This window comes from Ranitomeya imitator, chromosome 5 (genome assembly GCF_032444005.1).
Source record: "Ranitomeya imitator isolate aRanImi1 chromosome 5, aRanImi1.pri, whole genome shotgun sequence".
Classification (NCBI taxonomy): Eukaryota; Metazoa; Chordata; class Amphibia; order Anura; family Dendrobatidae; genus Ranitomeya; species Ranitomeya imitator.
This window is the reverse complement of record NC_091286.1, coordinates 417,242,081-417,314,169: the sequence shown is the minus strand read 5'-3', so window position 1 is coordinate 417,314,169 and position 72,089 is coordinate 417,242,081. Positions and strand designations below refer to the sequence as shown.

The 72,089-nt window shown below is 43.8% G+C and overlaps 1 protein-coding gene across 1 annotated transcript; it reads left to right on the top strand.

Moving 5' to 3' along the window:
* Positions 1-20,500: 20,500 nt before the first annotated feature.
* LOC138637789 (platelet binding protein GspB-like) lies at positions 20,501-61,148 on the top strand. Its single transcript, XM_069726712.1, has 3 exons — positions 20,501-20,516; positions 53,636-58,984; positions 61,105-61,148. The coding sequence occupies exons 1-3, from the start codon at positions 20,501-20,503 to the stop codon at positions 61,146-61,148; spliced, it is 5,409 nt and encodes a 1,802-aa protein (XP_069582813.1).
* Positions 61,149-72,089: the final 10,941 nt, after the last annotated feature.

Sequence of the window (72,089 nt, the reverse complement as noted above, 5' to 3'; positions counted from 1 at the left end):
GCAGTTTCCCATGCATTTACAGTACCATGTGAAGCAATAGGAAATGAAATCCGCAGTGTACATGCTGCGGAAAAAAACGCGCGGAAACACAGCGGTTTATTTTCCGCAGCATGTCAACTCTTTCTGCAGGATTGCCCCTGCTCCAATAGAAATCTGCAGGTGAAAACCCGCAGAGGAAACCGCAAAAGAAACCGCGGTAAATCCGCAGTAAAAACCACAGCGGTTTTTCACTGCGGATTTTGCTAATCCACTGCGGAAAATTCCGCAATGGAATCCGCAGCATGGGCACTTAGCCTATGGCCACCAGCGCACCTTGCAAATGAGCATCTGCCATACTACGGAGTGGCACATGTGCCTAGTAGATAGAAATCTGTCCAGCAATGAAATTCTTCTGTGAAGAAAGTTGGCGAAATGAATGAAGGAGAACGGTGTCATAATCATTGTCATTTGAAATTTTAACAATGTGCCTACAGAGGATATAACTAAATTGTTTGTTTTAATACAAAGCTGACAAATCTCAAGATACGTTTTGTCAGCAAGAGTCTATAGCAAAATATCATTATATCTTTGAAGAACACATTTTTTTTTATATCAGAAATTGCAGTTTCAGGTATGAATTTATCCAAATGCAGTAAATATTCTGTAAATGTTCTGACTGGTGTGAATAAGCCATTGAAGTTAACATTTACAAAATTGAGGGATAAAACAAATGCTGTTTTCTATATGTAAGTGAAATAGGAAAATTGGGTGAAAGAAAAGCTCCGTGGTAATAAATCTTCATATTTATTATAGGCAAATAATGCAATCAAAAGCACTACATCCAGTGTAGTCAGCTCACATGAAGGGAATAGTTGACCTACGAGTTTCTGGCTGTAGCCTTAATCATGGCATAATATATCGATGTGTTTTCAGCCCTGTTAATTATTAGGCATTCAAAACACCTAATTAGTACTAATCCGGGCATGATGGTCAGGAATAAAAGACATAAAAATAACAGTCAAACAGAGATAAACTCTAACCAGGGTATAAAAAAAGTGACTGTATCATGTATGGAAGTAATATATAAATATCAAACATCAATAATTTAGTGCAACATTTCTTATATGTAACCCTTAGCAGCACTCAACTCTCCTAAGTAAATATCCACTTAGATTCCTTGATTAAAGAGAACCTGTCACCAGAATTTGGCTGGACTGGTTTTCGGTCATATGGGCGGGGTTTTCGGGTGTTTGATTCACCCTTTCCTTACCCGCTGGCTGCATGCTGGCCGCAATATTGGATTGAAGTTCATTCTCTGTCCTCCGTAGTAAGGAAAGGGTGAATCAAACACCCGAAAACTCCACCCATATGACCCAAAACCGATCCCGCCAAATTCAGGTGACAGGTTCCCTTTAAAAATGTTCTTTTACAATCACCTCCATGTAAGAGTTCACAAACATTTTTTCTTCTTGAGAATCTCAATGATATAACATTCCTTTTATTTGGCCGGGCGAAGCATTTCTCTTCTGTTAATGCACCTGTCACCAAAGCATTAAGTGTAACTGAAAGATGTGTCATAATGCACCCCTTTACTGGACCAGGGGCGCAATCAACATATTGATCTTACCAGTGGTGCTTTCTATCTAATATATTACAGTTAATGATATAATGAATTGCAAAAGTCTGAGCCTTTTGTATTGAATGGAAATTCTGACATTTGTACTAACTTACAAAATTTGCATCGATCATGTCGACATTTGTAAAAGCCTGACAATGAAAGCCAAGTTTTTCTCGCGCATTTTTTTATCCTCACTATTAAATAAACATGGAAATAAATGTGAGCCCAAAATAGCGTTTTTCCTGGCCACGTATCTGATCTCAGAATCTCAAATACTTTGTATCATGAAAAAAATAAGTAACTTGGGATCTTGATTCGACAGAGGCAGATAGTTTTCATTATTTTGGTAATGTCATTATATTACGGAATACATTTTTTGAGAAAGTGGATGATTGTTATTGTTATTGATTTTTTTTTATTATAACCAAAACCTTACAAGCTATGATCTCCACAACATAGATGAAAAATTAAAAAAATAAAACTAAGTTTTACTCAACTCTGAAGACACCATGCCATTATGTAACCAGTTTACAATGCTGAAACTTGTGAAAGGTCCTAATAAAAAAACATTCACGTCCTAATGAATTTTGCACATCCTTCAATGGCATTGCACCACTGCCATACTGGTATACATTTTTGGGGTAATTTCCCCTACACAGGTGTCATAAATTATCATGAATTAGTTGGACTTCCTTGGTCAAACCTCATCCCACCACAGCTCTGTTCACTTTTCTAAGATTGGTCAAAGCCAGCCTAGAGGGGCATAAAAATCATATCAGCGCTGATAAGCTCCATTAAATGGGAATTCACCTGACCACTTCAGTCAAGTTACAATAAAACATAAAAACGATTTTCAATAGAGTGCCAAAGTAATCTCTGCTGTATACAGTTTTATTCTTCTGAACATCAATCTCTAATATTTTCTAGAGAGCAAGCATGTTAATTTTCTTGTACATTCCAATCTACCATTTGTATAGATAGTGAATTATTATTATTGTATTTAGATAACGGGCCAGGTTTTACTACTTTTGCGCCAGCTTTGCCCGGGGCAACTCACTGAAATAATCGAAAGTGCAGTGTTTGAAAAGAATATGAAAATTATGAGGAAAGTGCATGATATTGTGTGTGCAGACAGTATAGGCGGCGTATTAATATTATTCTTTACATCTCTTATTGGTTCTCTTTGACAATAAGCTAGTCTAATTGAACGAGTAGTAGCTATTTTCTATGTGACGCTTCAATCTGGTATATTGATATGTCTTCATAGCATTGTGACATTTTTAATTGTAGAATAGCAGATTGTAGCAGTTTACATTCATACACAGAAGCATTTTCAATTGCTTGGAATCCATTTGACATATGCCCATCACTCTTAGTGATTTATATTGATGGCATGCTTGTGTAACTTGAGTAGACGTGCCATTGATCATGAATTTTCTAAATAATAGCATTCTGGCAAAAATTGTATATTATACAATATAGAACAACAAAAGCCTCCACACATATGGTACATGCAGAAGAATAGGAAGAGATCCAAATCAGGTACAATTAAAATTACTTTTATTCAATATATAATATTAAAAAAAGGAAAATAAAAAAGAAAAATGCCATAAAGGGACACCAAGCAATAAGTGAGGTAAACCAAAATACAATAAATAACAAAAGGGGATAATACACATATGATGACTCCCCCTATAAGGTAACAAAGTAAATATGCTCTAAAAAGTGCTGCTTGATAGTGGTAGCACCTCACTTAGTGGCACTATCTGTGAACAGGAACGTAATGTAGCAATCAATAGGGTATAACTCCTTATGACGTAAAAATGGTAGCTAATATAGACTAATATAGTATTTGCTATAATAGCTGTAACAAAGCTGTCCAAAAGGTACAAAGGAAGGAGAAATAATAATAATGGTACATTACTGGTAAACAGGTGGCCAAAGGCATATGCTCGGCGTCCCCTCACCACGACACGCGTTTCACTGCCAGCTTCTTCCGGGGGCGTGAAATCCTACACAATAGAGAAAGCCAATCAGTGGCACCCATGTAGGTGCAAAGTGAACAATTTAATTCTTGTGCAAGAATTCACACCATAAAAATAATGCAAGATTGGTAAGTGAAAAATACGTTGAGAAGCGAGTTACGTGTCGACCTCATCCGGGTCGTTTTTAAGCATCGCTAAACTTAACTGTAGGTTGGGAGGTTGTACTGCTGCTCCCAAGATGGGGAAGGAAGGGGACTCAGTTTTCTTGTTGATTGGGGTATTGGTAAAATGCAATACCACCACCACAGCTCCACCACACTACTGGACAGTACCAATAGGCCACCAGGACCCACATCCCAGTCTCTCCCCCAGCCTTGGGAGCATTGTGGCAATACCCCAATCAACGAGAAAACTCAGCCTCCTTCCTCCTCCATTTTGGGAGCAGCAGTACAACCTCCCAACCTACAGTTAAGTTTAGCGATGTTTGAAAAAGACCCGGACGAGGTCAAAACATTACTCGCTACTTAATGTATGTTTCACTTACCAATCTTGCATTATTTTAGTGCTATGATTTCTTGCACAATAAGTAAATTGTTCACTTTGCATCTACCTGAGAGCACCTCCATTCCTTTACGAGCTGTGTGCACCTCCCTTTTTTTCTGAATCCTACACAATAGATAAAAACCAAAAAGCAGACTAATGGTTTGCCACTGTTTGCCGACAGAGTAACACACATTGCAATCTTCCATTTGGAAAATTTCAGGTTGAATATCATTGATGGAAGGCTTGAATGCTGCGAACACAGCATTTAGCATTTATCTAGCTTGGAATTTCTGAAGAATGTGAGGCCATGTTTGTAACGGGGTCTACTGTGCTGTAGTACCTCTTTCAGCACCCCCCATGTTTCAGGAGGTCCACTCTGCTTTTGCTGGATTCTGAATGAAGGACGCTGGCTGTAATTCCTTGATTATGTGAAAGCATATAAAAGCTGACTGCTACTCCACGTATTTTCAGTCTAAAAGAACACACTTTATTCACAGGACACATAATATATAACACAGATACACAGGGCAGGCCAATAGAAAAAGCAGGCCAAACATACATTACAATAGCCGCAGGGGGCCGAAGCCTGCTGATATTTACTGTGGGAATTACAAAGGTGGAGGAGGTCAGAAGGAGAATATCTTGTCCCCTCTGACCAGGGGCGCAGCCTGTGGACTGATGCATTTCACATGGAACCTAGTATACATAATATATACTGCATAACATATTCTTGGTGCTGGGGGTTCTGTAACACGGCTCCCCTTTTCAGCGACGCGATCGGCATACACAGTCTGATCCTTAACGGATCGGTTTGGGGATGACCGAAGTTTATGGGGTTGGTACAAGTTCCGTTTGTCGACTTAGTCCATCAGCATTACCATTTTGTTTGCCGGGTCTTTAGTGGATGGTGAAGTCCAGAGGTTGTAGGGCTAAACTCCACCGCAGTAATCTGGCGTTGTCTCCGGAGACCCGATTAAGCCAGACTAGGGGAATATGGTCCGGTAGGAGGGAAAACTGTCGTCCATACAAATATGATTGTAACTTTTTGAGTGCCCATACTATTGCCAGGCACTCCTTCTCGATGGCCGCATAGCTCACTTCACGGGGCAGTAGTTTCCGACTCAGGTAAGCTACCGGGTGTTCTTGGCCGTCCGGCCCGACTTGGTTTAGTACTGCCCCCAATCCAAACATAGAAGCGTCTGTGTGAACAAGGAAATGTTTAGTTGGATCGAGTGCGGCCAATACAGGGGTATTGGTGAGGACGTCCTTTAGCTGGCGGAAGGCTTTCTCACAATCTGGGGTCCAGGCTACCTGGCGGGGTTGGTTCTTATGGGTCAGATCAGTGAGGGGCTTGGCCACGCTGCTGTAATTGGGAACGAATTTCCTGTAATACCCCACTGTCCCTAGAAAAGCCATAACCTGGGTTTTAGTGCGTGGGGTGGGCCATTTGGCTATAGCCTCAATCTTGGCTGGTTCTGGTCTCTGTTTCCCACTTCCCACCCAATGCCCTAAATACTGAACCTCTGCTTTGCCCACGTGACACTTGTTTGGGTTCAGGGTGATTCCGGCCTTGTGGATCCTGTCTAATACTGTCTCTAGGTTATTTAGATGCTCTTCTCATGTCGCGCTGTAGATGGCGATGTCATCTAGGTAGGCACACGCATAGTCCTGGAGACCATCCAGAAGCCGGTCAGCCAGCCTCTGGAAGGTCGCCGGGGCAGTCTTCATCCCGAATGGCATAACTCGAAACTGGAATAAGCGAAACGGGGTGACAAATGCCGACTTGGGAATAGCATCAGGACTAAGGGGAATCTGCCAGTAGCCTTTGCATAGATCGATGGTGGTCAAATACTTTGCCCCTGCCAGCCAGTCTAACAAGTCATCCACACGCGGCATGGGATACACATTCGTCACTGTTTTCTCATTGAGCTTACGATAGTCTACACAAAACCGTAAAACCATGTAGTCCCATCTTTCTTGGGCACTAACACTACGGGGGATGCCCAGGGACTATCTGACTCTTCAATGACCCCTAAACGCAACATCTCTTGTATCTCTTGTCGCATCCCTTTTCGAACAGACTCAGGGACGCGGAAGGGGGTTGTCGCAGGGGGGTCTGATCCTGGGTCTCAACCTTGTGTTGTGCCAGATGAGTGTACCCGGGTTTCCCCGAAAACATCCTCTGTCGCTGCCTCAACAACTCCTCCGCCTGCTGTCTCTCCCGAGGACCTTAGTCTTCACCCCAGTGTACCTGGTCCCAGGTTTTAGACTGAGTCCTCTCCCCTAAGACATCAGGCAAGGGAAGTCCGGCTAAATCCTCTGCTTCAGGTGCACAGATGGCCACTACCTCTTCAGGGCGCTCCTGATAGGGCTTCAGCATATTCATGTGGAACATGCGGATAACCCTGGGGTCGTCACAATCAGCGACATTATAGGTGGTGTCGGCTATTTTCCCCACTACCTGGTAGGGCCCCTGCCATGCAGCTTGGAACTTGTTCTGCCTAGTGGGCTCTAACACCAGGACCTTCTGCCCTATTTCCAAGGTGAGCTCTCTGGCCCTCCGATCATACCATACGCGCTGGTGCCGCTGGGCCACCTGCATGTTCCCACGTACAGCCTGGGTCAGCTCCTGTAGGCGGTCCCGGAATTCCAGCACATAGGGTACAATAGGTACCCCTTCTATGATGCCCTCCCCTTCCCAGTGTTCTAGCACTAAGTCTAGGGTTCCCCTTACCCGTCTCCCGTATACCAGTTCGAATGGGGAGAACCCCATGGATTCTTGGGGCACCTCTCGATAGGCAAACAGGAGGTGAGGCAAGAATTTCTCCCAGTCCCTGTAGGTCCTGGTAAAAGTCCCAATGAGTTGTTTTAACGTCCCGTTAAAGCGTTCACACAACCCATTGGTTTGCGGGTGGTACGGGGCGTTTCTAATGGACTACACCGCACAGCTTCCACAGTTGGTTGGTCACCTCTGCTGTAAACTGGGTACCCTGGTCTGAGATAATCTCCCGGGGAAATCCAACCCGTGAGAAAACCTGGAGCAGGGCAGCCGCCACCGTCTCTGCGAGTATGTTAGGTAACGCAACCGCCTCTGGATACCGTGTGGCATAATCTACCATTGTCAATATATACCTTTTCCCTGACGGACTGGGTTTGGCTAACGGCCCTATCAGATCGACCGCTACTCGGCTAAATGGTTCCTCCACAATGGGGAGGGGGCGTAATTTGGCCTTGCATCGATCTCCCCTCTTGCCAATGCGCTGGCAACTGTCACAGGTCTGGCAGTATTGACGAACATCATAGGTTAATAGGTTACCCCCGGCCAAAAGAAGTTTTGTGTCAGACGATGCCTGGTGCGACTGACGCCGAAGTGCCAGGCCAAGGGTATGTCATGAGAGATTCGCAGTAACTCCTGCCTATACTTCTTGGGAACTACACGCTGTCGTTTTATAGTGAAGCTCGTCCCTGTGTGGTGCTGCTCTGTGATCCCGTAGAGGAGTCCCTGCTTCCATATAAACTGTTCCCCTTCCAGTACCCCTCTCCCCTCCTGTGCCTTCCCACGATATCCCTCCAATGAAGGCTCCTCAAGTAACTCCCTCTTAAATTCATCTGGGGTGGCCCAAGAAATGTGTCTGGCTATGGGAATACATGTAGGGCTGGGATGTCTTACCTGGGCCTCCTCTGAGTGTGATTCCGCCTCCGCAGCTCGAGCTGGTCTCCGGGTGGTCACAGGATATGTCTCAGCCAGAGGGGCAACCGAGAAGGCAGACAACATGGGCCCCAAGTCATTTCCCAGCAAAACACCTGCAGGCAAATCCTCCATCAAGCCAACCTTAACAAGGCCATCCCCAACTCCCCAGTTCAGGTGAATCCTGGCAGTGGGCAGTCGATGTATGGCTCCCCCTGCTACACGGACTGCCACTGTCCGGTCCGTCTTCTCTTAGTCCCAGACGAGATGAGGCTTCACAAGGGTCAAAGTTGCTCCGGAATCTCTTAGTCCCTGCATGCGTTTCCCATTAACCCACACGATCTATCGATGCTGTTGTTGATTATCTGCCCGGGCTGCCTGCACAAGGTCTACTTCATGCAGCACTTCCTCCATGTCTTCCACCCCTTGGTTAGTTGTAGCCCCCAATGCCGGGTCAGCTTCACCTTGGTAGCAGTGTACAGCGGCCAGGCGGAAGGTAGCTGTTCCTGCCTTTGGCCACTGGGTATGCTGAGTCCGGTTGGGACATTGTCTTTGCAGGTGGCCCAGCTGACGGCAGGTGTGGCATCGCGCCCCAGGGGAACTGTGGTAGGCCGGGTTTCTAGCTGGTCCCTCTACAATCTTCGGTGGTTTGGGGACCTCCAGGTCCATGGGTGGACCCCTGTTGACCATCTTTGATCCGGACAACTGAGGCCTCCTGGCGTCATGATGTTCATCGGCCAGACGAGCGGCTTCCTCAAGAGTCATTGGCCGCCTGTCCCGAAGCCATTCCTGTGTCTCGGGGTTTAGTCCATTAAAGAATCGTTCTAACAAGAAGAGCTGGAGGATGTCCTCCTTAGTGGTTCCTTGGCTCCCTTGTACCCACTGTAGCAGTGACCGCCGTAATTTACAGGCCCCTTCAGCGTGGTTATCGGTTACTCGTTTTATAAGTCCGCGGAACTTTTGGTGGTATGCCTCTGGTGTCAGCACATACCGGGCCAAGATCACTTCTTTGATCCGCTCATAGTCCATACAGTCCTCATCAGGTACCGTGCGATAGGCGTCCGCTGCCTGGCCTGTCAGCTTGATGGCCAGAATCTGAACCCGTTCCTCCGGCTTCACTTGATGAAGGGCACACTGCCGCTCAAAGTCCAGCAGAAAGCCATCAATGTCTTCCTCTGCCTCCCCCAACTGTCGGAAGGCATTATACTGGATCTTTTTGTGGCTTACTGTTGAAGGTACCTGGGCGGAGGCCAGAGCTCCCCTTGCTCGCTGACTCTCCTCTCTCCGCTCTGCCATCTCCATCTTGGCCAGCTCCACTTTGGTCCGCTCTGCCATCTCCATCTTGGTTAGCTCTATCCTGGTCCGCTCGGCCATCTCTTCCTTCAGATCAGTACACACATCAGCCATCACCTCTCGTATGATCTCTACTGCAGGGTTTGGGCCATAGAACGCCAGTCTGTTCTTTATCTCCCTCTGGAATTAAGTCTCCTCCACGTTCACATTGGGGGCGCTGCACTGTCATGTTCCATGATGGCTGCTATCAAATCTGCTTTTGTTTTGTTGCTGGCGATTAACCCTTGGGCTTCCACCAGATCTTTTAATGTAGTCCTCTTTAACTTCTGGTAGTTGTCTTCCATTCATTCCTTTCCTCCTGTAGAAGGGGTATCACATCCCGCTGTCTGCCACCAGTGTAACGGGGTCTACTGTGCTGTAGTACCTCTTTCAGCACCCCCCGTGTTTCAGGAGGTCCACTCTGCTTTTGCTGGATTCTGAATGAAGGACGCTGGCTGGAATTCCTTGATTACATGAGAGCATATAAAAGCTGACTGCTACTCCACATATTTCCAGTCTAAAAGAACACACTTTATTCACAGGACACAGAATATATAACACAGATACACAGGGCAGGCCAATAGAAAAAGCAGGCCAGACATACATTAAAATAGCCGCAGGGGGCTGGAGCCCGCTGATATTTATTGTGGGAATTACAAAGGTGGGGGAGGTCAGAAGGAGAATATCTTGTCCCCTCTGACCAGGGGCGCAGCCTGTGGACTGATGCATTTCACATGGAACCTAGTATACATAATATATACTGCATAACATATTCTTGGTGCTGGGGGTTCTGTAACAATGTTCTTATGTAGTAAAAATACTGCATTATTTTGTGAGTGAAAAATATTATTTTGCGAGTGGAAAATTTACTTCATTTAATAATACAAGCCAGGTAAAGCCATTTAACAGGAACGAAAACTACTATTTACTTACACAAGTGACCAAATAGCATTAGAAAACAAAAGTTTCAGCATGTTTATATTGCTGACATATTTTCTTAAATGAAAAAAAAGTTGAAAAGGTTTTATAGTCCACATTGTGTAGCTCAGTCTATATTCATTTACAAGGAATAGAAATGTAATTCCATTTACAGCTACCAGGTCATAATAATAAAATCATAAACACATGTGTTATCTAACAAAACCGCACCTTTTCATATAAATGGTAAAAAAAATGACACAAATAGAAACAATTTCTTAATTTCTTTTTAGTTTTAGAGTGCTTTTTATGTACATTTTAATTTCATATATTTATATGATGCAGTCACATGTGCCATAATGTTGTGTTATCATGTACCAAACATAGCTCTGCTTTTTTTAGCCAACGCAACTTCTTTTATTAAGAGACACTAAACCACCGAGTAATTTATTTTGATTCTTATGTTACTAATTTTTTGTTTCAATAGTACATGAGATTTAGCTTTGTAATGGGTTTTCATAAAGCTGTGATGTCACTTGTAGTTTCAATAGTGACATCTACTGGCTGAAAGAGATTTTTACATTAAAGAACTAAGGCATCGCAGCAGTCTGACACCAGATAATTGAGATTAATAGTATTAAAGATTAGGAATATTTAACATATTTTAAAATGAAATATCACCTTTTGTTGTCCAAAAGATTAGATCAAAATATGAAGCACGTGATCTGCATTAAACACTCTTTTACAGCTGTTATACAGGTCAAAAAATACATTGAAATGTTGAAGGATTTTTGAAAAATAACATTTATAAATATAAGACTACTTTAGGCCCCACTGATCATTAGAACAAGATATTGAATATTTCCATCACATCTTACTGCATGACCATGTAAGCAGTGGTGTAACTGGAAACTCATGGACCCCGATGCGAAAACTCCAATGGGGCCCCCCAAAATGTTAAATCTTTAATAGAAATAGTCTTTTTCTATAGGCCAAAGGGAGTTTTAGGGCCCCCTAGGCTTCAGGGCCCAGGTGCGATTGCAACCCCTGCACCTGTTGTAGTTATGCCCCTGCATGTAAGGTTCCCTTTTTTTGGTTGACTGTAGTTTGGAACCTCTAAACACCAGTGATAGACATGATGTGAAGACTGTTCCTACCCTCACACTATCTATACTGCTCTCTTTTGATCCAGTGGCAATGGCCTGTGATGCAATGCGAAGATGGCAGACAAAACAGACAAGAAAACAGGTTTTAAAGAACAGCATGCACAGACATAACTGACAGCAAGAACATTAGTTGAAGGTTTTCACATATGGTAGATACTTCTCATTGGTTTTACCATGACGATTATATGCGGTTAACAAATTACATGGATTAAATACAATTTTGCAATAGTACAGAACAGTGATAGGCAAACCCGTGTATTACTGGGTTCGGATGATCATTTAAAAAAGTTTGGTTCTAGTACCCAAACCAGAGCCAAACCCGGACCCTATTCACGTGAATAGGGGGCCTGAAGATCTGTTCTTTGCAATGCTTTCATCTGTGTGACAGTGCGGTAAACACAGTCTCTGATCGGTGGTCAGAGAGCTGTAGTTCCCATGCTGTCAGATGACAGCATGTGAGCAAGCAGCTGTGACCGGCTGTAAAAAGGTTACAGTTTGTCACAGTCATTGGCTGATGATGAGAGTAGCACTCTCATCAGCGTATACTTGCTGTCACTGGTAGCAATGAGAGCAGGTGAGGCTGAAGTAAGCTGATACCTGTGCAATAAATGAATAAAATTATGTGGGGTCTTTTCTATTTTTGATAACCAGCACAGGCAAAACTGACAGCTTTAGGCTGCAACCCTCATCTGTCAACTTCATCATGGCTGGTTATCAAGAATAGAGGAGTCCAAAGCAGTTTATTAAAATTATTTAAATAAATAATTTAAAGATTTTTTGTGGGGTCTGCCCCATTTTTGACAACCAGCCAAGCTAAAGCAGACAGCTGAGGGCTGGTATTATCAGGTTGGTAAGGGGCCATGAATATTGGACCTCCCCAGCCTAAAAACAGCAGCCCACAGCCGCCCCCAAAAAGGTGCATCTATTAGATGCACCAATTCTAGCACCTTGCCCTTGTGCAGTGGCAAGTTGGGTAAATAAAATCTTTTAAATTAAATAAAGACACTGACACCCTCACTTGAAATAAACATAGAAAGGCAAAGTTATACTCACCTTTACACCTAATCCATTGACCCCCCCATGTCACCTGTAAAGGGCAAAAAGTGGTAAAGTACCATATTCCACACCTGTCCGACAAGAAGATAATCCACTGAAGCCCATGTCTCCTGGAAAAGACAAAAAATAACAGCTGCTGGCTCACATGCTGTCATGATAGCATGGGAACTGCAGCACTCCGACCGGTGGGAATGATCCTACCGCCGATCAGAGCCAGTGGTGTTTCTCATGCTATTACAGAGATGACTGCATGGGAAACAGTTGATGGCTTTGGCTCGGGGTGCCAAACTCGAACAGTAACAGTTCCTGGAGAAGTTCATGTTCGGGGTCCTTGTGTGGTCACTAGGTGTTCAGTACTAACCCCGAACTTTACTGTTCGAGTTCGCCCATCACTAGGACAAATCAGACATACTCAAAGCTAACCCTGCTATCTCATGCAATCTGGCTGTAGCAGCTTCCTTCCCTGATGCTCCCGTGAGGCATGATTAGACTTCCATCTCTAAATCTTACACATAAGGCTGACACCTTTCCATACTCCACTGTTACAGGGCAATGCTATTCCAACCCAAAAATAGTGAAGAGTATGATTACATGTGGAGTTTTCGCAGTATTTTTGTCGCATGATTTACGCTACATTTTTTGTCTGTGGGGATTTGGTATTCTACAGTCCATTTTTCGAACTACGACTCTGGCTTCTAGTGCAGAAAAAATGCAGAAAAAACATAATATGTGAACGTACCCTTACTCTTCTTAAATCGAGTCACTCTTACGTTCTAGGACTCTAACAGCGCCTTAAATGACTGAAGCCAAGCCCCCAACATTTCCACTAGGTTTTAATTCTTTCTTCTGTGCAGTTTTGATGCCTTATTTTCTCTATAGGCTTTTATGTGAATCCTGAAAAGACTGATATAAAAAAATGCATTTACATTTTAGAGTGCAGAATCAAAGTTAATCCGTACTATAAAAAACACATTTAGACTTTCAGACTCCGAAGCAGCTGCCACATTTTCCAGGTGAAGCCAGCAGTTAGTTTCCTATAATGGCTTCGCCATCGGTTCTGCTGTCATTCTTGCAGTGACTCCACTGCCAGCGTCTCCTGCTCTACACTGTCAAGTATAGAGAGCTAGCAAACTTGGACATAAAAGCAGATTAAAAACCGGCACTACAGAGGATCCAATTTACAATAGGAAATAAGATGCGGAATGGATGCGGTTTTATTTGTCAACACGGTTCAAGTTGATCATACCTCTTCATCAGGACAAACCACAATGATCATTGATGTCCTGATGAAAAGGTATGATCATTTCAAAACACGTTGACAAATAAAACCGCATCCATACTGCATCTGGTCTCCTATTGTATATTGGATTCTCGGCAGTGTGTGTTTTTTTATCCGCTTTTATGTCCACGTTTGCTTGCTCTCTATATATTTAACAATATAGTGCAGGAGATGCTTGCAGTGGAGCCGATTTATATCTACTTTTACCTCCAAGTTTGCTTACTAAATGTTTGTTGGATCTGCAGCAGCCATCTTTGCTTGCAAGTTTTACAGGCTAACAAAAGGGTTATGAGTGACTTTCACAACCCCCTCCACATGGCAAAATACCATTTTACTGTTTCCTTTGTAATCTGGATAAGACCCTATTGTGCTTTTTGTCATTGTTTTTACAGTGCCTAGCAAAAGTATTCGGCTCCCTGGAACTTTTCAACCTTTTCCCACATATAATGCTTCAAACACAAAGATACCACATGTAAATGTTTGGTGAAGAATCAACAACAAGTGGAACACAATTTTGACGTTGAATGACATTTATTGGTTAATTTAAACTTTTGTGGAAATTCAAAAACTGAAAAGTGGGGTGTGCAATATTATTTGGCCCCTTTACTTTCAGTGCAGCAAACTCACTCCAGAAGTTCATTGTGGATCTCTGAATGATCCAATGTTGTGCTAAATACCTAATGATGATAAATATAATCCACCTGTGTGTAATCAAGTCTCCGTATAAATGTACCTGCTCTGTGATAGTCTCAGGGTTCTGTTTGAAGCACAAAGAGCATCATGAAGACCAAGGAACACAACAGGCAGGTCCGTCATACTGTTGTGGAGAAGTTTAAAGCCTGATTTGGATACAAAATGATTTCCAAAATTAAAAACATCCCAAGGAGCACTGTGCAAGTGATCATATTGAAATGGAAGGAGTATCATACCACTGCAAATCTACCAAGACCAGGCCATCCCTCTAAACTTTCATTTCAAACAAGGAGAAGACTGATCAGAGATGCAGCCAAGAGGCTCATGATCACTCTGGATGAACTGCAGTGATCTACAGCTTAGGTGGGACAGTCTGTCCATAGGACAACAATCAGTCGTACACTGCATAAATCTGACCTTTATGGAAGAGTGGCAAGAAGAAAGCCATTTCTCAAAGATATCCATAAAAAGTGTTGTTTAAAGTTTGCAACAAGCCACCAGGGAGACAAACCAAACATGTGGATTAAGGTGCTCTGGTCAGATGAAACCAAAATCGAAGTTTTGGCAACAATGCCAAACGATATGTTTTGCGTAAAGGCAACACAGCTCAACACCCTGAACACATCATCCCCACTGTCAAACATGGTAGTGGCAGCATCATGCTTTTCTTCACCAGGGAAGGGGAAGATGGTTAAAATTGATGGAGGAGCCAAATACAGGACCATTCTTGATGAAAACCTGTTGGAGTCTGTGAAAGACATGAGACTGGGACGGAGATTTGTCTTCCAACAAGACAATGATTCCAAACATAAAGCAAAATCTTCAATGGAATGGTTCACAAATAAACATATTCAGGTGCTAAAATGGCCAAGTCAAAGTCCAGACCTCAATCCAATTGAGAATCTGTGGAAAGAGCTGAAAACTGCTGTTCACAAATGATCTCCATCAAACCTCACTGAGCTCGAGCTGTTTGCCAAGGAAGAATGGGCAAGAATTTCAGTCTCTCGATGTACAAAACTGATAGAGACATACCCCAAGCGACTTGCAGCTGTAATCACCAAAAATTTACATTTGGTCTCTATCTGTGAAGCATGATATGTGGGAAAAGGTTGAAAAGTTCCAGGGAGCCGAATACTTTCGCAAGGCACTGTATCTGCACATATATAGAGAGCCAGCATCTTCCTAGAGGGAGCTGCCTGAAGGATGAGCATTTCTCTTCTTCTATCTGATTCAGGTAATCCAAACCCTGAAGCTGTTAAAAGAACTAACATCAGACAAAATGTGCACAGCAATCCACCTGAACAAGACAAAATGTGCACATAGCCTAAAAACACTGCAGCAATTGTACAAAGAAAATGCTACAAATAAGGGAAAAAAAACATAAAAATGCAGCAAAAATGCAATCACCAGAGAAAACTGTTATTACATAGTTTGGTGCAAACACCTACAGAAAACAAGCAGATAAAAAGCAGAGAAAAAAAATGCAGCATTTTTGTGACATGTGAACATGGCCTGACATACACAAAAAAGCAGGACCTCATTCATTCAGGCTTAGGTAAAAATATAAAAGTTATGACTGTTATAACTATGAATGAATGAAGAAATAAATCCAAAGGTTCCAATAATCTTGGATACACAAGGACAGTCCATGGAATTTGGTCTACGACTTGCTGCCCCATTTGGCTTTTGAATGTCCCTCACTACCACCATGCCCCCTCTGACATCTCCTGCCAGGGTCAACAGAAATGGTAAATGTGTGTGGCTAGGGCATGACCAAAACTTTCCCACTGCACTGCACACTACACATAGTTTATCCATCTTTCTGTTTTGGAAAAGTTTAGAGGTACAGGTACTGCATGATCCATATTCAGCAAGTGATAGTTTTTACAGTGTAATCAAATAAACAATGCCGCATATGGGAAGTACACTGATATACAGTAGCTCATCATTAATTACCACATCTTCTGATGATGAATGCAGTTTTCCCATACTCCCATATATAAGCAGGTTGCGGGATGCAGTGACAGAAAGAAGGCAGAGCAAGGGTAAACAGATTTTAACAGTTTTAATTTTAACAAGGGGTTAACTCCTCGCAGGGAGGTGAAGGGTTAAACAGGGGAATAGCAGTTCAATAGCAGAAAAAATGCAGGGTAAATAAACAAAGTAGCAGAAGTTTGGTGGTACACTAATGTCAGAAGTTCTTCAGAATGCAGGTATCCCATGGAGGGTTGGTAGCACCGTCAACGGCAGGCCCAGTGTTGGTCCAAGAAGATTCAGCTGATAAAGGCGGTCCGCCTTCTGGCAGCAGTGGTCGGTCTCCGATAGCTTCGGCTGAGCCCCTAGTCCATGAACATATGCGGCCGGAACAAACAAGTCCGCAGCACGATCAAAGCTCTCTGTAGGCGAGAAGGCATCTGATGTTAAGGTGGGCCGCAAAACTCTAATAGCCGATTCTCTCTTTGTGGCATGGGTGCTGTACTGCACAGCACCTCGCTCTCTGTCAGCTACCAGGGGCACTGCACTTCTCTCTCTGCAGTACACTCCCCGTCTTCTTTAGCTCGCCATTCCACGTGCGAGAGTTCCTGCAGTAAACATTGACACTGCTCCATTTCTTGAATGATCCACTGCCAAATAAATTGGTCTTGTTCATATTGATTGGGTGGTATTCCAGTGGTTGTTCATTCTGTATGGCGTAAATCAGGTTGAGTGGCGGAGTCAGGTTGAGTAGTGGAGTCAGTTTGAATGGACGAGGGCAGGGATGCGCCCAGATTCATGAGTTTCAGGCTCCGGTGCCTCTTCTAGGTCAATAGGCGATGGGCCGGAGAATTCTTCTTCACAGTCAACAATTGCAGGAGGCTGTGTTTCAGGAACTTTTAGCGTTCCCTCCAAGTGATCTGTGTCTCTCGACAGGGACAGACGTAGCATATTCCACTGGACTACTTGAGTGGGGGCATTTTTTTCCCTTCAGGTTGAATTTCATGGACAGGACCTTTGGACCCAATCTGGCATTTTACATAGTTACATAGTTACATAGTTATTAAGGTTGAAGGAAGACTATAAGTCCATCTAGTTCAAACCATAGCCTAACCTAACATGCCCTAACATGTTGATCCAGAGGAAGGCAAAAAAAAAACCATGTGGCAAAGAGTAAGCTCCACCTTGGGGAAAAAAAATCCTTCCTGACTCCACATACGGCAATCAGACTATTTCCCTGGATCAACGCCCTATCAAGGAATCTAGTGTATATACCCTGTGACATTATACATTTCCAGAAATGTATCCAGTCCCCTCTTAAAATTAAGTAATGAATCACTCATTACAACATCATACGGCAGAGAGTTCCATAGTCTCACTGCTCTTACAGTAAAGAATCCGCGTCTGTTATTATGCTTAAACCTTTTTTCCTCCAAACGTAGAGGATGTTCCCTTGTCCCTGTTTCAGGTCTATGATTAAAACGATCATCAGAAAGGTCTTTGTACTGTCCCCTCATATATTTATACATTAAAATAAGATCACCCCTTAGTCTTCGTTTTTCCAAACTAAACATTTTACCTGGTACGGAGTTTTCCCCCACTGACACTCTAACTTGCCCCGAGGCCACTTGTTTCTAACCAGTTCTCTGTCTCCGGCTTTGAGAGATGTCCCTCGCAGAGGCATCATCTCTTAATGTTCAAGCTTCCAAAACTTGGTCTGGACTAATCGATGCAGAGTCTGTAAATTATGTCGATGTTCATTGACCCAGGTAGACACCCCCGTCTGTGGGTCCAACTCCAATTCGGTGATTTCTCGCCCTTTTCGGTCGAACAGCAGAGTGTATGGTGTGTATCCAGTCATTCCGTGCACCCATTTGTTGTACAGACAAACTAATTGAGCCTCATAATCAGGCCAATGGACTTTCACTTCCTACTCTAGCCTCCTCAGAATTTAAATCAGTGTCCAGTTGAAATGCTCACAAGCTCCATTTCCTTGTGAATGATAGAGCATCGTTCTGGACTTCTCAGTTTGATACAGAAAATGCAGTTCTTCCATTACTCTTCATTGGAAACAGGCACCTTGGTCGGAGTGGATTTTTTTCGGACAACAGTATTCTCAAGTGAAGTCTCTGCAAATGGCCTGTGTCGCCAATTCAGCAGTCTGGTTCCAGGTCGCAGTTACTACCGCAAATTTAGTGAAATGATCGGTCATCACCAGACAATGTTTATGTTTATTAGCACTTGCCAATTAATTCCCATCTCTCATGTTAGCTGCACTTTCCGGTACAACAAGCCATCTTCTAACTGAATCCTGTCCCATTGCAGGAGGATCTGAAATGTTCATGGGAACAGGGCCTCCCTCTCTTCTCAGCTGGAAAGTTGTTTCAAGGCCACCCACTGCCTCAACCGAGCGAGTTTGTCATCTTCTTGCTGAAGCCGGACCCAGTCATCACGGGGCCGTCTCATGCTTTGTTCGCCAGACACCTCCCCGATTTTTCCCTGCATTGCCGCCAACTTCCTGGCAAGGTTCTGAAACCCAGGGATCTCTTCAGCCTTCAGCTCTTCATCCCAATTACGTCCAGGTTGCTCATGAGTCACTCTGGATAAATCAACAGCGTGTGTATTCTCCGCTCCTCTTTGATATGCGATCTTGTATCAATGCCTTGCCATATGGGCCACCCATCTCTGCTCCAGAGTCCCCAGTCTCGCATTGTCCAGGTGGACAGGGGATTGTTATTGGTGCGTATCAGGACTTCAGACCCGTACAGGTACTCGACGAATTTTCGGTCATTGCCTAAACTAAAGCCAGCAATTCTAGCTTGAAAAAGCTGTATTTATTTGAATTTCGTTCAGAGTCGTGAAGAGACCAGCCCGCATAGGCAATCACTTGCTCTTTCCCGTTCTGCATCTGTGACAATACAGCCCCTAGTCCATGTAGACTCTCATTGGTGTGGAGGAGGAAAGGTTGAGAGAAGTCTGCATAGGCCAGTATGGGTGATTCGGTCAGGGCCATTTTCAGTGCACGGAAAACTTGTTATTGGCTATCTCCCCACTGGATGGTTCGATTTTTGGTGCCCGATGGTACTCTCTTCAACAATTCTAACAGCGGATTAGCATTAACAATTCAGGTGAAATTCTTCATGAACCGTCGATAATATCTGGTCAGTCCCTAAAAGGCCCGAACATCCTTCACGGTCTTTGGAGTGGGCCAGTCCTGCACTGCTGCTATCTTCTCATGTACCGGTCACACCCCTTTGGCGGACATAGCATGTCCCAAATATTCAATCTGCTTGCGAAAGAGATGACACCTCTGAGGTTTTATTTCCAGGCAATACTTCTGCAGGCAACTCAACACCTGTTCCAGCCGTTTCAGGTGCTCCTCAAAGGTGGCAGCATAGACGATAATGTTCTCTAAGTAGATGAGGGTAGCTTCAAAGTTCAGGTCTCCCAAACATCTTTCCATCAATCGTTGAAAGGTCCTGGGGGCGTTGGTAAGGCCAAAAGGCATCCGATTGAACTCGAACAATCCCATAGGCAGTATGAACGCTGTCAACACCCGGTCTTGTATGGACGTGGGCACTTGCCAGTATCCACTAGCCAGATCCAGTTATGAGAAGTACTTCGCTTTCCCCAGAGCACATAAGGACTCCTCAATTCTTGCCAGTGGGTATGAGTCTCGCACAGTACAGGCATTCAGTTCCCGGTAATCTATGCAGAAACACAGGGTCCCATCCTTCTTTCGTACCAGGACAATGGGGACAGCCCACGGGCTTTGGCTCTTTCAGATGGCTCCACTCTGTAGCATATGCGTTAACATCTCTTTACCTCCTGGTACATTTGTGGTGGAATTTGCTGATAACGTTCTCGAATGGGTGCTGTGTTTCCTGTTGGAATCTCATGGGTGATGGCTGTGGAACAGCCAAAATCATCGTCATGTTGAGTGAAGACATTGTGGTATCGCTCCAGCACCACTTCCATTTGTTGTACCTGTTGGGGTACGAGTTCCATTAGTTCAGCTGGCATCTGCCCCAGGATTTGGTGTCCTTCCTTAAGATGAATAGAGGGGAACTCAGGAAACACCGCCATGGTCATTGTCCAGGAATCCCCTTGTTTCTCCGTCAATTGAATAGCCTCTGGTGGTATCAACTCTTCTGGCATAGCCATTATCTGAGCTACTTCACTTTTGAGGGGAGCATGAGATTCTCCTCTCCTAAGTTTACACATAGAACTGGTGCATTGCCATCGTGAACTGTGGCTAACGTCCGTGCAATGAGGAGCCCTGGAGGTATTTGTTCCACTAAAGCGGGCTCTATCTAAACTTCTACTCCTTCAAGAGGGGTGCAGTCTCAGATGGGCAGAGTGAGCACAGTTTGACCTGGTGGTAGAATTAGGTTGGCAGCAGTTGGAAAAACCACCTTCCCCCATGTCCTTCCTTCACTCGACGTCTCTTTTGCTCGGGCCACCCATATCAACTGCTGAAACACCTTTCTCTGGGGGGTGTAAGGACTTCATCGATTCAAGAACACATTTGCTGACCCGATGACAAGGATGCTCCCAAGTTCTTTCAACACGTTCATTCCCAGAGTCACAGTGGTACCATTGCCTGGGTCCCCAGCGGTTAACACGACTCTCTTACGGCCCACATCTTTACCACATACAGTGATTTGCATCCAAACCACCCCTGCGACCAGAATGTGTAGCTGATTGGCCACCATCAATTTAATTACTGGGCCCCATTCAGGTAACATTGCTTCAGGAAAGTGAAGTCTAAAATAATTCTTGGGCATAGTAGGCACTTAAGAGCCGGTATCAACTAACATAGAAACATAGTAACATAGTTATTAAGGTTGAAGGAATACTTTAAGTCCATCTAGTTCACCCATAGCCTAACCTAACATGCCCTAACATGTTGATCCAGAGGAAGGCAAAAAAACCCATGTGGCAAAGAGTAAGCTCCACATTGGGGAAAAAAATTCCTTCCTGACTCCACATACGGCAATCAGACTAGTTCCCTGGATCAACGTCCTATCAAGGAATCTAGTATATATAACCTGTAACATTATACTTTTCAAGAAAGGTATCCAATCCTCTCTTAAATTTTAGTAATGAATCACTCATTACAACATCATACGGCAGAGAGTTCCATAGTCTAACTGCTCTTACAGGAAAGAATCCGCGTCTGTTATTATACTTAAACCTTCTTTCCTCCAGAAGTAGAGGATGCCCCTTTGTCTTTCTCTCAGGTCTAAGATTAAAAAGATCATCAGAAAGGTCTTAGTACTGTCCCCTCATATATTTACACATTAAAATAAGATGACCCCTTAGCCTTCGTTTTTGCAAACTAAATAGCCCCAAGTGTAATATCCTATCTTGGTTAGTGTTGAGCATTCCGATACTGCAAATATCGGGTAAAGTCCGATATTCGCTGTATTGGATTTCCGATACTGAGTTCCGATAATTTTTAAGATATCGGATACCGGAATCGGAAGTTCCTATAGTGCAATGATGCACTATAATTGAGTGTGGGTGGTGCGTGAGCAGAGACTGCGTCTGTGTGTGCGGGCGGGGTCTGTGTGAGACCGTGGGGGGTCTGTGCGGGCCTGCTGGGGGTGTGTACAAGCCTCTCGGGGGTCTGTGTGGGCTGCCGGGGTCTGTACGGGCCTCTCTGGGGTCTGTGCGGCCTGCCGGGGGTCTGTGCGGCCTGCCGGGGTCTGTACGGGCCTCTCGGGGGTCTGTGCGGGCTGCCGGGGGTCTGTACGGCCTGCCGGGGGTCTTTACAGGCCTCTCGGGTGTCTGTGCGGCCTGCCGGGGTCTGTGCAGCCTACCGGGGGTCTGTGCGGCCTGACGGGGGTCTGTACGGGCATCTCGGGGGGTTGTGTGGCCTGCCGGGGGTCTGTGCGGGTGTGCAGGCATCGTCCGATGGGACTACAAGTCCCATCGGGCTATGCCTGCTACAATGGCAGTGATTGCCACATTAGCCAATGATGGGACAATAGTAGTCCCATCATCCGGCTAATGTGTTGAATGTAAAAAAAACAACAACATACTACATGCATACTACATACAAACTACATACATACTACATACATACTACATACATACATACATACTAAATACATGCTACAAACTGCATACATACTACATACTACATACATACTACATACATATAACATACATGCTACATACATACTACATACATACATACTACATACATGCTACATACTACATACATACTACATACTACATACATACATACTACATACTACATGCATACTACATACATACATACATACTACATACATACAACATACATACTACATACATACATACTACATACATACAACATACATACTACATACATACTGCATACATACTGCATACATACTACATAAATACATACATACATACTACATACAACATACATACATACATACTATATACAACATACATAATGCATACATACAACATACTACATACATACTACATACATACTGCATACATACATACTACATACATACTACATACTACATACATACTACATACAATACATTCATACATTACATACAATACATACATACAGACTTACAGTACATAAAACAAAGAGTACATACCATTACTTGTCATTTTGATCCCCGAAGCCAGTGTCATCTGTAAAAAAGATTAAAATAACAAACAACCAATACACTCCCTGATCCGCAGAAATCCCCAAGTGTCCCATGATGATCTCCCATGGAGAACGGCAGCATCAGCTGATGCGACCGCTCTCTAGGGGCCCCAGAAACACAATGACGGGAGGAAGGTATCCTTCCGCATTGTATTCCTCCGCCGCTGTAAAAATAAATATTCCCTAGTCTCACTTTTGGCATTGCTGTGTGAGAAAGTTTCCCTCGCAGCAATTGCCATAAAGTGAGACTTTGAACTCAGGTAACCTCTCAGTGATGCACTGCAGGAGCCATTGTCTCCTGTCAGTGTGTCACTGAGGATCCTATAGAACAGTGACATCACCCGATGTCACTGTTCTATAGGGGAGATCATCATGGGACACTCGTTATTAATTGGACTACGGCAGACAGGTAGTATACGTTTTATAATTTTACGTTTTTGCAGGTGCTGAAGTATGGTAAGTATGGTTAAATGAAGAATATTCAAATACTTTTTTCCTAATGTGTGTGTGTTTTATTAACCCTTTACTAGTATTGGATTAATAATGGATAGGCATCTTATTGACGCCCCTCCATTATTAACCCGGCTTAATGTCACCTTACAATAGCAGGGTGACATTAACCTCTTATTACCCCATATCCCACTGCTACAAGGGAGTGGGAAGAGAGGGGCTAAGTGCCAGAATTGGCACATCTTACAGATGCGCCATTTCTGGGGTGGCTGCGGACTGGTATTTGAAGCCAGGGGGGGCAATATCCATGGCCCCTCTCTAAGCTATGAATATCAGCCCACAACTGTCTGTGTAGCCTTTCTGGCTATAAAATATAGGGGGACCCCACGTCATTTTTTTGGGGGTCCCCTATTTTAATAGCCAGTAAAGGCTATACAGACAGCTGCGGGCTGATATTCATAGCAGGCTACAAATATTCGCCCCTGGCCATCGGCTTTCCCCCTCTGGTGCAGGCATGTACTATGGAGGACAGAGAATGAATTTCAATCCAATATTGCAGCCAGTATGCAGCCAGCGGGTAAGGAAAGGGTGAATCAAACACCCGAAAACCCCGCCCCTATGGCTGAAAATTGTTCCCTCCAAATTCAGGTGACAGAGTCCCTTTAAGTATATAATTCCACATGTGTTAATTCATAGTTTTGATGCCATCAATGTGAATGTAAAATTTTCATAGTCACGAAAATACAGAAAAATCTTTAAATGAGAAGATGTGTCCAAACATTTGGTTTGTACAGTATGTATGTAGTATGTATGTAGTATGTATGTAGTATGCTGTATGTATGTATGTAGTATGTATGTTATATGTATGTAGTATGTATGTTGTATGTATGCATGTAGTATGCATGTAGTATGTATGTTGTATGTATGCATGTAGTATGTATGTATGCTCTATGTATGTTGTATGGATATATGTAGTATGTTGTATGTATGTTTTATGCATGCTGTATATATGTGGTATGTAGTATGTATGTAGTATGTATGTATGTAAGTAGTGTGTTGTATGTATGCTGTAGGTATCTATGTAGTATGTATGCATGCATGTTGTATGTATGTTGTATGTATGCATGTAGTAGTAGTATGCATGTAGTATGTTCTATGTATGTACGTAGTATGTATGTAGTATGTTGTATGTATGTATGTATGTAGTATGTATGTAGTATGTTTTTTTTTTTACTTTCAACACATTAGCCGGATGATGGGACTACTACTTTCCCATCATTGGCTAATGTGTCCATCACTGCCATTGCAGCAGGCATAGCCCGATGGGACTTGTAGTCCCATCAAACGATGCCTGCACACAAACAAAGACCCCCAGCAGGTCCGCACAGACCCCCGAGAGGCCAATAGAGACTCCCGGCAGGCTGCACAGACCCCCGGCTGGCCACACAGACCCCCCGAGAGGCCCGTACAGATACCCAGCAGGCCGCACAGACCCCCGGCCGGCCGCACAGACCCCGGAGAGGTCCGTACAGACCCCTGGCAGGCCACACAGACCCCCGGCAGGCTGCACAGACCCCCCGAGAGGCCCATACAGACCCCCAGCAGGCCACACAGACCCCCGGCTGGCCACACAGACCCCCTGAGAGGCCCATACAGATACTCAGCAGGCCGCACAGACCCCCGGCCGGCCGCACAGACCCCCGAGAGGCCTGTACAGACCCCCGGCAGACCCCCACAGACCCCCACGGTCCCACACAGTCACGCAGTCTCCGCCCACGCACCGACCACACTCTTCCCCTCTCCGGAACAGGCTGTACAAGGACAGAAAGGGCTTATTTTAATTCCGATATTTGTGTCCCATTGACTTGCATTGGTACCGGTTATCGGTATCGGCGATATCCGATATTTTTTTTATATTGACCGATGCAATCCGATACCGATATTTCCGAATATCGGAAGGTATCGCTCAACACTAATCTTGGTATTGCAGATCCCCCAGTCCTCTAATAACCTTATTTGCTCTTCTATGCACCCGCACTAGTTCAGCTATGTATTTCTTATACACCGGAGACCAGAACTGTACACAGTATTCTAAGTGTGGTCAAACTAGTGACTTGTATAGAGGTAAAATTATGTTCTCATCATGAGCATCTACGCCTCTTTTAATGCATCCCATTATTTTATTTGCCTTTGTAGCAGCTGCCTGACACTGGCCACTAAATATGAGTTTGTCATCCACCCATACACCCAGGTCTTTTTCATTGACGGTTTTGCCCAGAGTTTTAGAATTAAGCACATAATTATACATCTTATTACTTCTGCCCAAGTGCATGACCTTACATCTATCCCCATTAAAGCTCATTTGCCATTTATCAGCAAAGCTTTTAGTTTACATAAATTCTCCTGTAATATAAAATTGTCCTCCTCTGTATTGATTACCCTGCAGAGTTTAGTGTCATCTGCAAATATTGAAATTCTGCTCTGTATGCCCCCTACAAGGTCATTAATAAATATGTTAAAAAGAAGAGGGCCCAATACTGACCCCTGTGGTACCCCACTGCTAACCGCGACCCAGTCCGAGTGTGCTCCATTAATAACCACCCTTTGTTTCCGATCCCTGAGCCAGCTATTAACCCACTTACACATATTTTCCCCTATCCCCATAATTCTCATTTTATGTATCAACCTTTTGTGTGGCACAGTATCAAAAGCTTTTGAAAAGTCCATATACACTACGTCCACTGCATTCCCTTGGTCCAGTCCGGAACTTACCTCTTCAAAGAAATTGATCAGATTAGTCTGACAGGAACGGTCCCTATTAAACGCATGCTGATGTTGGGTCGTGAGTAGGGTTGAGCGACTTTTAGTTTTACAGGGTCGAGTCGGGTTTCACGAAACCCGACTTTCTCAAAAGTCGGGTCGAGTGAAATCGGCCGATCCTATTGAAAAGTCGAGGTCGGGGATCGGCCGAAACTCGAAATCCAATGTAAGTCTATGTTTTTTTTTTTTTTTTTTACGTTTCCTTCAGGGCGATATAGCAGAAAAGCCGGTAATTCAATTACCGGCTTTTCATTTCTCCTGCCAAAACCCGACATGATATGAGACATGGTTTACATACAGTAAACCATGTCATATCCCCCTTTTTTTTGCATATTCAACACTACTAATGTTAGTAGTGTGTATATGCAAAATTTCGGGGCTCTAGCTCTTAAATTTAGGGGTTAAATCGTGGAAAAAATTGGCGTGGGCTCCCGCGCAATTTTCTCCGCCAGAGTAGTAAAGCCAGTGACTGAGGGCAGATATTAATAGCTTGGAGAGGGTCCACAGTTTTTGGCCCTTCCCTGGCTAAAAACATCTGCCCCCAGCCACCCCAGAAAAGGCATATCTGGAAGATTCTGGCACTTGGCCACTCTCTTCCCATTCCCGTGTAGCGGTGGGATATGGGGTAATGAAGGGTTAATGCCATCTTGCTATTGTAAGGTGACATTAAGCCAGATTAATAATGGAGAGGCGTCAATTCTGACACCTATCTATTAATCCAATTGTATGAAAGAGTTTAAAAAAACACACACACACAATATTAAAAAGTATTTTAATGAAATAAACACACCGTTTGTTGTAATATTTTATTGTACACTCAATCCACTGCCTGAAGACCCTCGCTCTGTAACAAATAAAAAATAATAAACCAACAATATGCACACCTTCCGTAGATCTGTAATGTCCCACGTTGTAAATCCATCTGAAGGGGTTAAAATATTTTACAGCCACGAGCTTTGCTAATGCAGCTGTGCTCGTGGCTGTAAACTCCAGCAAATGAAGGTAATATAGGTCAATGACATGTAGTTACCTTCATTCGGGGTGATGCAGCCCCTGCTGGATGTCCTTGGAGCGCGGGAAAAGTTTCCAGGCTCGAGGTCATATGAGGACATCCAGCAGGGGGCGCATCACTGCGAATGAAGGTAACTATAGGTCATTGACCTACATTTCCTTCATTCGCTGGGGTTTACAGCCACAAGCACAGCTGCATTAGCAGAGCTCGTGGCTGTAAAATATTTTAACCCCTTCAGATGGATTTACAATGTGGGATGTTACAGATCTACGGAAGGTATGTATATTGTTGGTTTATTATTTTGTATCTGTTACAGAGCGAGGGTCTTCAGCCAGTGGATTGAGCGTACAATAAAATATTAAAACAACCTGTGTTTTTATTTCATTAAAATACATTTTAATAATGTGTAAGTGTTTTTTTTTACCATTTAATGCAAATGTATGAATAATGGATAGGTGTCAGAATTGACGCCTCTCCATTATTAATCTGGCTTAATGTCACCTTACAATAGCAAGGTGACATTAACCCTTCATTACCCCATATCCCACCGCTACACCGGAATGGGAAGAGAGTGGCCAAGTGCCAGAATAGGCGCATCTTCCAAATGTGCCTTTTTTGGGGTGGCTGGGGGCAGATGTTTTTAGCCAGGGGGGGCCAAAAACTGTGGACCCTCTCTAGGCTATTAATATCTGCCCTCAGTCACTGGCTTTACTACTCTGGCGGAGAAAATTGCGCAGGAGCCCACGCCAATTTTTTCAGTGATTTAACCCTTAAATTGCCTTTAACCCTTAAATTTAATAGCTTTCAGCAATTTAACCCCTTTACCCCCAAGGGTGGTTTGCACGTTAATGACCGGGCCAATTTTTACAATTCTGACCACTGTCCCTTTATGAGGTTATAACTCTGGAACGCTTCAATGGATCCTGGTGATTCTGACATTGTTTTCTCGTGACATATTGTACTTCATGACAATGGTAAAAATTATTTGATAGTACCTGCGTTTATTTGTGAAAAAAATGGAAATTTGGCGAAAATTATGAAAATTTCGCAATTTTCCAACTTTGAATTTTTATGCAATTAAATCACAGAGATATGTCACACAAAATACTTAATAAGTAACATTTCCCACATGTCTACTTTACATCAGCACAATTTTGGAACCAAAATTTTTTTTTGTTAGGGAGTTATAAGGGTTAAAAGTTGACCAGCAATTTCTCATTTCTACAACACCATTTTATTTTAGGGACCACATCTCATTTGAAGTCATTTTGAGGGGTCTATATGATAGAAAATACCCAAGTGTGACACCATTCTAAAAACTACACCCCTCAATGTGCTCAAAACCATATTCAAGAAGTTTATTAACCCTTCTGGTGCTTCACAGGAATTTTTGGAATGTTTAAATAAAAATGAACATTTAACTTTTTTTCACAAAAAATTTAATTCAGCTCCAATTTGTTTTATGTTACCAAGGGTAACAGGAGAAAATGGACCCCAAACATTGTTGTACAATTTGTCCTGAGTATGCCAATACCCCACATGTGGGGGTAAACCACTGTTTGGGCGCATGGCAGAGCTCGGAAGCGAAGGAGTGCCATTTGACTTTTCAATGCAAAATTGACTGGAATTGAGATGGGACGCCATGTTTCGTTTGGAACCCCCCACAAGTGACACCATTTTGGAAAGTAGACCCCCTAAGGAACTTATCTAGAGGTGTGGTGAGCACTTTGACCCAACAAGTGCTTCACAGAAGTTTATAATGTAGAACCGTAAAAATAAAAAATCATATTTTTTCACAAAAATTATCTTTTCGCCCCCAATTTTTTATTTTCCCAAGGGTAAGAGAAGAAATTGGACCCCAAAAGTTGTTGTACAATTTGTCCTGAGTACGCTGATAGCCCATATGTGGGGGTAAACCACTGTTTGGGCGGATGGGAGAGCTCGGAAGGGAAGGAGCGCCGTTTGACTTTTCAATGCAAAATTGACAGGAATTGAGATGGGACGTCATGTTGCGTTTGAAGAGCCACTGATGTGCCTAAACATTGAAACCCCCCACAAGTGACACCATTTTGGAAAGTAGACCCCCTAAGGAACTTATCTAGAGGTGTGGTGAGCACTTTGACCCACCAAGTGCTTCACAGAAGTTTATAATGTAGAACCGTAAAAATAAAAAATCATATTTTTTCACAAAAATTATTTTTTGCCCCCAATTTTTTATTTTCCCAAGGGTAAGAGAAGAAATTGGACCCCAAAAGTTGTTGTACAATTTGTCCTGAGTACGCTGATACCCCATATGTGGGGGTAAACCACTGTTTGGGTGGATGGGAGAGCTCGGAAGGGAAGGAGCGCCGTTTGACTTTTCAAAGCAAAATTGACAGGAATTGAGATGGGACGCCATGTTGCGTTTGAAGAGCCACTGATGTGCCTAAACATTGAAACCCCCCACAAATGACACCATTTTGGAAAGTAGACCCCCTAAGGAACTTATCTAGAGGTGTGGTGAGCACTTTGACTCACCAAGTGCTTCACAGAAGTTTATAATGCAGAGCCGTAAAAATAAAACAAAATTTTTTTCCCACAAAAATTATTTTTTTAGCCCCCAGTTTTGTATTTTCCTGAGGGTAACAGGAGAAATTGGACCCCAAAATTTGTTGCCCAATTTGTCCTGAGTGCGATGATACACCATATGTGGGGGGAACCACTGTTTGGGCACATGGGAGGGCTCAGAAGGGAAGGAGTGCCATTTGAATGCAGACTTAGATGGAATGGTCTGCAGGTGTCACATTGCGTTTGCAGAGCCCCTAATGTACCTAAACAGTAGAAACCCCCCACAAGTGACACCATTTTGGAAAGTAGACCCCCTTAGGAACTTATCTAGATGTGTGCTGAGCGCTTTCACCCACCAAGGGCTTCACAGAAGTTTATAATGGAGAGCCGTAAAAATAAAACAAAAATTTTTTCCCACAAAAATTGTTTTTTAGCCCCCAGTTTTGTATTTTCCCGAGGGTAACAGGAGAAATTCGACCCCACAATTTGTTGTCCAATTTGTCCTGAGTGCGCTGATACCCCATATGTGGGGGGGAACCACTGTTTGGGCGCATGGGAGGGCTCGGAAGGGAAGGAGCTCCATTTGGAATGAGGACTTAGATGGAATGGTCTGCAGGTGTCACATTGCATTTGCAGAGCCCCTAATGTACCTAAACAGTAGAAACCTCCCACAAGTGACACCATTTTGGAAACTAGACCCCCTAAGGAACTCATCTAGATGTGTTGTGATAGCTTTGAACCCCCAAGTGTTTCACTACAGTTTGTAACGCAGAGCCGTGAAAATTAAAAAAAAAATCTTTCCCCCCAAAATTATTTTTTAGCCCCCAGTTTTGTATTTTCCCGAGGGTAAGAGAAGAAATTTAACCCCAAAAGTTGTTGTCCAATTTGTCCTGAGTACGCTGATACCCCGTATGTTGGGGGAAACCAACGTTTGAGCGCATGGCAGAGCTCGGAAGGGAAGGAGCGCCATTTGGAATGCAGACTTAGATGGAATGGTCTGCAGACGTCACATTGCGTTTGCAGAACCCCTAATGTACCTAAACAGTAGAAACCCCCCACAAGTGACCCCATATTGGAAACTAGACCCCCCAGGGAACTAATCTAGATGTGTTGTGAGAACTTTGAACCCCCAAGTGTTTCACTACAGTTTATAACGCAGAGCCGTGAAAATAAAAAATCTTTTTTTTTCCCACAAAAAATATGTTTTAGCCCCGAGTTTTGTATTTTCCCAAGGGTAGCAGGAGAAATTGGACCCCAAAAGTTGTTGTCCTATTTGTCCTGAGTACTCTGATACCCCATATGTTGGGGTAAACCCCTGTTTGGGCACACGGGAGAGCTCGGAAGGGAAGAAGCACTGTTTTACTTTTTCAACGCAGAATTGGCTGGAATTGAGATCGGACGCCATGTCGCGTTTGGAGAGCCCCTGATGTGCCTAAACAGTGGAAACCCCCCAATTATAACTGAAACCCTAATCCAAACACATCCCTAACCCTAATCCCAACAGTAACCCTAACCACACCTCTAACCCTGACACACCCCTAACCCTAATCCCAACCCTATTCCCAACCGTAAATGTAATCTAAACCCTAACTGTAACTTTAGCCCCAACCCAAACTGTAGCCCTAGCCCTAACCCTAGCCCTAACCCTAATCCTAACCCTAGCCCTAACCCTAGCCCTAACCCTAGCCCTAACCCTAACCCTAGCCCTAACCCTAGCCCTAACCCTAGCCCTAACCCTAACCCTAGCCCTAACCCTAGCCCTAACCCTAAACCTAACCCTAGCCTTAACCCTAACCCTAACCCTAGCCCTAACCCTAACCCTAACCCTAGCCCTAGCCCTAACCCTAGCCCTAACTCTAACCCTAGCCCTAATGGGAAAATGGAAATAAATACATTTTTTTAATTTTTCCCTAACTAAGGGGGTGATGAAGGGGGGTTTGATTTACTTTTATAGTGGGTTTTTTAGCGGATTTTTATGATTGGCAGCCGTCACACACTGAAAGACGCTTTTTATTGCAAAAAATATTTTTTGCGTTACCACATTTTGAGAGCTATAATTTTTCTATATTTTGGTCCACAGAGTCATGTGAGGTCTTGTTTTTTGCGGGATGAGTTGATGTTTTTATTGGTAACATTTTCGGGCACGTGACATTTTTTGATCGCTTTTTATTCCGATTTTTGTGAGGCAGAATGACCAAAAACCAGCTATTCATGAATTTCTTTTGGGGGAGGCGTTTATACCGTTCCGCGTTTGGTAAAATTGATGAAGCAGTTTTATTCTTCGGGTCAGTACGATTACAGCGACACCTCATTTATATCATTTTTTTATGTTTTGGCGCTTTTATACGATAAAAACTATTTTATAGAAAAAATAATTATTTTTGCATCGCTTTATTCTCAGGACTATAACTTTTTTATTTTTTTGCTGATGATGCTGTATGGCGGCTCGTTTTTTGCGGGACAAGATGACATTTTCAGCGGTACCATGGTTAGTTATATCTGTCTTTTTGATCGCGTGTTATTCCACTTTTTGTTCGGCGGTATGATAATAAAGTGTTGTTTTTTGCCTCGTTTTTTTTTTTTTTTTCTTACGGTGTTTACTGAAGGGGTTAACTAGTGGGCCAGTTTTATAGGTCGGGCCGTTACGGACGCGGCGATACTAAATATGTGTACTTTTATTGTTTTTTTTTTTTTATTTAGATAAAGAAATGTATTTATGGGAATAATATTTTTATTTTTTTTTCATTATTTTGGAATATTTTTTTTTATTTTTTTTTACATATTTGAAAAATTTTTTTTTAACTTTTTTACTTTGTCCCAGGGGGGGACATCACAGATCAGTGATCTGACAGTTTGCACAGCACTCTGTCAGATCACTGATCTGACATGCAGCGCTGCAGCCTTCACAGTGCCTGCTCTGAGCAGGCTCTGTGAAGCCACCTCCCTCCCTGCAGGACCCGGATCCGCGGCCATCTTGGATCCGGGGCTGGAGGGAGCAGGGAGGGAGGTGAGACCCTCGCAGCAACGCGATCACATCGCGTTGCTGCGGGGGGCTCAGGGAAGCCCGCAGGGAGCCCCCTCCCTGCGCGGTGCTTCCCTGTACCGCCGGCACATCGCGATCATCTTTGATCGCGGTGTGCCGGGGGTTAATGTGCCGGGGGCGGTCCGTGACCGCTCCTGGCACATAGTGCCGGATGTCAGCTGCGATAAACAGCTGACACCCGGCCGCGATCGGCGGCGCTCCCCCCGTGAGCGCTGCCGATCGCATATGACGTACTATTGCGTCCTTGGGAAGTAAAGCCCACCCCACATGGACGCAATAGTACGTCTAATGGCAGAAAGGGGTTAAGGGTTAAAACACTGAAAAAATTGGCGTGGGCTCCCGTGCAATTTTCTCCGCCAGAGTAGTAAAGCCAGTGACTGAGGGCAGATATTAATAGCCTAGAGAGGGTCCACAGTTTTTGGCCCCCCCTGGCTAAAAACATCTGCCCCCAGCCACCCCAGAAAAGGCACATCTGTAAGATGCGCCTATTCTGGCACTTGGCCACTCTCTTTCCATTCCCGTGTAGCGGTGGAATATGGGGTAATGAAGGGTTAATGTCACCTTGCTATTGTAAGGTGACATTAAGCCAGATTAATAATGGAGAGGCGTCAATTCTGACACCTATCCATTATTCATCCATTTGCATTAAATGGTTAAAAAAAATCTCTCACACATTATTAAAAAGTATTTTAATGAAATAAAAACACAGGTTGTTTCAATATTTTATTGTACGCTCAATCCACTGGCTGAAGACCCTCGCTCTGTAACAAATAAAAAATAATAAACCAACAATATACATACCTTCCGTAGATCTGTAACATCCCACGTTGTAAATCCATCTGAAGGGGTTAAAATATTTTACAGCCACGAGCTCTGCTAATGCAGCTGTGCTTGTGGCTGTAAACCCCAGCGAATGAAGGTAATGTAGGTCAATGACCTATAGTTACATTCATTCGCAGTGATGCGCCCCCTGCTTGATGTCCTCATATGACCTCGAGCCTGGGAACTTTTCCCACGCTCCAGGGACATCCAGCAGGGGGTGCATCACCGCGAATGAAGGTAACTACAGGTCATTGACCTATATTACCTTCATTCGATGGGGTTTACAGCCACGAGCACAGCTGCATTAGCAGAGCTCGTGGCTGTAAAACATTTTAACCCTTTCAGATGGATTTACAACGTGGGATGTTACAGATCTACGGAAGGTATGTATATTGTTGGTTTATTACTTTTTATTTGTTACAGATCGAGGTTCTTCAGGCAGTGGATTGAGCATACAATAAAATATTACAACAAACGGTGTGTTTATTTCATTAAAATACTTTTTAATATTGTGTGTGTTTTTTTAACTCTTTCATACAATTGGACTAATAATGGATAGGTGTCATAATTGACGCCTCTCCATTATTAATCTGGCTTAATGTCACCTTACAATAGCAAGGTGGCATTAACCCTTCATTACCCCATATCCCACCGCTACACGGGAATGGGAAGAGAGTGGCCAAGTGCCAGAATAGGCGCATCTTCCAAATGTGCCTTTTCTGGGGTGGCTGGGGGCAGATGTTTTTAGCCAGGGGGGGCCAAAAACTGTGGACCCTCTCTAGGCTATTAATATCTGCCCTCAGTCACTGGCTTTACTACTCTGGCGGAGAAAATTGCGCAGGAGCCCACGCCAATTTTATCAGTGATTTAACCCTTAAATTGCCTTTAACCCTTAAATTTAATAGCTTTCAGCAATTTAAGGGTTAAAACACTGAAAAAAATGGCGTGGGCTCCCGTGCAATTTTCTCTGCCAGAGTAGTAAAGCCAGTGACTGAGGGCAGATATTAATAGCCTAGAGAGGGTCCACGGTTTTTGGCCCCCCCGGCTAAAAACATCTGCCCCCAGCCACTCCAGAAAAGGCACATCTGTAAGATGCGCCTATTCTGGCACTTGGCCACTCTCTTTCCATTCCCGTGTAGCGGTGGGATATAGGGTAATGAAGGGTTAATGTCACCTTGCTATTGTAAGGTGACATTAAGCCATATTAATAATGGAGAGGCGTCAATTCTGACACCTATCCATTATTCATCCATTTGCATTAAATGGTTAAAAAAAATCTCTTACACATTATTAAAATGTATTTTAATGAAATAAAAACACAGGTTGTTTTAATATTTTATTGTACGCTCAATCCACTGGCTGAAGACCCTCGCTCTGTAACAAATAAAAAATAATAAACCAACAATATACATACCTTCCGTAGATCTGTAACATCCCACGTTGTAAATCCATCTGAAGGGGTTAAAATATTTTACAGCCACGAGCTCTGCTAATGCAGCTGTGCTTGTGGCTGTAAACCCCAGCGAATGAAGGTAATGTAGGTCAATGACCTATAGTTACCCTCATTCGCAGTGATGCGCCCCCTGCTGGATGTCCTCATATGACCTCGAGCCTGGGAACTTTTCCCACGCTCCAGGGACATCCAGCAGGGGGTGCATCACCGCGAATGAAGGTAACTACAGGTCATTGACCTATATTACCTTCATTCGATGGGGTTTACAGCCACGAGCACAGCTGCATTAGCAGAGCTCGTGGCTGTAAAACATTTTAACCCTTTCAGATGGATTTACAACGTGGGATGTTACAGATCTACGGAAGGTATGTATATTGTTGGTTTATTATTTTTTATTTGTTACAGAGCGAGGTTCTTCAGGCAGTGGATTGAGCATACAATAAAATATTACAACAAACGGTGTGTTTATTTCATTAAAATACTTTTTAATATTGTGTGTGTGTTTTTTTAACTCTTTCATACAATTGGACTAATAATGGATAGGTGTCATAATTGACGCCTCTCCATTATTAATCTGGCTTAATGTCACCTTACAATAGCAAGGTGGCATTAACCCTTCATTACCCCATATCCCACCGCTACACGGGAATGGGAAGAGAGTGGCCAAGTGCCAGAATAGGCGCATCTTACAGATGTGCCTTTTCTGGTGTGGCTGGGGGCAGATGTTTTTAGCCGGGGGGGGGGCAATAACCGTGGACCCTCTCCAGGCTATTAATATCTGCCCTCAGTCACTGGCTTTACTACTCTGGCGGAGAAAATTTCACGGGAGCTAGAGCGCCGAAATTTTGCATATACACACTACTAACACTAGTAGTGTGGAATATGCAAAAAAAGGGGGATATGACATGGTTTACTGTATATAAACCATGTCTCATATCATGTCGGGTTTTGGCAGGAGAAATGAAAAGCCGGTAATTTAATTACCGGCTTTTCTGCTATATCGCGCTGAAGTTAATATAAATATATATATACTGTATATATATATATATATATATATATATGTGTGTGTCTGAATGACATATGACATATATATAACGAAACCCGACTTTTAATTAGAGATTGCCGACCGCCGACCCGATCCCAGAGTGGGATCGGGTCGGGTTTCACGAAAATCGACTTTGATAAAAGTCGGCGACTTTTGAAAAGTGCCGATCTGTTTTGCTCAACCCTACTCTCTATCTTTACTGAGTCAAGTGTGCTGTCAGTTGTCCATCTTTAAGTAGTCTGCCTTACCCAGCTTCAAGAGGCTTTTCTGCTATATCACCCTGAAGGAAATATAAATATATATATATATATGTGTTTCTATGACATTATATATATATATATATATATATATATATATAACGAAACCCGACTTTTAATTAGAGATTGCCGACCGCCGACCCGATCCCAGAGTGGGATCGGGTCAGGTTTCATGAAACCCGACTTTGCTAAAAGTCGGCGACTTTTGAAAAGTGCCGATCTGTTTCGCTCAACCCTAGTCGTGAGGTTATTCCTCTTCAGAAACTCCAGCATAGCATCTCTTAGAATACCCTCCAGGATTTTACCCACAGTAGAGGTTATGCTTACTGGCCTATAATTTCTGAGTTCAGTTTTTGTCCCCTTTTTGAATACTGGCACCACATTTGCTATACGCCAGTCCTGTGGTACAGACCCTGTTATTATGGAATCTTTAAAGATTAAAAATAATGGTCTATCAATGACTGTACTTAGTTCCTGCAGTACTCGGGGGTGTATCCCATCCGGGCCTGGAGATCTGTCAATTTTAGTTATTTTTAGACACGGCTGTACTTCCTGCTGGTTAAGCAGGTGACATTTAATGGGGAATTTTTGTTATCACTGATCATATTGTCTGCCATGGGATTTTCTTGTGTAAATACTAATGAAATAATGTCATTTAGCATATTGGCTTTTTCCTCATCTTCATCCTCCTTTTAACCCAGACTATTTTTAAGGGGGCCAACACTATAATTTTTTAGTTTCTTACTATTTATGTAGTTAAAGAATATTTTGGGATTATTTTTACTCTCTCTGGCAATGAGTATCTCTGTCTCAATTTTTGCTGCCTTGGTTTGCTTTTTACAGAATTTATTTAATTTTCTATATTTATTTAATGCCTCATCACTACCTACTTCCTTTAATTCTCTAAATGCTTTCTTTTTGTTGTTTATTGGGTCCCTTACAGATTTATTTAGCCATATTGGTTTCCTTCTATTTCTAGTATGTTTATTTCCATACGGTATATACTGTGCACAGGTCCTATCCCGGATACTAATAATCGTCTCCCATTTTCTTTGTGTATTTTTATGTCTCAGGATATCGTCCCAGTTAATGGCACCAAGATCTCTTATCCGTTGGAAATTTGCCCTCCTGAAGTTTAGTGTCCTTGTAACCCCTCTACTACACATCTTATTTAAGGATACATGAAAACTTATTATTTTGTGATCACTATTACCCAAGTGACCCCCATCCCTTATATTTGATATGCGGTCTGGCCTGTTGGTTAATATTAGGTCTGGCAGTGCCCCCCTTCTTGTTGAGTCCTGAACCAGTTGTGAAAGGTAGTTGTCTCTCATAGTTGTCAAAAACCAATTACCTTTGCTGAAACTGCAGGTTTCTGTTCCCTAATCTATTTCAGGGTAGTTGAAGTCTCTCATAATAATGATTTCTCCTTGAGTTGAAGCTTCATCTATTTGCTTTACGAGGATATTCTCCATTGCTTCCATTATTTTTGGAGACTTATAATTAACCCCTATCTGATATTTATTTTTTTCCCCTCCCCTTATCTCCACCCACAGGGACTCTACATTTTCATTAGATTCACCTATATCATCACTCAGGATGGGTTTTAAGGATGATTTTACATATAGACACACACCTCCTTCTCGCTTATCTCTAGGGTCATTTCTGAACAGACTATAACCCTGCAAGTTAAGAGCCCAGTTACGGCTCTCATCTAGCCATGTCTCAGATATCCCCACCATGTCATAATTATACTCCAACAACATTAATTCTAATTCTTCCATTTTGTTGGCAAGGCTTCTGGCATTAGTATACATGCACTTTATGCATCTATCTGTACCTCTGTTCTTTCTTAAATTATTAACTGTTCCAACCCCACCCCTCACCCCCATGCCACTGCCACCCCCATCTTCCTTATTTGTGCCCAGGTCTCTATCTGTACTATCTTCCCCTCCTTTAAAATGAATACCCTCCCCCCAATCCCTAGTTTAAACACTCCTCCAACCTCCTAGCCATTTTCTCCCCCAGCACAGCTGCACCTTTCCCATTGAGGTGCAGCCCATCCCTAGTGTAGAACTTGTAGCCAACTGAGAAGTTGACCCAGTTCTCCAGGAACCCAAACCCCTCCTTCTTACACCAATTCTTGAGGCACTTATTAACCTCCCTAATCTCCCATTGCCTCTCTAGCGTGGCATGTGGTACAGGTGGTATTTCGGTAAAACCACCTTGGAGGTCCTTGCTTTCAGCTTGCAGCCTAATTCCCTGAAATCATCTTTAAGGACCTCCCACCTACCTCTAACTTTGTCATTTGTTCAAATGTGCACCATGGCTGCTGGGTCCTCACCAACCCCTCTCAGTAATCTGTCAACCTGATCAGCGATGTGTCGGACTCGAGCGTCAGGTAGGCAGAACACCGTTGGACGATCCCTGTCTTTGTGACAGATTGCCCTAGCTGTTCCCCTATTATCTGAATCCCCCACTAGCAGCAACTTTTTGGCCTGCACTGCTCTCTAAGGCTACGTTCACACTAGCGTTATGCTAGTGTGCGTCGGGTTAGCGTCGGGTGACGCAGCGGCGACGCACGCGTCATGCGCCCCTATATTTAACATGGGGGATGCATGCGTTTTTGTTTGTTGCGTTGTGCGACGCATGCGTCTTTTTTGCCGCAAGCGTCGGACCAAGAAAACGCAACAAGTTGCATTTTTCTTGCGTCCGATTTTCGGCAAAAAACGACGCATGCGTCGCAAAACGCAGCGTTTTTGCGTGCGTTTTGCCGCGTTTTTGCGTGCGTTGTGCGTTGCGTCGCCGACGCAGCGGCGCACAACGCTAGTGTGAACGTAGCCTTATTTCCCCCTTACTGGAGCAGACACTCCTCTGGCTTTCAGTGGACATGCCTGGTTGCAGCAATGCTACCCCTGTACTGGCACCCCCCTCATCTGCCAACTTAGCAAACTTATTGGGGTGTGCCAGATCAGGACTAGCCTCCTTTCCCGCTTCCTTACTGTCACCCAGCTTGCTGCTTCACTGTCCTGCAGCTCCATCCTACCCCTCATCTATCCCATTGAGCGTCTGATCAGTGAGCAGAAGACTCCTTTCCATATTGTCTATGGATCTCAGTGTTGCCAGCTGCACATTTAGATGCAGTATCTGGGCTTCCAAATGCACAATGTGCTCACATCTCGCACAGCAGTATGCACCCTCTACCGGCTGCTCAAGGATTGCATGCATGTGGCAAGATGTACGCTGGATGGCATTAACAATAGTGGAGCACATTTCCTAATGGGGATTGCACCAGACAGAAAAGTTAAATAAAAATAAATACAAAGTATTAATACAATACAGATAGCAATTCAGTAATTCCTCCATTTGAAACTCCCTGAATCCAAAGTCACTGAATCACACATGTCACACACTTACTGCCATTCACACTTACGCTCCGGTCACACTCAGCTCGTTCACACTCGTTAAGCTGAAGATTTAAAGAGATTTTTTTTTCCCCTCAGCAGCAATCCACCTTGCTGTTCAATGCACTTCCAAAAGGCAGCATCCATCCATTTCGGCCCATGCAAGAGGACTTAGAGACACTAAACTTGTGAGTTTTAATTCTCTCCATCTTGACCGCTCAGTCTCTGGGTGGCATCCCCCAGTCACGGAGTTTAACAGACAGCAGTTGGGAGATCTCCCCCAGCGTGCACATCCACGGGCAAAATGTTCAATGTCTCCACCTGCAATGCGGGTTGGTGGTCTTTCTGGGTGAGATTGTCTCCTTTTCCGGCAAGGGTCAGGATTACTTCAACCTCTAGAGGGATCCCGGGTTAGGAGAGGTTTCTTCCGTAAGTCAGACCATTCTTCTCACATTTCCTGGATTTTGTTACAAATTTTGCTCACCTAACTAGGATCAGTTGCAAGTGGAATGGATACCTCCCCACTCTGGACCTTTCCTCCCTGGGCTGTCACTCCCTGCTCTTTCTCACGTGCCTCAGCCCCAACCTCCAAAAATGACATACACGGATTAACTTGTAAGTGCTCCCATAAAGACTGCTTAAGCAGCTCATCTCTAAAGCCTGTCACTAGTTGGTCTCTCAGAACTATGTCAGTGGGCCCTACCCCCGTGTCATCCCATTTATCGATCGCAGTTTGGATCTCCTGCAGCATATTCATGTATTGGGTCATCGACTCCCCCTCCCTATGGACACGACTAAACAAGCACAAGCATAATTCCCCAAAGTCCGTAGGGTCCTCGTGCATCACCTTGGTAAAGGTGTTTTGCTCATGTGGGGGCCAGAACATGATGGAGTACCTTGCTTCTCCATCCATAGCCATCATGAGAATTTCCGCTTGCATCACAGGGGTCATAGGGTGCATCCTCAATATGTTTTTGACCCGCTCAGCCCAGTCCCATAATAAATTGCTGCTCCCTGTGAACTTTGAGAGGTTACTCAGAATGGCTCCCAATGGCATATTGGCCCTTGCGGTACCCAGGATCACCTGGTCTGTCTCTTCTGAGCCGGTGGACTGCATCCTACTGACTAGTGTAAGCAAGTTGCAGGATGCAGTGACAGACAGAAGGCAGAGCAAGGGTTAACAGATTTTTAACAGTTTTAATTTTAACAAGGGGTTAACTTCTCGCAGGGAGGTGAACGGTTAAACAGCGGAATAGCAGTTCCATAGCGGAAAATATGCAGGGTAAAGAAACAAAGTGGCAGAAGTTTGGTGGTGCACTTATTGTGTCAGAAGTTTTTCAGAATGCAGGTATCACTTGGAGGCATTTGATGTTAAGGTGGGCCGCAAAGTCTATCCAATAGCTGGTTCTCTCTTTGCCGCATGGGCACTGTACTCACAGTCACGAAGTGCATGGCACATTGCTCTCTGTCAGTTACCGGGGGCGCTGCACTTCTCTCTCTGCAGTACCCACTAGGCATGGCTGGAGTACGCGAATGTGGGACGGTGCAGACTCAGTGCTCAAAAGGCTGGAGCGCTTCTCTCTCTGTCATGTGCGCTGCCTGTTCTCGCCAAGATGGACTGCTTTCACACGCGCTGCGGCTGTTGCCACTTAGCCACACTCCCTTTTTCCGAGTGCAAAGGTCTGTCCAGTCTCTGACTCTTTTCCTTGGACAACAAAATAGACAGCCCCGACATTTCCGGACCCTTCTTCTTACATATAAATAACAGTTAAATCTAGCAGTGGTGAAGTATATCTTTAATCTAAAATCTGGTTCAGAGACATTAAATTAAAAGATTCAAATGTGCTTCTTCTCTTTTTAAACAGCATTCATACACAGCAGGAAAAAAAATAACAAGCGCTGTGTTGCTACAATTTTTCAGGGCTCCCTTGCAAAATCAATAAATTTTGAAGGCAATCAGCAGTTTTACCTGAAGAACCATGCAGCCTTTCATAGTTGTTGTGAAGATAAAACTGTGGTTCTAGTTCAAAATTAAAGGAGTTGTACAGAATTTTTATTATACTTTGGACCTAAAAACTAACAGGCAGGTAGTTGCCTACCTGATTGTTCAACCAGGCATCATCTCGGCGATGATTCAGCTGCTCCACATTAGCAAAACAGTTCTTCCATTTCAAGCCTCCTCTGTCGAGAGGGTGTGACTGCCAATGTCATGCTGATTAACAGCTGGCTTCCTGCTGTTTCCATCAGCACAGAGGAAGAGAAGCTGCCGTTCTACCAATTTGATGTCAGCAGAAGCTGCAGAATTGACGGCAGGAGCTTACACACACTGCTCTGTGCCAGCAGATATTGGCGTCTGAGACAACAGGTAGGGAGTTAGCAACTGGCCTTTAAACTCTTTAGTAGGGTTGAGCGAAACGAATCGGACAAATTGAAAAATCGCCGACTTTCGGCAAAGTCGGGTTCCGTGAAACCCAACCCGATCCTACTGTGGGATCGGCCATGAGGTCAACGATCTTCACGCCAAAGTTGCGTTTCGTATGACGTATTCACCGCCATTTCTCAGCCAATGAAGGAGGACGCAGAGTGTGGGCAGCGTGATGACATAGGTCTCGGTCCCCACCATCTTAGAGAAGGGCATGACAGTGATTGGCTTGATTTCTGCGGCGTCACAGGGGCTATAAAGGGACGTGCACGCCGACCGCCATCTTATTTCTGTCGATCGTAGCATAGGGAGAGGTTGCTGCAGCTGCATCAGAAGAAGGGACATAGTTAGGGAGGGAAGATTAAGACCTGAAACTGCTTGTGCTGTAGTGATTTCCACTGTCCAACACCACCTTTTCTTTGCAGGGACAGTGGAGTTAATATTTTTGTGCATCAGCTCTGTAGCTTATTAGGCTGCCTTATAAGGCTCCCTGAAAGCTGCATTGCTGTTTGTACGCCACTGTGCAAACCAACTGCTTTCTTAAAAGCAAAAATCCTGTTGCTCCTTTCTGCACAGTTATCTTGTTTATTTGTCCACTCCACACTTTTGTGTGCAGCAGTCCTTTTTATTGCTGGCTGCCATACTTGTCCTGAGATCATTATAGGGAGATTGAGATGGTAGTACAGTCTTTGCATTTTTTTATATATCTTCCAGCCACGTTCTGCCACTTACATTGTGTAGTGTAATACACTGGGCTTGTGTTTTTCTGCAGTCTCCCCCCAAATACATTGGCACTAAGTGGATCTACGTCAGTTCTGTTTGTCGTATATCTTCCAGCCACGTTCTGCCACTTACATTGTGTAGTGTAATACACTGGGCTTGAGTTTTGCTGTAGTCCCCCCCCCCAAAAAAGGGAGATTTACAATGGCACTAAGTGGATCTACGTCAGTTCTGTTTGTCGTATATCTTCCAGCCACCTTCTGCCACTTAAACTGTGTAGTGTAATACACTGGGCCTGAGTTTGGGTGCAGTTTCCCCCCAAAAAAGGGAGATGTAAATTGGCACTAAGTGGCTTTACGTCAGTTCTGTTTGACGTATATCTTCCAGCAACGTTCTGCCACTTACATTGTGTAATGTAAGACACTGGGCCTGAGTTTGGGTGCAGTTTCCCACCCAAAAAAAGGGAGATTTAAATTGGCACTAAGTGGATCTACGTCAGTTCTGTTTGTCGTATATCTTCAAGCCACGTTCTGCCACTAATATTGTGTAGTGTAATACACTGGGCCTGAGTTTTGCTGCAGTCTCCCCCCAAAAAAATGGAGATTTAAAATGGCACTAAGTGGATCTACGTCAGCTCTGTTTGTCGTATATCTTCCAGCCACGTTCTGCCACTTACATTGTGTAGTGTAATACACTGGGCCTGAGTTTGGGTGCAGTCCCCCCCCCCAAAAAAGGGAGATTTAAATTGGCACTAAGTGGATATACGTCAGTTCTGTCTGTCGTACATCTTCCAGCCACGTCCTGCCACTTACATTGTGTAGTGTAATACACTGGGCCTGAGTTTGGGTGCAGTCCCCCCCCAACAAAGGGAGATTTAAATTGGCACTAAGTGGATATACGTCAGTTCTGTTTGTTGTATATCTTCCAGCCAGGTTCTGCCACATACAATGTGTAGTGTAATAAACTGGGGCTGAGTTTTGCTGCAGTCTCCCTCCCAAAAAAGGGAGATTTACATTGGCACTAAGTGGATCTACGTCAGTTCTGTTTGTCGTATATCTTCCAGCCATGTTCTGCCACTTACATTGTGTAGTGAAACACACTCTGCCTGAGTTTGGGTGCAGTCTCCCCCCCAAAAAAGGGAGATTTTAATTGGCACTAAGTGGATGTACGTCAGTTCTGTTTGTTGTACATCTTCCAGCCACGTTCTGCCACTTACATTGTGTAGTGTAATACACTGGGCCTGAGTTTGGGTGCAGTTTTCCCCCCAAAAAAGGGAGATTTTAATTGGCACTAAGTGGATCTATGTCAGTTCTGTTTGTCGTATATCTTCCAGCCACGTTCTACCACTAACATTGTCTAGTGTAATACACTGGGCCTGAGTTTTGCTGCAGTTTTCCCCCCAAAAAGGGAGATTTACATTGGCACTTAGTGGATCTACGTCAGTTCTGTTTGTCGTATATCTTTCAGCCACATTCTGCCACTTACATTGTGTAGTGTAATACACTGGGCCTGAGTTTGAGTGCAGTTTCCCCCCCAAAAAGGGAGATTTAAATTGGCATTAAGTGGATCTACGTCAGTTCTGTTTTGTCGTATATCTTCCAGCCACGTTCTGCCACTTACATTGTGTAGTGTAATACACTGGGCCTGAGTTTGGGTGCAGTTTTCCCCTCAAAAAAGGGAGATTTAAATTGGCACTAAGTGGATCTACGTCAGTTCTGTTTGTCGCATATCTTCCAGCCACGTTCTGTCACTTACATTGTGTAATGTAATACACTGGGCCTGAGTTTTGCTGCAGTTTCCTCCCCAAAAAAGGGAGAATTACATTGGTAGTAAGTGGCTCTACGTCAGTTCTGTTTGTCGTATATCTTCCAGCCACGTTCTGCCACTTACATTGTGTAGTGTAATACACTGGACCTGAGTTTGGGTGCAGTCTCCCCCCCAAAAAAATGGAGATTTAAATTGGCACTTAGTGGATCTACGTCAGTTCTGTTTGTCATATACCTTCCAGCCACGTTCTGCCACTTACATTGTGTAGTGAAATACACTGGACCTGAGTTTGGGTGCAGTCTCCCCCTCAAAAAAATGGAGATTTAAATTGGCACTTAGTGGATCTACGTCAGTTCTGTTTGTCGTATATCTTCCAGCCACGTTCTGCCACTTACATTGTGTAGTGAAATACATATGCCTGAGTTTGGGTGCAGTGTCCCCCCCAAAAAAAGGGAGGTTTACATTGGCACTAAGTGGATCTACGTCAGTTCTGTCTGCCGTATATCTTCTAGCCACGTTCTGCCACTTAAATTGTGTAGTGAAGTACACTGGGCCTGAGTTTGGGTGCAGTCTCCCCCCCAAAAAAGGGAGATTTACATTGGCACTAAGTGGATCTACGTCAGTTCTGTTTGACGTATATCGTCCAGCCATGTTCTGCCACTTACATTGTGTAGTGTAATACACTGGGCCTGAGTTTGGGTGCAGTTTTCCCCCCAAAAAAGGAAGATTTAAATTGGCACTAAGTGGATCTATGTCAGTTCTGTTTGTCGTATAACTTCCAGCCACGTTCTACCACTAACATTGTGTAGTGTAATACACTGGGCCTGAGTTTTGCTGCAGTTTTCCCCCCAAAAAGGTAGATTTACATTGGCACTTAGTGGATCTACGTCAGTTCTGTTTGTCGTATATCTTTCAGCCACGTTCTGCCACTTACATTGTGTAGTGTAATACACTGGGCCTGAGTTTGGGTGCAGTTTCCCCCCCAAAAAAGGGAGATTTAAATTGGCATTAAGTGGATCTACGTCAGTTCTGTTTTGTCGTATATCTTCCAGCCACGTTCTGCCACTTACATTGTGTAGTGTAATACACTGGGCCTGAGTTTGGGTGCAGTTTTCCCCTCAAAAAGGGAGATTTAAATTGGCACTAAGTGGATCTACGTCAGTTCTGTTTGTCGCATATCTTCCAGCCACGTTCTGTCACTTACATTGTGTAATGTAATACACTGGGCCTGAGTTTTGCTGCAGTTTCCCCCCCAAAAAAGGGAGAATTACATTGGTAGTAAGTGGCTCTACGTCAGTTCTGTTTGTCGTATATCTTCCAGCCACGTTCTGCCACTTACATTGTGTAGTGAAATACACTGGGCCTGAGTTTGGGTGCAGTCTACCCCCCAAAAAAGGGAGATTTAAATTGGCACTTAGTGGATCTACGTCAGTTCTGTTTGTCGTATATCTTCCAGCCACGTTCTGCCACTTACATTGTGTAGTGTAATACACTGGACCTGAGTTTGGGTGCAGTCTCCCCCCCAAAAAAATGGAGGTTTAAATTGGCACTTAGTGGATCTACGTCAGTTCTGTTTGTCATATACCTTCCAGCCACGTCCTGCCACTTACATTGTGTAGTGAAATACACTGGACCTGAGTTTGGGTGCAGTCTCCCCCTCAAAAAAAGGGAGATTTAAATTGGCACTTAGTGGATCTACGTCAGTTCTGTTTGTCGTATATCTTCCAGCCACGTTCTGCCACTTACATTGTGTAGTGTAATACACTGGGCCTGGGTTTTTCTGCAGTCTCCCCCCAAAAAAGGGAGATTTAAATTGGCACTAAGTGGATCTACGTCAGTTCTGTTTGTCGTATATCTTCCAGCCACGTTCTGCCACTTACATTGTGTAGTGAAATACATATGCCTGAGTTTGGGTGCAGTGTCCCCCCCAAAAAAAGGGAGGTTTACATTGGCACTAAGTGGATCTACGTCAGTTCTGTCTGTCGTATATCTTCCAGCCACGTTCTGCCACTTAAATTGTGTAGTGAAGTACACTGGGCCTGAGTTTGGGTGCAGTCTCCCCCCCAAAAAAGGGAGATTTACATTGGCACTAAGTGGATCTACGTCAGTTCTGTTTGACGTATATCGTCCAGCCATGTTCTTCCACTTACATTGTGTAGTGTAATACACTGGGCCTGAGTTTTGCTGCAGTTTCCCCCTCCAAAAAAAGGGAGATTTAAATTGGCACTTAGTGGATCTACGTCAGTTCTGTTTGTCGTATATCTTCCAGCCACGTTCTGCCACTTACATTGTGTAGAGTAATACACTGGACCTGAGTTTGGGTGCAGTCTCCCCCCCCAAAAAAGGGATATTTAAATTGGCACTTAGTGGATCTATGTCAGTTCTGTTTGTCATATACCTTCCAGCCACGTCCTGCCACTTACATTGTGTAGTGAAATACACTGGACCTGAGTTTGGATGCAGTCTCCCCCCCAAAAAAAGGGAGACTTAAATTGGCACTTAGTGGATCTACGTCAGTTCTGTTTGTTGTATATCTTCCAGCCACGTTCTGCCACTTACATTGTGTAGTGTAATGCACTGGGCCTGTGTTTTTCTGCAGTCTCCCCCCAAAAAAGGGAGATTTAAATTGGCACTAAGTGGATCTACGTCAGTTCTGTTTGTCGTATATCTTCCAGCCACGTTCTGCCACTTACATTGTGTAGTGAAATACATATGCCTGAGTTTGGGTGCAGTGTCCCCCCCAAAAAAGGGAGGTTTACATTGGCACTAAGTGGATCTACGTCAGTTCTGTCTGTCGTATATCTTCCTGCCACGTTCTGCCACTTACATTGTGTAGTGAAATACACTGGGCCTGAGTTTGGGTGCAGTCTCCCCCCCAAAAAAAAGGGAGATTTAAATTGGCACTAAGTGGATCTACGTCAGTTCTGTTTGTCGGATATCTTCCAGCCACGTTCTGCCACTTACATTGTGTAGTGTAATACACTGGGCCTGAGTTTTTCTGCAGGTCTACCCCCAAAAAAGGGAGATTTATATTGGCACTAAGTGACTCTACGTCAGTTCTGTTTGTCGTATATCGTCCAGCCACGTTCTGCCACTTACATTGTATAGTGTAATACACTGGGCCTGATTTTTTGTGCAGTCTCCCCCCCAAAAAAGGTAGATTTAAATTGGCACAGTACCATATAATGGTTGTTATTTTGGTTACATTTTCCCAAAAATGAGGGAGTCTGGTGGAAGAGGCCATGGGCGGTCGTTGCCAGCTGGTAATGATGGTGGTGGTGGAGCATCTGGTGGTAGTGGGAAAAGCAAAATAGCACCCAAGGCTCGAGGTGTTGAGCCAGCGTCATCGTCTGGCTACACAAGGCCTTGAAGGCTCTTTTATCTGGGAGTAGGAAAACCGCTTTTAAAGCTGGAGCACCAGGAAAAAGTTTTGGCTTTCCTTGCTGACTCAGCCTCTAGCTCTTTCGCCTCCTCTTCAGAAAGTTTGAAATATAAAAGCAGCGAGTCGTCAGTGGATGCTCCCGGTCAGGAACAAGTCGCTTCCTTGTGTCCTTCACCCAAAGCAAAAGTGAAGGATGCTGCAGGTGACACTACAGTTTACTCCATGGAGCTCTTTACACATACCGTGCCTGGGTTAGAAAGGGAAATTTTTAGCAGCCCATTACAAGGTGAATCGGACATGGAGTGCACAGATGCACAGCTACAGCTAGATTATTATGCTGTTCCATTGACTCAGATCACTACATTGCCCTCACAGTGTACTGAGACAGAATCTGACCCTGATTAGACTATGGTGCCCCGTCCCGAACGCTATAGCACCTTACACGGTGACACAGAGGAAGGTGCACATGACATTGAAGAGGAGGTGATAGATGACCCAGTTGTTGATGACAGATTGGCAGCCATTGGGGGAACAGGGTGCCGCTGGCAGTACCTCTGAAGCAGAGGAGGATGATCTGCAGCAGCCATCTACATCGCAACATCTTTCATCTGGCAGGCCCATATCTGGCCAAAAACGTTTGACAAAATCAAAAATGCTTTTAGGGCAGCGTGGCCATCTGGTGAAAGTAGCACAGCGTGCAATGCCTGAAAAGGTATTCGATAATAAGAAGAGTGCAGTGTGGGAATTTTTTAACCAAGATCCGAATGATCAGTGCAAAGTTACCTGTAAGAAATGCTCAAAGACCTTTAGCAGAGGGAAGTATGTCCAAAATTTAAATACAACATGCATGCGTAGACATTTAACCAGCATGCACTTTCAAGCCTGGACTAACTACCAAACATCCCGTACCGTTGGTGCACCCGTTTAGAATGAAGGTAGTCAGCAACGCTACATTGCTTCCCTCACTGTAAGCCCACCGATTAGGACACCACCAGCAGCAGCAAATGTGGAGGTATCATTGCAAGGCCAAAGCAGTCAGGGAATCACAAGGTTCTTGGTAGGAAACACTGTATGTAGGCCAACATCAAGAATACCATCACCAACCCTCTCTCAATATGCCATGTCCACTACCACCCCCGCTAGTTCCACCATATGCAGCTCTCCAGTCCAGCTCATCCTACAAGAGACTCTCGTTAGGAAAAGGAAGTACTCATCCTCTCATCCGCGTACACAGGGTTTGAACGCCCGCATTGCTAGACTAATCTCGTTAGAGTTGATGCCCTACCTGTTGGTTGAAAGCGAAGCTTTTAAAGCCCTGATGGCCTACGCAGTACCATGCTATGACCTACCCAGTCGACACTTCTTTGCGAGAAAAGCCATCCCAGCCCTCCACCAGCATGTCAAAGACCGCATTGTCCATGCACTCAGGCAATCAGTCAGTAGAAAGGTGCACCTCACAACAGATGCATGGACCAGTAGGCATGGCTAGGGACGTTACGTGTCCATCACGGCGCACTAGGTTAACATGGTGGATGCAGGGTCCACAGGGGACAGCCATAGTGGGACAGTTCTGCCTAGCCCACGGTCTAGGAAACAGTTAGCTGTAGGTGTTCACCACCCCTCCTCTTCCTCCTCCTCCAGAAGCGAAAGCTCGTCCACAAAGCGCAGTTGCACGACCACTCCATCCGCAGCTGCCAGTGTTGCACACGAGGTGTCCCATTATGGAACAGCTAGTGGTAAGTGTCAGCAGGCTGTGTTGGAAATGAAGTGTTTGGGCGACAACAAACACACCGCGGAAGTACTGGCCGAGTACTTGCAGCAAGAAACTCATTCATGGCTGGGCAGTGTACATCTTGAGGCAGGCAAGGTAGTCAGTGATAACGGAAGGAATTTTATAGCTGCCATAGCCATTTCAGAACTGAAACACATACCTTGCCTGGCTCACACCTTGAACCTGCTGGTGCAGTGCTTCCTGAAAAATTATGTGGGGTTACCAGTCCTGCTCCTGAAGGTGTGAAGACTTTGCTCGCACATCTGCTGGTCGCCCGTACACTCCAGCCATATGCTCAACCATCAGCGATCGCAGAAGCTTCCCCAGCATAACCTAATAATCGACGTTGCAACAAGGTGGAACTCCACACTGCACACGATTCAGAGGCTGTGCGAACAGAGGCGTGCTGTAATGTATTTATGGGAGGATACACATACACAGGCAGGCAGTTGGATGGTAGACATGGAGTTGTCTGGTGTGCAGTGGTTGAAGCTACAAGACCACTGTCAAGTCCTTCAGTGTTTTGAGGAATGCACACGGCTGGTAAGTGCAGATGACGCCATCATAAGCATGACCATCCCACTAATGCGTGTGCTGATGCAAAGTTTGACGCACATTAAGGAGCAGGCGTCTGCGGCCGAGGAGGAGGGAAGCCTTGATGACAGTCAGCTATTGTCTGCTCAGGGAACTCTCCTGGACGAGGTGGTGGATGAAGAGAAGGAGGATGATGGGGATGAATATTTATGGGAGGAGGATGCATCTCAGGGGGCAATAGAAACTGGTGGTGTTGCAAGGTCAGGTACAGGGTTTTTGCAGGACACAAGTGATGTTGATTTGCAAGAAAGTGCTCCTCAACCCAGACCAAGCAGTGAATTGACACCTGGAGCATTGGCCCACATGGCTGTGTATGCCTTGCGTATCCTAAAAAGGGACCCCCACATTATCAAAATGATGACCGATGACTATTACTGGTTGGCCCTGTCTCCAGGATCCACGATATAAAGGAAAATTACAAAATATCATGCCACATGAGAACCTTGAGCAAATATTGGCTACCAAACAAGCAACTTTTGTAGACTGTTTTGTTGAGGCATTCCCAGCACACAGCGGTGGTGATGGTTCTCACACGAGCCGTAGGGGGCAACATGGCAGAGGTGTTAGAGGTGCACAAATCCAAAGTGGCGTTGGACAGAGGGGTTTTATGACCAGGTTGTGGAGTGATTTCGCAATGACCGCTGACATGACAGGTACTGCTGCATCGATTCAAAGTGACAGGAGACAGCATTTGTCCAGTATGGTTACGAACTACTTTTCCTCCCTTATCGATGTTCTCCCTCACAGGTCATTCCCCTTTGATTACTGGGCATCTAAAATAGACACCTGGCCAGAATTGGCAGAATATGCATTACAGGAGTTTGCTTGTCCTGCTGCTAGTGTGCAATCAGAAAGAGTCTTCAGTGCTGCTGGTTCAATACTGACCGAAAAAAGGACACGTCTGGCTACCCAGAACGTTGATGATCTAATTTTCATTAAAATTAACCAATCATGGATTTCAAATAATTTTGCCCCACCTTCCCCTGCTGACACGTAGCTTGCCTGAAAAATGTCTTCCTTTTGGCCTCCTCTTACTGACTGCTCCAATTCCTCCATTTGCAGCTGCTGAATGTCCACCATAGGCCATTTTTATACCTCCCTAAATGGGCTGACTCCCCCTACAAGGCTGTGGTAACCATCTGGCGCAAGCACCCGTGAGAGTGCTGTTTGCCTGGACAGGTGGGTGGGCCCACTCTTGGGCGACGGCACTGGCACAGGGTCCTTCATAGTACAATGAAGTGTCTCTGACGGTGGTGGTGCACAACAAACGTCAGACACACCATCGTAATATGTGCCAGTACCACCGCCCACGAGGGAGTGTTCTCCCCACCTCGAACAGTGCTCTACCACTTGCAATACTTACATCTCCCTTCTCCACCACTGTGTAGTCTGTGCTGTTAAATCCTTCAATGGCACTGCCAATACAAATTTGTTGAAATGATAGATGATAGTTAAAATATACAGGGGCCCTGGCCTCCATTTAGACCAGTTAATACTTTACGCCGACTACCACTGTCTGCTAATCAACAGAGGTGCCCACCCCTGTACCTAGCTATGCCACCTGTTTATTTATGAACAATTTTTTGGCAGACATTTAGCCCACTTTATTATTTGGGCCTACTAACTTAGTCTGCTACTCATTACAATTTTCCGACACTGAGCAAAGCAATGTCGCCTGTTTATTTATGAACAATTTTTCGGCAGACATTTAGCCCACTTTATTATTTGGGCCTACTAACTGTGTCTGCCACTCATTACAGTTTTCCTCCACTGAACAAAGCAATGCCGCCTGTTTAGTCCTGTTACCAATTTTGAACTGCATTTAACCTACTTTATTATTTGGGCCTACTAACTGTGTCTGCCACTCATTAAAGTTTTCCTCCACTGAACAAAGCAATGCCGCCTGTTTAGTCCTGTTACCACATTTGAACTGCATTTAGCCTACTTTATTATTTGGGCCTACTAACTGTTTCTACCACTCATTACAGTTTTCCTCCACTGAATAATGCAATGCCGCCTGTTTAGTCCTGTTACCAATTTTGAACTGCATTTAGCCTACTTTATTATTTGGGCCTATATCTGTGTTTCCTCCTCATCCTGCCCATTGCCCAGCCACTGCTAGATGAGTCTGCTGGTACTTTGACCCAGACCACTACATTCCCCTTGCACTCTACATAGCCAGAATCTGACCCTGCTGAAAGTCAGGTTCCCCTTCCCACATACTATACCACTTTACACGGGGTCAAAGAGGAAGGTGCAGATGAAAGTGCAGGTTCCTTCATCAGGTAGGGGGCATACTCGTTAGTGACGTCACTGGCACAGGGCCCCTCATAGTATGCAAAAGTGTATCTGCCAGTGGGAGGCGCCACCCGCCGTCAAACACACCGCCGTACTATGAGGGGCCCTGTGCCAGTGCCACCGAGTGGGCCCCCCCTGCTTGCTCAGGATCACAGCACTTGCAAAATTGAAATACTTACCTCTCCCTGCTCCACCGCCGTGATGTATTCCGCGTTTCCTGGGCCCACGAAAATCTTGAGCCAGCCCTAGCCCCCACATCTTTAGCCAAATGATGCCCCTGTTTTCAATGCCTAACTATTATTATAAAGTAAATTAGGATTGACAAGCTTAAGTAATAAGAATTGATGTTTTTGGCATTAAAATGGGCACTGTAGGTGTTTTCCTGTCCTCCACTCACTGCCGACTTTGATTCCCCATTGACTTGCTTTGGGTTTCGTGTTTCAGACTTTTCGCAATAATCGGCCGATTTCACCCGACCCAACTTTTGACAAAATCGGGTTTTGCAAAACCCAACTCGATCCTAAAAAAGTAAAAGTCGCTCAACTCTGGTTGTAACAATAAACCTGTGGCCGTAGGCCACAAGGAAAACCCAGTCAGGAGAGAAAACGCCTCGCTAGCTTCCTGTAGTCCATTTTAAAAATAAAAGCCCATGGCAGGTTTTCCTAAATCTGCCTTGGACAAATAGCTTGCCCAAGACAACACTTACTTTTATTCTGCATTGCAATCACAGCTACGCCTGTGACTGCAATGCACTCCCATTGCCTTAATACACTTCGGAGCGCATCCTGTGGGACATATAGGGACCTTCGCAAATAACACCGGTCGCTGCCTCACAATATTTATATATATAATTTATATAAAATGTATGCAGTTGTCAGCATGATTTTCAGAAGAACTTTTTCTAATATTTTCTTCTTTGTTATTTTCCAACAGGTGTCAATACCATTGAAGCTACCACATATATTGCTGTCAGTGTGAATGATGCACCAGAGGTGACTCCAGGTGAAAATATATCAACACCTGATATGAGTACATTTAATGATATAGAAGTGTCTCTAGACGGAAGTATATCAGCAGCAGATATCAGTAGAAGTGATGATCCAGAAGTGACTACAGAAGATAGCATATCAACACATCATATTAGTACAAGTGCTCCTCCAGGAGTAACTACTTCAGATAATATATCAACACTTGATATCAGTACAAGTGCTACCTCAGAAGGGTCTACAAGGGGAAGTATATCAACAGCAGTTATCAGTACAAATGCTTCTCTAGAAGTATCTACAGATAAAAGTTTATCAACAGCTGATATTAGTACAAATGTTGCCTCAGAAGAGTCTACATCAGATAGTATATCAACAGCAGTTATCAGTGCAAGTGCTCCTCTAGAAGTAACAACTGATAAAAGTATATCAACAGCTGATATCAGTACAAGTGCTGCCTCAGTAGGGTCTACAAAAGGAAATATAGCAACAGCAGATATTAATACAAGTGATCCTCTAGAAATGACTAAAGATGAAAGTATATCAACAGCTGATAACAGCACAAGTAAAGATTCAGATGTGACAACATCAGAAAGTATATCAACACTTGAGATCAGTACAAGTGCTGCTTCAGTAGGGTCTACAAGAGAAAGTATGTCAACGGCAGATATGAGTACAAGTGCTCCTCTAGAAGTGACTACAGATGAAAATGTATCAACAGCTGATATCAGCACAAGTGATGATCCAGACGTGACTGCAGAAGATAGCATATCTACACATCATATTAGTACAAGTGCTTTTCCAGAAGTAACTACATCCAAAAGTATATCAACACCCGATATCAGTACAAGTGCTGCTTCGGAAGGAACTACAGGAGGAATTATATCAACAGCAGATACCAGTACAAGTGCTCCTCTAGAAGTGTCTACAGATAAAAGTTTATCAACAGATGATATAAGTACAAGTGCTGTCTCAGAATGGTCTACAGAAGGAAGTATAGCAACAACAGATATCAGTACAAGTGCGCCTATTGAAGTGTCTACAGATAAAAGTTTATCAACAGATGATATCAGTACAAGTGCTGCCTTAGAACGGTCTACAGAAGGAAGTATAGCAACAACAGATATTAGTACAAGTGCGCCTCTAGAAGTGACTAAATATGAAAGTATATCAACAGCTGATATCAGCACAAGTTTTAATCCAGAAGGGTTTACAGAGGAAAGTATATCAACAGCAGATATCAGCACAAGTGCTCTTCTAGAAGTATCTACAGATAAAAGCATATCAACAGCTATTAGTACAAATGTTGCCACAGAAGGGTCTACATCAGAAAGTATATCAACAGCAGTTATCAGTACAAGTGATGATCCAGAAGTGACTACAGAAGATAGCATATCAACACATGATAGTAGACCAAGTGCTTCTCTAGAAGTAATTACATCAGAAAGTATATCAACACCTGATATCAGTACAAGTACTGCCTCAGAAGAGTCTACAAGAGGAATTATATCAACAGTAGATATCAGTACAAGTGTATCTTTAGAAGTGACTAAAGATGAAAGCATGTCAACAGTTCATAGCAGCACCAGTTATGATCCAGAAGTAACTACAGAAGATAGAATATCAACACATCATGTTAGTACAAGTGCTCCTCCAGAAGTAACTACTTCAGAAAGTAAATCAACACCTGATATCAGCACAAGTAATATTCCAGAAGGGTTTACAGAAGAAAGTATTTCAACAGTAGATATCAGTACAAGTTCTCCTTTAGAAGTGACAACAGATGAAAGTATATCAGCAGCGGAAATCAGTACAAGTGCTGCTCAAGAAATGACTACAGATGAAAGCATATCAATACCTGATATCAGTACAAGTGCTGCATTGGAAGGGTCTACAAGAGAAAGTATATCAATGGCAGATATCAGTACAAGTCCTCTTCTAGAAGTATCTACAGATAAAAGCATATCAACAGCTTATAGCACAAGTGATGATTCAGAGGTGACTTCAGAAGATAGCATATCAACACATCATATTACTACAGGTACTTCTCCAGAATTAGCTACATCAGAAAGTAAATCAACACCTGATATCAGGACAAGTAATACTCCAGAAGTGTCTACAGAAGAAAGTCTTTCAACGGCAGATGTCAGTACAAGTTTTCCTTTAGAAGTGACAACAGATGAAACAAGTATACCAACAGCTGAAATCAGTACAAGTGCTGCTCAAGAAGTGACTACAGAAGAAATCATATCAAAACCTGCAATCAGTACAAATGGTAATGTAGAAGTGACTACAGATGAAATTAAATCAACAGCTGAAATCAAAACAACTGATGGTCCACAAGTGACTACAGATGAAAGTATAACAACACCTGATATCATCACAAGTGATAATCTGAAAGTCACTACAGAACAAAGCATATCAACACCTGATATCAGTACAAGTGATGATCCAGAAGGGTCTACATCAGAAAGTATATCAACACCTGATATCAGTACAAGTGATGATCCAGAAGGGTCTACATCAGAAAGTATATCAACACCTGATATCAGTACAAGTGATGATCCAGAAGGGTCTACATCAGAAAGTATATCAACACCTGATATCAGTACAAGTGATGATCCAGAAGGGTCTACATCAGAAAGTATATCAACACCTGATATCAGTACAAGTGATGATCCAGAAGGGTCTACATCAGAAAGTATATCAACACCTGATATCAGTACAAGTGATGATCCAGAAGGGTCTACATCAGAAAGTATATCAACACCTGATATCAGTACAAGTGATGATGCAGAAGTGACTACAGAGTATAGCATATCAACTCATCATATTAGTACAAGTGCTTCTTCAGGAGTAATTACATCAGATAGTATATCAACACCTGATATCAGTACAATTACTGCCTCGGAAAGGTCTACAAGAGGAATTATATCAACAGCAGATACCAGTACAAGTGCTCCTCTAGAAGTGACTAAAGATGAAAGCATGTCAACAGTTCATATCAGCACAACTTATGATCCAGAAGTGACTACAGATGATAGAATACCAACACATCATGTTAGTACAGGTACTCCTCCAGAAGTAACTACTTCAGAAAGTAAATCAACACCTGATATCAGCACAAGTAATATTCCAGAAGGGTTTACAGAAGAAAGTATTTCAACAGTAGATATCAGTACAAGTTCTCCTTTAGAAGTGACAACAGATGAAAGTATATCAGCAGCGGAAATCAGTACAAGTGCTGCTCAAGAAATGACTACAGATGAAAGCACATCAATACCTGATATCAGTACAAGTGCTGCATTGGAAGGGTCTACAAGAGAAAGTATATCAACGGCAGATATCAGTACAAGTGCTCTTCTAGAAGTATCTACAGATAAAAGCATATCAACAGCTTATAGCACAAGTGATGATTCAGAGGTGACTTCAGAAGATAGCATATCAACACATCATATTACTACAGGTACTTCTCCAGAATTAGCTACATCAGAAAGTAAATCAACACCTGATATCAGGACAAGTAATACTCCAGAAGTGTCTACAGAAGAAAGTCTTTCAACAGCAGATGTCAGTACAAGTTTCCTTTTAGAAGTGACAACAGATGAAACAAGTATACCAACAGCTGAAATCAGTACAAGTGCTGCTCAAGAAGTGACTACAGAAGAAATCATATCAAAACCTGCAATCAGTACAAATGGTAATGTAGAAGTGACTACAGATGAAATTAAATCAACAGCTGAAATCAGAACAACTGATGGTCCACAAGTGACTACAGATGAAAGTATAACAACACCTGATATCATCACAAGTGATAATCTGAAAGTCACTACAGAACAAAGCATATCAACACCTGATATCAGTACAAGTGCTTCTTCAAGAGTAATTACATCAGATAGTATATCAACACCTGATATCAGTACAATTACTGCCTCGGAAGGGTCTACAAGAGGAATTATATCAACAGCAGATACCAGTACAAGTGCACCTCTAGAAGTGACTAAAGATGAAAGCATGTCAACAGTTCATATCAGCACAACTTATGATCCAGAAGTGACTACAGGTGATAGAATATCAACACATCATGTTAGTACAGGTACTCCTCCAGAATTAGCTACTTCAGAAAGTAAATCAACAACTGATTTCAGTACAAGTAATACTCCAGAAGTGTTTACAGAAGAAAGTCTATCAACAGCAGATGTCAGTACAAGTTTTCCTTTAGAAGTGACAACAGATGAAACAAGTATACCAACAGCTGAAATCAGTACAAGTGCTGCTCAAGACGTGACCACAGAAGAAAGTGTGTCAACACCTGCAATCAGTACAAATGGTAATGTAGAAGTGACTACAGATGAAATTAAATCAACAGCTGAAATCAGCACAACTGATGGTCCACAAGTGACTACAGATGAAATTATAACAACACCTGATATTATCACAAGTGATAATCTGAAAGTCACTACAGAACAAAGCATATCAACACCTGATATCAGTACAAGTACTCCTTCACAAGTGATTACATCAGAAAATGTTTTAACACCTGAGATCAATACAAGTGCTGCTCCAGAAGGATCTACAGAACAAAGTATTTCAACAGCAGATATCAGTACAAGTGCTCCTCTGGAAGTGACTTCAGTTAAAAGTATATCAACAGCTTATTTCAGTGATGCTCCAGAATTTACTACAGTAGAAAGTATATCAACGATTGATATCAGTATGAGTGATGCTATAGAGCTGACTACAGAAGGAAATATATCAACACCTTATATCAGCACAAGTACTCCTCTAGAGGTGACTACTGATAAAAGCACATCTATACCTCTAACCAGTACAAGTATTGCTACAGAAGTGACTACAAAGGAAAGTATATCAATGCCTCATATCAGTTCTAGTGCTGCTCTAGAAGTGAGTACAGAAGAAAGTATATCAACAAGTGGCATCAGTACAAGTGTTACTCCAGAAGAGAATACAGTAGAAGATATGTCCAAGCCTGAAATAAGTACAACTGCTCCTCTTGAAATGACTTCAGATGAAAGTATATCAATGCCTGATATCAGTACAAGTGGTGCTCCAGACGTGACTAAGGAGGAAATTATATCAACAGCTGGCACCAGTACAAGTGTTCCTCTAGAATTGACTACAGATGAAAGTATATCAACTCCTCATATCAGTACAAGTAGCAGAGTACCAATATCATCTTCCATAACTGAAGAAAAGACCACAAATTCCATGGAACCTAGCACTGCCCAAGAAATGTCCACAACTCAGAAAGAACCTACTGTTGAAATCCTCAACAGCAGTACTATGCCATCAACAACCAGTTTAGAAAAAACAGCTGGAAGTTCAACTTCTGGGATGCCTATCACCTCACATATTATCAGTACGGCCAAACTTAGCACAAAAGAGCCTATAACTACAAAAAGTACCAGCACAGTTAAGCCAGAAACATCTGTGTCATCATTGTCAGCCACCTTGCCTGGTGTAAGCACAGGATACCCAACACTATTAACTTCTTTGGGCACACAGAATACCACTGTAATATCCTATACACCCGTGACATCATGGACCTTGATGCCAACAAGCACACAATATACAAGCATTTCAACACCTTTTGGATATTTATCAACTACTTCTGCATTGGCTGAGTCAACAACCACAATGATAACTACAGCTCGTAAGTATTATATTTATCTCAGATTCCAATGTAACGTAAATATATGACTGTCTTAAATGTGTTACCTGGAAATTAAAGTGTTTTTTACATTAGTAGTATGTATTTCAAATTTTAACCCCTTTTCCACCTGAGACGTACCCATACATCCTTGTGAACTGAAACTTTTTGAACTGAGACATATGGGTACATGCCGGCGATGTTGCGTGCACACGGGCTGTGCGCGCGCTATCGCCACTGGATGTCAACTGATTCTGAAAGCTCACACCCGGCGCTCAGTTTCTTGCACCACTCCCAGCACTTTAACCCCCTAAATGCAGCAATTGAACACCATCACAGCATTTTGAGAGAAGGCAGAGGGATGACAGCCCCTCTGCCCTTTGATGGGAGACCATGCAACTTCACGCGGGGTCCCTATAATTGCCATGGTGACCCGATGATGACATCCTTGTTACCTGAGTTAGATTGCTGCCAGATCATGCTCAGAGAATGATCAGCAACTTTGTCAGTGAAGCGCTGACAGTTTGTACAGCATAGGGATGCTGATGCATCCCCATGCTATATAATCGATCAGCCTGCAAAAAACAAAAGTACCATAATGGGAAAAGTAAACAAGTTGGAAAAAGTTAAGCAAAAAGTTTTAAAAAAATTGTAAAAAACATAAAAAAATTAAAAAGTAATAAAAAAAACTTCAAAATATATTGTACCCATAAATATTTTTATAAAAAAATATGAAAATGATAAAAGTACACATATTTGGTATCACCATGTCCGCAACGATGCGATCTGTGAAACCGTCCCACTAATTAACCCCTTTAGTGAACATCATAAAAAAAAAAAAACAAGGCAATAAACAATGCTTCATCATCATATCACTGAACAAAAAAGTGGAATAAAACACGATCAAAAAGACAAATATAGAAAAAGGTACCACTGAAAACATCATCTTATCATGCAAAAAGCAAGCCATCATACAGTGTCATCAGTGCAAAAATAAAAAAAAGTTATAGCTCTCAGAATATTGCTACGCAAAAATAATTATTTTGTCTATAAAATAGTTTTTCTTGTGTAAAAGAACCAGAATATAAAAAATATATAACTGTGGCATCGCTGTAATTGTACTGAACCACAGAATTAAACTGCCTTATCACTTTTACCACACGTGGAATGACATAAACCCCTAAAAAAAGGCTGTTTTTTGTTCATTCTGCCTCCGAAAAATCGGAAAAGAAAGTGATCAAAATATGCCATATGTGTGAAAATGCTACCAATAAAAATGTAAACTCGTCCCGCAAAAAACAAGCTGTCACATGTTGGACGAAATATGAAAAAATTATAACTCATAAAGTATGGTGAAGCAAAAACTAGGTTTTCCAATAAGAAGAGTTTATTAATGTGTGACAGCAGCCAAACATAAAAACCAGATATAAATCTGGTATTGCTGTAATCACACCAAGCTGAAGAATAAAGTAACCTAATCACATATAGTGCATGACGAACAGCATAAAAAATAAGTAAAACCAATACTTCACCTGCTGCTTTGTTCATTTTGCCTCCCAAAGATCGCAGTAAAGCTCCGCATTTACCCTGCGCTGTGCGCTGGGCGCTTACTTCGGGGCTTCTGTGTACATCTCTGAAATATGTGATTCAGATGGAACCTTTGACAGAAGATTCTCTATAATGAGGCAGATGGAGGCAAAGTGGATGATGCCATAGGAACTGTGATCAGATGGTTTCCATCTTTTTAGGATTGAATAAAGGTGCCATCGGCCACAGTTTTGTGCACATCTGAAAAGAAAGACAATGCTGAACAGATGCCAGATATAGTCCAGAGTAATTCTGTTACCTCATTATAGTGAAAAAGACTGAAGGGGGAAGAATAGTCAAGGGTCAAAAGGTAAATAAATGTGCAAAAAAAGCTTTATTAGCAAATAACATATTAAAAATGCACAGCAGTTAGGGAATTCTTTGTGCCAAAGTTCAACATACACAACGCGGGACAGGTAGCGACAAGTGTCAGTCATGTAGTTCATTATCACTCACAGTAAAGAGGATCAATTCATATAAATTGTGACTACAATGAACTACCACCATGAGCACTTTAAGTCTAGTATTGAATGCAAGTGCAACCAATGTACATACCAGGGAAGAAGTATCAGACCACACGTGCAGCCCCTCCACCCCGATGCACGTTTCGGTTAGTTCCTTCCTCATTATAGTAAATGAATCCATTGGGGGTTTCATCCAAATCACGTCACTTGCAGATTTAGATGGAATCCCCAAAGTAAGTGCTTAGTGTAGAGCGCCGGATGTAATTCGAAATGTTTTGTAAAACGCTCCTAACAAAAGCTTCAACTCAATACACAAAAAAAGCAAGTCCCCACTCACGTCTATCATTTGTTCATGGAAATTTAGGAGGCTTACACATTACTGGTAGCACAACGGCTACAGAAAGTGAAATGGCTCCTTGCCCCTTAAAATAAGTTCATCAAATTCTGTGCTCTCAAATCCAAATGCTCTCTCCCTTCTGAGCCCCACAGTGTAAACCACAGATAGCTTCCACATGTTTGTCATTTCTATAGTGTTGAGATCCTGCCTAATTAATGGGCGCATATCTTCAGAAATATGAGCTGGGCATAACGTACTGGTCACTACAACGTACTTGTCACTGCAGCATACTGGTTACTATAACAACAGTTTGCAACTCGTAGTGTAACGCCCAAGAGACCGGGGTACCCAGCACCGGACCAATGGGGTCTGTCTCTTGAGGGGGATGTCACGGGTGGCTTGACCCGGTGCTGTGGCCTCAGGCAATGCACAGTGTAAGGGGTATCATGAGGGGACAGGCACTTTCTTGATCAGCAGCAGGTTCTCCCAGCGGTGACGATCCCGATCCTGGATAGATGGCGATTGTCCAAATGAAAGACTGAGGCACTGAAACGTTTAACCAGTTTACTTTAACAAAAAAGGATTTACAACCAGTCCTGTCACCGGAGTCTGTATGGGAACTCTGAGTTACTTTGACCCTGCCGGGGTCTTCGCCTCTTATTGTACGCAATATCTGTGTGGCCCTGCTGCTGTATGTGAACTGGCTGCCGGCCCAATCTGTCCCCTCCGGGTCCTGGTTCGACGGGCAACCCGAGTCCTTTTATCGGCTTACCCCCTCCAGGAGTACCGCTGAACTCTGTGTCTGTTGCTGCGTCCGACCCTAGTGAAGCTGATATCACCTCACGTTTTTCCGGTTGCTGTATTATATGTAATGAATACAGCCACGGATCCGGTATCCGTCTTTGCGCCTGTTCTGGGTAGTGATTAATGCTACCCGGTTCTCACAATGTCCTTTTTCTCTATCCCTCTTCTCCTCAGGCCGGTGATTTAGGCCTGGTAACAGTCACAGGGCTGTTAGAGATTCAACTGTATGACCTCTCACTTTCAGCTCCTTCGCCCAACTGCCAGTTCTTCTCTCAGACCAGAATGGATCAAGGGGAGTCTCTGGAGCTCCCCCTTCTGGCCGGAGGTGGTAGTGCAGTCTTGCTATTTTAGTATTTGCATTTACTGTCAGTAACTATTTTTGTGGCAAATACCCCTAGGGGTGCCACATTCCCCCTTAGTTAAGAACAGTACTCCGGGACTGTGGGACAATAACATTTTGAAATAACAATTAATATGTACAGAGTCTTAAAAATGAAAAGTTACAAAAACCACTCAAGGAAACAAAAATATAGTTCTGTAAAAAGTCACTTCAAATAGCGTCCATTAATACAGTTCTATCCTTGAAGGTATTAGGAAAGGCACTGTACTTAGTGTCCAGGAATTTAGTTCCATTTTTCCAACGGAGTTATCAATATAAAGTCTAAAGAAAGTTCAAAAAGAGCAAAAAGCAAAGTTCAAAAAGCAGTCTTTCCGGAGCTTTGATTTAGTGCCTCCGGGCTGATAAAAAGTTCAAGAATATGCAAGAAGTTCATACAGACAAGTCTCTGTAGGCACTGGGCTTAAACGTTGCAGACTGATAACAATGACTATACTACATTTTCTGTTTAACTATAGACGGCATAACATATATACAATTCACATTATGAGCTTTATAGTTGGTAATCTGCATACCTGGCCGGTAATTGACCCTGGGTACTACGCTGTGATCTACGTAATAGCGGTGTCTCTTCATGTGGTGTACTACTGTCTACTGCGGATGTAGTATCTGCCCGCTCTGCTAAAGATAATTCCACGACTATGGAGTTGGCAAGTCCACCGTGAAAGGGATTACTCTGACCAGGAATCTGTTCTTCCTGGCCTGGAACCTCCTGTAGTACGGGACCAGCCTCTTCCTGTCTTGGGACTTCTGGTATTGGGTTCGGTGTTGGGTAAAAGGCCACCATGGGAACCACTACTGCACCATGGTATGTTAGTAAGGTTTTGGGAAAGTCTCCTATACAGGTGTGATACACTTCCTCTTCTTTTTCCTTTACTGATTGAACCTGTATGGGTTGAATAACTTCTGGTTCTGGCTGGACAACGTCTGGCTCTTTCAATGCTTCCGGACATAATTTAAGATTGTCTCTTGACACTAGTACAGATGTTAAGCCTCCGTTTTTGCTAATGAGACACATTTTAGGATTATCCACTCTTGTTGGTAAAACTGTGTAGGGTACGGCTTCCCACTGATTGTCCAGTTTATTGGTTCGACGATTTCTCTTGAGCACTTGGTCACCCGGTCTTAATGGGGTCGCTAGAGCATTCTGGTTGAAAGTTCGCTCTTGTCTTTCTCTAGTTTGCTGAAGGCTTCTTTCCACACTCTCTTGCACTTGGCGATACTGTTTTTGCCGTATGATATCCCAATTGGAGTCTTGGACTTCTGCGTCTGGTTTCAGAATTCCCATTTCTAGATCGATTGGTAATTGGCCGGGTCTTGCACGCATAAGGTAAGCTGGGGTGCAATTGGTGGAACTCACCGGGACATGATTATACAGATCCACCAAGTCAGGCAATTTCTCTGGCCATTGATTCCTTTCTGCCTCAGGTAAAGTCTTTAGTAGTTCTATTACAATATGGTTCATCTTCTCGCATAAGCCGTTTGTTTGTGGATGATAGGCCGTCGTCCGGATCTTTTTGCAACCATACATATTACAGAATTCTCTGAAGATCTCTGATTCAAAGGCTGTACCTTGGTCGGTGAGAACCTGTTCCGGATATCCATGGGGTCTACAAAAGTACGTTTGGAATGCTTTGGCTGCTGTTTTTGCTGTCAGATCTTTTACGGGTACTACTACCAAGAAGCGTGAATAATGGTCCACGATGGTCAAGGCATAGACATAGCCAGACCGGCTTGGTGTCAACTTCACGTGGTCAATGGCTACAAGTTCAAGTGGTTGTTTGGTGATTATGGGCTGCAGTGGTGCTCTTTGGTTCTTTTGATCGTTTCTTCTGAGGTTGCATGGGCCACAATTTCTGCACCACTGTTCGATTGATTTTCTCATCCCGACCCAATAAAATCTTTCTCTTAGAAGTACTTCTAACTTTTTCCAACCGAAGTGACCAGCACCATTATGGTAAGCTTCGAGGACCATCTTGACATCTTGTTTAGGCACGATAATCTGCCAAACCAATTCATGTGTTTTCGGATTGGTGTACCTTCTACAGAGCTTCCCTTGATACAGGAACATTTTGCCTCTCTCTTTCCAGAGTTGATGCGTCTCTTCTGGGGCATCCTCATCGGGATATGCACTTTGCTCAGTTAACAATTCCTTCACCAACTTCACAGCCGGATTGCTATCTTGGGTGTCAGCCCATCTATGGTGTGCTAACGGATTTAAATTCACCTCTTGTTGTTTCTGATAGGTACTTGACTGATGATGTTTTGCCTTGGGATGATGGAAGGCTGGTAGTTCAATTTCTTCAAGCTCCCCCATTTCTTCTTCTACATCTCTCAAGTGTGGCATCCGGGATAGGGCATCGGCATTTCCATTCTTGCGACCTGCTCGATACTTGATCTTGAAGTTGTAATTAGATAACCGGGCTATCCATCGCTGTTCTAACGCACCTAATTTGGCTGTGTCCAGGTGGGTCAACGGATTGTTGTCAGTATAGACAATAAATTCTGCAGCGGCCAGATAGTGTTTGAAACGTTCAGTCACAGCCCAAACTACTGCCAGTAGTTCCAATTTGAAGGAGCTGTAATTTTCTGAATTTCTTTCAGTAGGCCGGAGCTTTCTACTTGCAAAGGCGATGACTTTCTCCCGACCTTCTTGCTTTTGTGACAGCACCGCTCCTAGTCCCACATTACTGGCATCGGTGTAGAGGATGAAAGGTTGATGGTAATCTGGGTATGCCAGAACCTCTTCTCCGGTTAGTGCCTTCTTTAGTTGTTCAAAGGAGTCTTCCCTTTCGTCGTTCCACTGAAAAGGAGGGTTTCGGTTTGAAGGTTTCTTCGTCTGCCCTACCAAGGTGTCTTGCAAGGGTGCTGCCAACTTGGTAAATCCTTTTATAAATCTGCGATAGTAACCCACCAATCCCAGGAATTGTCTCACTTCTTTTGCGCTGGTAGGTCTTGGCCAATCCCTTATGGCGCTTATTTTCTCGGGATCTGGTGCTACTCCCTCCGAACTCACGATGTGTCCCAGGTACTGTACCTTTGGCTTGAGAAGGTGACATTTGGATGGCTTGACTTTCATGCCATACCTGGATAAGGCTTCGAACACTTCTGCCAGGTCTATTAAGTGTTGTTCGTAAGTCTTTGAGTAGACGATCACATCATCTAGGTACAGGAGGACGGTCTCGAAGTTCTTGTGTCCGAGGCAGCATTCCATCAGCCGCTGGAAGGTACCGGATGCGTTGCAGAGTCTGAACGGCATGCGATTAAATTCACATAGACCCATTGGTGTGGTGAATGCCGTCTTTTCCTTATCTCGCTCAGCCACAGGGACTTGCCAATACCCGCTTGTTAAGTCTAAGGTGGAAAAATAATTAGCAGATTTCAAAGCAGTTAAGGACTCTTCTATCCTAGGCAAGGGGTAGGCGTCTTTATGGGTGATGTTATTAATCTTCCGGTAGTCTACGCACATTCTCATGGTTCCGTCCTTTTTTTTGACAATCACTAGAGGGGCCGCCCAGGGGCTACAGCTGTCTCTTATTACCCCGGCCTGTTTCATCTCCCTCAGCATATCTTTTGCACATTGATAGTGAGCGGGCGGTATGGGTCTATATCTTTCTTTTATTGGGGGATGGTCACTGGTGGGGATTGTGTGTTCTACCCCTTCTATCCGTCCGAAGTCCAATGGGTGTTTACTGAAGACTTGTTCATATTCCGTCACTAGCCTATACACCCCTTGTTTTTGATGGGTAGGTGTTGAATTTATGCCCACGTGTAGCTGTTGGCACCAATCCTCCATTTCTCCATCTGAGCCATTGCCTTCCACCTGACAGGTTGGTTCTAAGGGCTCAATGGTTGTGATGGCATTGTTGTCAACAGTATATAGCTTTGCCATTGTAGCATACCTTGGCAAAGTAACCTCTTCCTCTCCACAGTTCAAAAGTCGTACCGGCACTCGTCCCCGGTGTACCTCGACTATCCCTCGTGCTGTGAGTATAGTGGGCCTGCTGTCGGTGTACACTGGTTCTATTAAGGCTTGATAATCTCGTCCCTTAGTACCAATGGCTGCTCTACACCATACCAGCATTTCTGTTTTTGGTGGGATTACAATAGACGTTGGATCACTTACCCTCACACTGCCGATTTCTCCACCTGCAACTTCTACCTGTTGCCTTAACATCAATACTTTTATTTCCCTCCGGAGAACTCTCTGCTGGCAGGATTGGGCAGTTTCAGCAATTTGCTGTAAGACAGAAATGACTTCGGAAAAGCAGTTCTCTAACACATTCATTCCTATCAATACAGTTGGTTCACAGTTCCGCCGGTCAACATCAACAACAATTATACCCTGTTTCTTCAATTCTACTTTACCAATCTTTATGGTCATCTCCCTGAATCCTAGTTTCGGTACCAACTTACCATTACTGGCCCATATATCTAGTTCAACATCAGAGGGCCCTTTATCAATATCTGCATCAGCCCAGTACCTCTTATAAAGGATATACGGTATAGATGAAATCTGGGAACCTGTGTCCAGCAAAGCGTTGAGGGGCATTCCGTCCAGCACGATAGGGATAATGGGTCGTCCTCCGATGTACCTGTCGTGCCAGGGTGTTGGGCCTTGAAAGTTCATTCCTGCGAAGCGGCCCGCATTCCCAGGGGATTCCCGTTTAAATCACAATCTCGTGCAAAGTGGCCTGGCTGCTGGCAACGGCGGCAAATGGGCTGTCCATCCGGTTGGTAGCGGTCGCGGGGTCGTCCTCTCCATGTCGGGTATCTCCGGGGTCTCATCCATGGAACACCTTCTCTACGGTTTGACAACTCCATCTTGGGTCCTCTCATCTCCTGCATGGTTTTAGCCATTGAAGCAACAACATCAGTTAAAGAGTCAAGCTTTTGTTGAAGAGCCTCATTAGTACTGGGCCCCAGGGGCTTAGCAATGGCCCCGGACATAGCTGATGTCACTGGTACTCCATGTTGTTGAGGAGCCTCTGCCATGAGTTGCGCAGGATCCTGATCCCGAGGTGCCTCTGCCAGCTGGAGACGTATAACGCTCTCCTTTAATTGGGCAAATGTCAATTCAGGGTTCTTAAAAACAAGCATGCTCACATGCCCCCGGTGAGAAGGGGTGTAGAGTCCCTCAATAAATTGATCTCTTAGCAGTTTATCCGCTCCGGTGTTAAAAATGGGTTCAGCCAGTGTAAGTGATTTAAGGGCTTCCTGCAGGTTTAAGGCAAAGTCTCTCACGCCCTCATTAACTTTTTGTTTGCAATTAAAGAATCGTACTTTAGCTTTGCTGCTGGCAGTGGTTTCAAATGTAGCTTTTAATCCAGCAAATATGCGTTCAACAGTGCCTTTTAGATCAGCTGCCCATGCTGTGACTTCTCGCTTAGCATGGCCACTTAACTGCATCATCAGGAGACTAACACGCTGAACTTCACCCACAGGGAACATGTCAAAATGGGCCAGCATCTTTTCTCTGAAATCGTCAAGGGTATTAGGCTCACCTTCATACATTGGAAGCCATGGGCCACCCGGGGTATATGGCATCAGCACCGGCATGATGGGCGCCACTCCTTGCACCACTGCGCTACCGGACTCTCTATCGACACTCTGTCTTTCAGCTGCATTAGCGTCGCCGGGTGCTGCGGCGTCTCCGTGCTGCGACATACTGTGCCCCCTTAGTTAATCCGGACCCTTCCGGTCCTCCGCTTCCGTCGGGATAGTGTAGATTCGTTCCGCTGTGCAGCAGGATCGATTTTCCCCTTGCTCTGATGTCAGAGCGCTCAGCTTGGTGCCGCCCACAATGACACGCCCCCTGCTGCTCCCACCCACCGCGCTCTGTAATGGCGGATTCTGAAGTTTTTCAGTCAGACTGGGGCTCAGGTGATGGCGTAGCTCAATTAACAGTCTCGTGCCTAATGGTTATGAAGCGATTACCTCAGGGGATGGCGGCCATCTTTACTCCATTATAACCAATGGGGAAAAGTCACTTTCAATAGTTTTCAATGGGGAATGGATTTTTCTTTAATAAAGTCAATTTTCAAGATTTTTCATCCAAGTTTTCACAGTTTTGGGCTCCAATCACGGCACACAATACCCGGTATACGGGCTGGCTAGATCCTGTTCGTGACGCCAATTGTAACGCCCAAGAGACCGGGGTACCCAGCACCGGACCAATGGGGTCTGTCTCTTGAGGGGGATGTCACGGGTGGCTTGACCCGGTGCTGTGGCCTCAGGCAATGCACAGTGTAAGGGGTATCATGAGGGGACAGGCACTTACTTGATCAGCAGCAGGTTCTCCCAGCGGTGACGATCCCGATCCTGGATAGATGGCTATTGTCCAAATGAAAGACTGAGGCACTGAAACGTTTAACCAGTTTACTTTAACAAAAAAGGATTTACAACCAGTCCTGTCACCGGAGTCTGTATGGGAACTCTGAGTTACTTTGACCCTGCCGGGGTCTTCGCCTCTTATTGTACGCAATATCTGTGTGGCCCTGCTGCTGTATGTGAACTGGCTGCCGGCCCAATCTGTCCCCTCCGGGTCCTGGTTCGACGGGCAACCCGAGTCCTTTTATCGGCTTACCCCCTCCAGGAGTACCGCTGAACTCTGTGTCTGTTGCTGCGTCCGACCCTAGTGAAGCTGATATCACCTCACGTTTTTCCGGTTGCTGTATTATATGTAATGAATACAGCCACGGATCCGGTATCCGTCTTTGCGCCTGTTATGGGTAGTGATTAATGCTACCCGGTTCTCACAATGTCCTTTTTCTCTATCCCTCTTCTCCTCAGGCCGGTGATTTAGGCCTGGTAACAGTCACAGGGCTGTTAGAGATTCAACTGTATGACCTCTCACTTTCAGCTCCTTCGCCCAACTGCCAGTTCTTCTCTCAGACCAGAATGGATCAAGGGGAGTCTCTGGAGCTCCCCCTTCTGGCCGGAGGTGGTAGTGCAGTCTTGCTATTTTAGTATTTGCATTTACTGTCAGTAACTATTTTTGTGGCAAATACCCCTAGGGGTGCCACAGTAGCATCCACTGCTGCTTGTTTCTGGAAAATACAAATGGAGTCAAAATCATTGCGACACCTGTAAATAAATTCCCAAAGGGGTATTATTTTCAAAATGGAGTCAGTTGAGGGGGATTCTGCTTTTCCAGCAATTAAGGGCTCTGTATATGGAGTCCACAAATTATTCTAGGAATATCCTCGCTCCAGGAGGCAAATAGCACTACGTCCCTCCCGAGTCTAAGCAGTACTGTACAGCCACATATGTGGTATAGGATCATTCAGTAGAAATTGTAGGACAAATTATGGTGCAATTTTTACACACTTCTTGTGTGTAAAATCTGTGGCTGAAACAAAATTTTGATGGTAAGACTGCAGTTATTTTTTCTTCACAGCCCAAAAGTATAAAATTCATAAAATATGATCACTGCACCCCTAGATAAATTCGTTGAGAGGTCTAGTTTATAAAATTAGGTCACTTAAGAAGGTTCTGCTGTTCTGGCAAATCAAGGGCTCTCCTATAGTGATGAGCGAGTGTGCTTTTTAATCGAGTTTTCCGAGCATGCTCGGGTGGTCTCCAAGTATTTTGGGCGTGCTCATAGATTATATTTGTGTCCCCGCAGCTGCATGATTTGTGGTGGTTAGACAACCTGAGCACATGCAGGGATTGCCTGCTTGTTAGGGAATACCCACATGTATTCAAGCTGTCTAGCAGCCACAAATCATGCAACTGGGGGGACACAAACATAATCTATAAGCATGCTCAAAATACTCGGAGACAGCCTGAGCATGCTCGGAAAACTCGAGTAATGAGCACACTCACTCATCACTACTCTCCTAGTGTGTCATGGAATCTGCAAACCATAACAGTAAAATCTGCACTATAGTATGGCACCCTTCTGAGCTATGCACTGTGTCTGAAAAATATTTTCCACGTGTATGTAGGGCATTGGCGCACTAAGGAAAAAAAATGGACCTCAGTTTATTGTAAAAAAATTACTATTAGCCCTTAGAAAGATTAAAAACTTGGGGCTGAAGCAAAATTTTAGTGGTAAAAATGTAACTTATTCTTTCTTCACCACTTAATAGTATAAAATTCTGTGGGGCACACATAGTGTCAATATGATCACTGCACCCCTAGTTGAATTAAATGGGCAGTGTAGTTTGTAAAATGAGTTCACATATGGGGGTTTCTGTTGTTTTGGCACCTCAGGGGCTTTGCCATTCTGACATGGCACTCTCAAACAATTCCAGCAAAATTTTAACTCCAATATGGTGCCTTTTCCCTTCTGAGTTTTGCACTTTGCCTCAAAAGTAGTATTCCTCAACATATGGTATATCAGGGTATTCAGGAGAAATTGCACAACAAATTGTATTGTACAATTTCTCCTGATACCCTCGTGAAAAAAAAAAATTGGGGCTACAATTAAATTTTTGAGGTAAAATGTGATTTTTTTTATTTTCACAGCTCAACGTTATAAACTTCTGTGAAGCACCCGGGGGATCAAGGTGCTCAAAACTCATCTAAGTTCATGCCTTGAGGGGTCTAGTTTCCAAAATGGGGTCATTTATGGGGGTTTCAATTACTTAGGAGCATTAGGGGCTCTCGAAACGGGCTATGGCGTTCACTTATGATTCCAGCAAATTTTACATTCAAATAGTCACAAGACGCTCTATCCCTTCCAAGCTCTGCTGTGTACCCAAACATTAGTTTTCTCCCACATATGAGATATCGGCATACTCAGGAGAAATTGCTAAACAAATTATGTGGAGCAATTTCTACTGTTACCCTTATGAAAATGCAAAATTTGGGACTAAAATAAAATTTTTGTGGGGAAAATGTGATTTTTTTTACTTTTACAGCTCAACATTATAAACGTCTGTGAAGCACCTGGGACTTCAAGGTGCTCAACACACATCTAAATACATTCATTGATATGTCTAGTTTCCAAAATAAGGTCACTTGTGAGGGGTTTCCACTGTTTAGGCACATAAGGGGCTCTCCAAACGTGACATGGCATCCACTAATTGTTCCATCAAATTGTGCATTCAAATAGTCAAATGGCACTACTCCCTTCCTAGATCTGCCGTGCACTTTAACAGTGGTTTTCCCCCACATGTAGGGTATTGGCATTCTCAG

Bases quoted from the DNA above. Each gene is read 5' to 3' on its own strand.
- LOC138637789 (XM_069726712.1), top strand. The intron at 58,985-61,104 runs GTACTATGCCAT...CCATCTTTTTAG, and splicing joins TGTTGAAATCCTCAACAGCA to GATTGAATAAAGGTGCCATC.